The sequence below is a fragment of the Camellia sinensis genome, chromosome 12 (genome assembly GCF_055761805.1).
Source record: "Camellia sinensis isolate YWXY chromosome 12, ASM5576180v1, whole genome shotgun sequence".
NCBI classification, from domain to species: Eukaryota; Viridiplantae; Streptophyta; class Magnoliopsida; order Ericales; family Theaceae; genus Camellia; species Camellia sinensis.
The window spans coordinates 93519579-93580526 of record NC_138972.1 but is presented as its reverse complement, the minus strand read 5'-3'; the positions used below and the strand labels follow the sequence as shown (position 1 = coordinate 93580526).

General features: G+C 37.2%; 3 protein-coding genes across 5 annotated transcripts; 1 reads left to right on the top strand and 2 right to left on the bottom strand.

Moving 5' to 3' along the window:
- Window positions 1-16926: 16926 nt before the first annotated feature.
- Window positions 16927-21025, bottom strand: LOC114284792 (capsanthin/capsorubin synthase, chromoplastic-like). Its single transcript, XM_028227738.2, has one exon. The coding sequence runs from the start codon at window positions 18760-18762 to the stop codon at window positions 17281-17283; it is 1482 nt and encodes a 493-aa protein (XP_028083539.2). The 5' UTR covers window positions 18763-21025; the 3' UTR covers window positions 16927-17280.
- Window positions 21026-24333: 3308 nt separating this feature from the next.
- LOC114284791 (vesicle-associated membrane protein 714-like) lies at window positions 24334-33312 on the bottom strand. Of its 3 annotated transcripts, none has more exons than XR_014345616.1 (5): window positions 32616-33245; window positions 27535-27725; window positions 26673-26836; window positions 25845-26083; window positions 24334-25243 (listed from the first exon to the last, which is right to left on the bottom strand). XR_014345616.1 is itself a non-coding variant. In XM_082897481.1 (4 exons), exons 1-4 carry the CDS (start codon window positions 32830-32832, stop codon window positions 25993-25995), a joined length of 663 nt encoding a protein of 220 aa, XP_082753607.1. In that variant the 5' UTR covers window positions 32833-33312; the 3' UTR covers window positions 25491-25992. The 3 variants fall into 3 exon arrangements, 1 of the variants encoding a protein (XP_082753607.1); XR_014345617.1 differs by having other exon boundaries at window positions 24334-25239; XM_082897481.1 differs by lacking the exon at window positions 24334-25243 and having other exon boundaries at window positions 25491-26083; window positions 32616-33312.
- A 23147-nt stretch (window positions 33313-56459) lies between these two features.
- LOC145803739 (uncharacterized) lies at window positions 56460-56807 on the top strand. Its single transcript, XM_082897074.1, has one exon. It carries the CDS (start codon window positions 56460-56462, stop codon window positions 56805-56807), a length of 348 nt encoding a protein of 115 aa, XP_082753200.1.
- The last annotated feature ends 4141 nt before the right edge of the window (window positions 56808-60948 follow it).

Genomic DNA, 60948 nt, shown 5'->3' with positions numbered 1-60948 from the left:
GATAATAGTTCTCAGTAAAGGTCTCTTCAGATCAAATCAATGAAAGTTCTACCAGGTCATATCAGATGAAAGTTCTACCCAGTCATATCAAATAAAAGTTCAAAGCGTGAGTCATCAAACAGAAGTTCTCTCAGGTAAACAAAGGTCTCATCAAACCATAGCTCTATCAAATTAAATCAGGTAAAAGTTCTATCCTCATCATTTTCAAACGAAACACATTTGGTTCTATAGTTCATACTCCATTCGCTTAGGTGCATAGTCAGTAATTCCACAATTAGTCTAAGTTCATCAATTCTCAAAGTCACATCAGAGTCATGTATCATAATAGTTCTAATCAAAGTGTTTCAGGTCATATACAATGTGGCATTCTCCAAATAAGTTTACATGTGGGTGCACAAGCATACAGTTGTTCATATCGAGAGGTAAGCATTACAGTCAATATAGCAATTTCTCAAATGAGTCTTTCACGTAGGCATAAGGTACACAATGGCGTATCACATAAAGTTTCTCAGTGGTACACAATAGCAGAGTGTTATGCAGAAGTTTCAATTTGGTCTTACAGTTGCCAAAGTATAGGCTCACTAGTAGGGTCAAACAGTCCTGTCAAACTTTTTAACAATCACAGTTCCCAGTTTAGAGGTTATCACATGGGGTCTTTACTTAGTCACACAGTCCCTGAGTCCTAGTCCCAATGGTCAAGTTATCAAAATAAATAACATATCGATCATTCTGAGCAAAGGTACAGTCATATAGGCGCATGTTCAGAATCTAATAATATTCCTAATACGGATTCACGAGTTTAATGTACAGATGAACACAAAATAGTTTCTCCAAATACGATAGTTAAGGCAACATGTCATAAGTTCACTCAGTCTAGATACAAAGAGCGTGTCAAGTTTGAATCAATCAACATCCCAAGCAAAGGTATAAACATATATAAGTCCAAACATTCTCCATAGCATAGGTAGTTTTACACAAAAGAGTCTAAAGCGTCACACATATAGTTCATATCAGGCAGTAGGTCTCAAAGTGTACAAGCAAGGTCATATGTGTACGGATACAAGTCTAGAATCAATTATCATTTAGGCATTCGTTCACAATTCATAAACAAAAGTTCGTTCTTCCAAACTGGTATAGTTTCTCAACTTCAGAAGTTCCGTACGTGGCTGATTCATGTATATAATTCGAGATCACGAGTTTACTCACTCGATAATGTTAGTCAATATATAACAGTTCAGTTCAAGTCATGGTCATACAGATTTCCCAAACTATAGTCAATCATGATTTGTTCCCGTGTTCAATAGTTCTAGCACAGTTCAAAGGTCATACCTAATAGTTTCGTATTAAATTTTGCAATACGGTACAAAGATTTAACCTAGCAAGTTCTCTTTGTCCATAAGTCTCAACAATTCCCAAAGCTCAGGTAATTCGTTATAGGGCTTCGGGCATTTCACATAAAATTAGCAAGTTTTCGAGGCAGTCAATAACTAGGGGTTCATAATTCTAATAATTCAATTGGTTCAATTAACATATCCACAATCTATATCAAGTTAAGGAATGTACACTTCCACATAAATTCCCATATAAACAATTGCACATAATTAAGGTAATACCTGCGTCAGTCATTTCAGTATTTCGAGCATTTTCTGGAACTAGGGTGTAAACCCTTCCTTGCCTCTAGGTGTTGTTCGGATGAGTTCGTGAGCAAGATTTAGCCAAGTGCCCTCTCTGATCACATCTAAAACAAGCCCCTGATAGGCGGCGACAAATGCCCCAATGTTGTTTCCCACATTCTCTACAAATAGGTATACCATTGTTCACATTGCTTCATTGACTCTCTTTGTTCACAGTTATTGCCCTAGATTTTTCATTCACAGAGGTCACTGAATTACTAGTCATTTCAACCTTCTGTTTCTTCTGTTTCGTTCTTTCTATTTCAATTGATGATGTTGATTTTGATATTTTCAAAGCTGCTATGTTTGCCTTGGACATTAAGGCCCTATCAAGAACATCCACGTATTTTGGCAATTTTAAGACGCCAACTCGATTAAACGCATCTAAGTCAAGCCCACCTTCAAATTTTCTAGTTTTTTTGTAGTTAGTGTCTATCATGTGGGGTGCATAACGGGCTAACTCAGTAAATTTTTGTTTCATATTCAGCCACAGTCATTTTGCCTTGTTTTAATTGTTCAAATTCGGATACCTTCCTATCCCAGATGCATTGGGGAAAATATTTTTCGAAATTTTTTTCTTTAAATCTATCCCATGTCACACCTTCATTATCATTTCGTACTAACATCCACCATCTCCTAGCTTCTTTTTTGAGCGTGAATGTTGCTAACAAAACTTTCTGTGCCTCAGTACACGGAAATACCTCAAATATTTTCTCAGTTTCTAAAACCCAAGCCTCGGCTTTTAACGGTTCAATACCCCCTTGAAATTCCGATGGTTTCATCTTATTGTATTTCTGTGTCAGTGTTACCATATCATAATTAGCTGGTTCAGGTACATGTATTTACCCTTGTTGGTGTTGTTTCAAATTTTCGGTTAACGCTTCAACCATTCTTTCTAACCGGCTAATTCTAGCGTCAGAAGATTCAGATTTGTCTATAATCCTTGTCCTTTCCATTAGCTACACACAAACAGGGCGCTTATTAATATAAGGAAAGTTCTCACTGTTCTCACATTTCATTTCATATCAGGCGGGTTTATACCTTTATTTTAATTCAGATACAGTCACATGATCCCTTACTTTCATACGTTCATGTTCACATAGATTCCATATTCGATGTTGCAATTAACATTACATGTTATTCCACATAACTTCTTTGATCATGCACAAAGGTTTCATTTCAATGTATTTTCAATAAGGATGCGTTCATAATAGCTCACATACTTACACATGATAATGCAATGTTCCTATTTCATTTCTAGGACATCCTATAGCTCATATGGACACGTGTGTGCGGTATAACTTGTGCTCTGATACCACTCTGTCACGACCCAAACCCGCCCCTATAGATTTAGCATCGTAACCGGCCAGTAATCCTTGGATTACCGAAGGCCTCTGAACAGATTAACAAGATTAAGGGGCTAGCGGAAGCAAATACATAAATATAATTGTCCAATGAGCTGTGCTGACTTATATGAAATGGAATATTTAAAAACTTTTATACCAGTATGCAATAGTCATTCATACATTATACCCACACACATTATAGTATCTTAAGTCCAGTCAATAGAATTAAAATAAGTCATACATACACATAAAACCAACAGAACTTGAACACATGACACTTCGAGAACCTCCACGTGAGGCACAATGGTTGGCTGACAACAGAACACAGATCCAGACAAAAGCCTTCAGGCTCGGGCTCCAAAATGCTCACCTATACATATATATACACACAGTGAGCTAAAGCCCAATGAATAACATTAAGGTAAAGGGGTTAGTAAACGAAATCCGAATATATCATAAGCAAAAAACAGGCCAGAGCACAATCATCCTCATATCAAAACATAATAATGGTACATCCCATAGAACACATCATAGAACGTCTTCCGACTAGAGTAATCGGTTCCGGATACCGATTAAACACATATCGCCACAATGAAGTGGCTAACGAGATCTCGTAATTACTTGTATGTCATGGACTCGCATTTTCATGCCGTCCCCCATGACTTGGGACTATCTATGGATGCCATAATAGATTTCAAACTTGGAATATTCGTTCACGAAAACAAATATCATTTCAGAAATCAGAACTTATCATATTTTATTTGGAACGTAATTCATATGAACGTATCTTTACAATAACGTTACTCACAGTGGTTCAAGTAAGCGGTCAATCAATCCTCGAGTCTTGACCTACAATCACAAAATACATAACACAAGCACGTCTTATCATTACACATTCAAGTGGCCATTAAGGCTTAGCTTACATTACGTTGGTTCTTATTCTTTCTTATCACATTGCCTAAAACATGAACACACTTGCAGTCTTGGAACTTAGTGCATTCTTTTCTTAGTGTGTTTCTAATCCATAACCTTACTAAGGCTTAATTAAGGCTTAGGAATGCCTAAGATGCAATGAAGATGCCAAAACATGCCTTGGAACACTTAGGCAAAATTCTAAAAATAAGGTCCACGCTCGAGCGTAGCTTTCCTCGCTCTAGCGGACATGCAAAATGTGAATGGTCGCTCGAGCGCACATTTCTTCGCTCGAGCGATCTGTAAACGACATGAAACTTCTGGGAGCTTGCAATTCGCGCTCGAGCGGACTTTTGGTTGCTCAAGCGGAGTGCACGCACTCAGAGTGGTCGCTCGAGCGTGAACTCTCACGCTCGAGCGTAGATGCAAATTCTGGAATTTCTAGATTGCACCTTCAAGCTCAAAACTTGAATTCCAACCTTCAAAACACATCTCTTAGGCCCCAAAACTTGAGATAACATAGTAAACTTGTAAAACATGATGAATTAAGAATTATTTCATAAAATCATGGCCCAAGAGTTTGTTAAAAACTCACAATTTCAACTTAAAACATGATGAATGTTCATGAACACAACATGCATGAATTTTTCTTGCATCAAACTTCTCAAAACATGATCAAACACCACAAAACAACTTGAAACTTGATGATTTCCCCAAATGAAGATGAATTTCAAACATGCACGAGAAGATTCATGGAAATCATGCTCAATTGTAAGAAAATGTACATGCATGCATGAATTGCAACTCAAATCTTTATTCTAAGCTCAATACACACCCTTAAACACATAATCTTGATGAAATCTCATGTTCAATGACTTAGTTACACAATCTAGAGGTTGTAATCTTACCTAGAGTCTTGAATTACTCTTATTCTAGCACAATCTTGGTGAATTCAACACAAAACCTTTAATCTCTTCCTTCCTCTCTCTAGAATTGTGCTCTCTCTTTCTCTAAAATGAATTCTCAGATTTTTCCACTCAAGAGAGATGAAAGAAATGAGCTCAAATGAGCTTATTAGGCTCATATAAGCTTATGGTGCTAAAACACATTAATTAAAATATTAGGGTAACCAAACATGACTTGACGAATCAGACTGAATCAATTTTTAATAAAACTTGCCATATGGTTCTAAAAATTCCAAATAACACATTGACATAATTAATTTCAGTTTCGGATGCTGATAAGGCTTTCAATTTATATATTAAAGTGGAATTCTAAACAAATATTTCTATAAGTAACAAATAGAAGGCCAAATATCATACAATTTACATATCAATCCCATAATTCATTTGAACCACTCAATTAGCATCTTTAATCATTGATTAGTAGCTAATTACGGGTCGGGATTATTACAAAAATGTATTAGTCATATGTCACCAGAGCCACATATGCAGAACTTTCCAAACATGTTCAGATTAAACATAAACATCAGAAAGTAAAAAAATCCCAAAGACTCAAAACTTGGTCAGATCTCAAAAAGGAACCTCCACAGGAGGCACGACAACTGGCTGACTCCAAAATTTGCCAGGCAGTAACTTAGGCCTGGTCATGTGCCTGCTCACCTATATACATAAAAATAAATAGTGTGCGGGAGTTTAATGAATAATAATGGAGTAAAGAGTTTTAATGAATGATTTCCATCACAAAGTCGGAAATTAGAATTCATTTTAGAAATAGATTTACATTTACATTCACATTCTTTTACAAGTCAATAACAGAAATCAGAATACATACTTAATCTTACATCCGTTAGTGCTAACAGATCACATACGAGGCATCGAAAATAATACTTGTCAGTTTCATAAAGAAACCTCCGACCGGGTACGAATAACTTGTCAGTTCCATAAAGGAACCTCTGGCTGGGTTTAGAAAACTTGTCAGTTCCATAAGGAACCTCCGGACCAGGAACAGATAATTTACTTGAGCCCCGAATACTTATCAAAATTGGACAATCATTCAAGTACAAACTTAACATTTCATAGAATAGATCTTATTTCATATACAGAAAATAAGTAAAGTTGAACATAGTTTTACTGTAACAACCCTCGTCATTGTTTACCGATTAACCACTGATTACTGTTAAACTGAGACTGATTATGATTGGTAACTGAATTGATTGAAGTACTGAACTGATTGACTGAAATCTGGGATTGAATTGATTAAGTATACATGTTTAATTGTATGTCTATCTGTTTGTCGTTCAATTATCTGTTCATGTTTTTGTGTTTAAATTACGAATTGAAGGCCTTATCGGTGGCCGAACCGGAAATTGATTAGTGTTCCATGATCAGTAGAATTTATGTGATTTAATAGTGTAATTATCTGAAAACTGATTAGGCATGATTAGACTAGATTAAATTAAGCTAAATTGCATTAGGTGGACTTAATTGCCAAAATGCCACTTAGTGGCCACTATCTCACACATTTAGAGGCTTGCATACTTTTGACAAAAACACATTTCATCAGCCTTGTTGAGTGTATAACCGGCTAGAGAGTGAGGGAGAGTGAGAGAAGTGAGTTCAACTTGTTTTCATCTTGATTTTGCTTGGAGGCTTAGGGAAATTGAAAGCTTAAGTGCATAATTGAGCCTCTAGACTTGTAATTGAGGAACCTAGGTATGAATTACATCCTCCTTATTGTGCATTTAAGTTCCTTCTAGCATGGATCATGGTAGTTTAAAGAGTTAAGTCAAGAATTGGTTCAATAGTGTTGAATTGAAGCTTAATTATTGCATGCATGGCATACTCTTGCATTTTAGAGCTTGTTCTTCATGAATTTGCCACATGCATGTCCATGTTTTGATCATAAACCATGTTTTCACCTTGTCTTTGAAAGAATTGGCTCATTAGAGCATGAAATTGAAGCTTTGAATTGGTTAGATTTATGCATGTTTGCATGTTTTTCATATTCTTGAAAATTGGTTTGAAATTGAGTTGTTTGAAACACCCTTGGGCTTTGGTTTTACAATTGAGCTTTGGAATCATGTTAAACTATGAGTTTTGGGAGGTTTTTTGGAAAATTGGCCCAAGAGGATCGAAATTTATGTTTTAAAAGTTGAATTTGAGCTTGAGGTTCAAATCTGGGAATTCCAGATTTTGAACTCACGCTCGAGCGGGGTGACTGGCGCTCGAGCATGAAATTCGTGCTTCCAGTAGTTTGCACTGTTTTGATGTCCGCTCGAGCGGGATAATTGACGCTCGAGCGGGACATTGTGTCTCATGCTCGAGCGGGTGTTGAGCGCCCAATCGAGCATGATTTCCTCCTATTCAGCACTTTTGAGTGTTTTACTGAACGCTCGAGCGGGTAATTCTACGCTCGAGCGGAAACCTTTGTCTGCATGTCCGCTCGAGCGGAGTAACATATGCTCAAGCGTAACCCCTTTTTTCTGAAAATTCTAAAAATACTTTTAAAGTGCATCTTTGCATCCTCATCTCATCCTAGGCATTATTAGGCCTAGTTTAAGGCATCTTAACGAGGATATAGATGTAGAACCACACCGAGGCAAATTAAGGATTAAGTTATTTTCTTTTCCAACTATGTAGCTTAGTGTGTGTTTAATCTGTAACTGTGTAGGGTTGGCGACTGGGGACGCGCTCTAGCTTTACTGTAGCCCAGAACTCTGTGAGTAACAACTGTGTAAAGATATGTTCAAAATGATTAATGATATGTTCAAAATGATTATCTTCTGAACAATTGAACTGTACCGCTTTTTGAACTGATACTGTTAATTGGATGAATGCATGTCCTATATTTTGAACTGTACTGTGGCATCCTTAGCAACTACTGTTTACTGTTACTATTACAGAGATCTCTGTCGGTTTCCTTGTTAGAACCACTACTGTTACTGATTGATGGCCATCATTTACTGTTCGGTCTTTTAAGACCTACTGTTTACTGTACTGTTATGCTAATGAATGTACCACATATGACTGAATGACTGATATACTGAATTAACGAACTGTTTTTATTACTGTAAGGACATTCATTCTTAACCCCTTTACGCATTACGTTATTCACTGGGCTTTAGCTCACTGCTTATATATATATGTAGGTGTACAGGCACCAGACCGTGGTTAGAAGCGTCGGGGTAAGCTCCAGTTTTGTCAAGCCAACCACTGTGCCTTACTGCGAGGTTCCGAGCCCGTCAAGTTATGGCTTAGGGGTGTTTTAATTTCCCCGTCTGTCTCTGTATCTACTGGTATAACTGTATAGACTGTTACCGTACTGTTTAATAGGGATTAGGTCCCTAAACTGAATGATTGTATATATGTACATACTGTTCTGTACTGTTCATGTATATGTGTATGAAAAGTCTTTTTGGCCTACAGACTGTCACAGCTCATTGGACATTGTTTATTTACTGTTTTGGTTTCCGCCATGCCCTTGTACTCTGCTTTATTGTATCACTGTTAAGCAGGCCTTCGGTAATCTCGGATTACTGGCCGGTTACGGTGCTAAACCCATAGGGGCGGGTTTGGGTCGTGACATTTACTAAGTTATTACTCACAATTAACAGATGGCTTCAAGGCAAACAGACAGAATGGGCAAATCAGACATCTTGTGGCGCGTGACCTACACAGTTACAGAACGAATACATACTGAATTACACACCCGAAAATATTAACTTAATCCTCTCTTATCTTGGTGTGTTTCAACTTCTTTGTCCTTATTATAGTGTCTTAATCTTAGCCTAAGAATGCCTAGGATGAAATGAGGATGCAAAAATGCATTTGAAAACACTTGGTCAAAAATGCTAGAAACAGGGATCCCGCTCGAGCGTAACTTTCCTCGCTCGAGCGGACATGCAAACATGAGAGGAGACGCTCAAGTGCGACTTTCCTCGCTCGAGCGCCTTGTAAACCCTGCAAAAGTACTGGTCAAGTGAAATCTCCACTCGATGGCCGCTCAACTCTCACTCGAGTGTGAGACTCATGCCCTCGCTCGAGCGCAATTTTAGCCGCTCGAGCGGTTTATAAAACATGCAAACTTCTATTTCACACTCGAGCGGACTTCAGGTCGCTCGAGCGGACTTCAGGTCACTCGAGCGGAAGTGTAAAATCACATGGTGGTTGCTCGAGCGTAGATTCTACTGCTCGAGCAACCAGTACAGAATCTGGGATATCCAGATTGTACTTTCAAGCTCCAAACTTGAATTCAAAGCCATTTAACTCAACCTTTGGGCCCCAAAACTTGAGAAAGTCAGTTTAAACTTGAAAACATTAAGAGTTAAAGATTATTTCATGAAATCAAGGCCCAAAAACATGTCAATTGTGCAAACATTCAACTTGAGATATAAGAATATGATATGAACATGACATGTATGTATTCATTTGAGTTCATAGCTTCCAAAATATGATCAAATGAGGTTCAATGGTGAAAAATGTTATGAATGCTTCAAACCATGCTAGAATTACAACATGCATGTGAGGAAAGCTTTGAAAACAACTTTCAGTTGCTAAGTAATATGCATGCATATATGAAATGACTTAACTTTCTTCAATTCTAGCTCAAAACTCATGTTAATCCACTCAATTCTCTTAAATTCATAAATTTACCAACTCAAAAGCAAGACTAAAGGCTTGAGTTCTCACCTTAGCTTCTCAATTTCTTAAGATTTAGAGGTGATCTTGAGCAATCCTTTAAGTCTCCAAACAATATCCTTCTCTGCCTTAAGCTTGATCTCAAGTTCTTGGCCTCTTACCCTCTCTCACGTTTTTGTTACCAAGAATGTATATATGAGAGTGTAAAGTGTGAATGAGGGTCCACTAATGCCTTATTTAATTTGTTAATCAACTAATCAATTGGACATTAATTTATTCTAATGTAATTCATTCCGAATCAAATTTCAATTGAACCTACCATAATGTTCTAAAAATGCCAAATAACACGTATACCAAGTCAGTTTCTGAATCGGATGCCGATAAGGCCTTTAATTCGCAGACCAAAATAGAAACACAAACAGATTTTTCTATGTTAAACAGATATATATGTATATACACAATTTAGGCAACACATGATACAAAATTTCACTTAATTACTTATTAGACATAATTAAGTATGGATTCACGTTAAGCATGAGTCGGGGTTGTTACAGGGATGTTTGGTGTAAATTATTATAAACTAAAAGCGGATAATCAGAAAGCTGTAAATAGAAGTTGCACCAAACAATTTGACATAAATTCCTGAATTAAAATAAGTTATAATCACCCTTATAATCCACACCAAACACCCCCAAAATAGGCCATACACATATATATGTACAGAACTATGAGACATAGAATAGAATAAAGGATATGGGAAAAAGAGAGAGAGGAAAGACTCACCATACCCTCTCTAATCGTCCAGGCCATACAATCGTCGCTTATCGCAGCCCTACTGTCATGACCCAAACCCGCCCCTATAGGTTTAATGTCTTAACCGGCTAGTAATCTAGGGATTACCAAAGGCCTCTAACCATAATATCATATAATAAGGGGCTGCGAAAGCAAATATAGAAATATACATTGTCCATAGAGCTGTGTTAACATATATGAGATAGAAATCTTCAAAACAAACTTATATATATGCATATGACGTCATAAATACATTAGTCTTACGTTACCCATTTACACAGATAAAGCCAAAAAAAGGGCTTAGCCCAATGTACAGATAAACAAAAATAAACAAAAACATTTTCCCCAAGATTTATAACTTGACATAACAAAAAGAGAACCTCCCCGAGAGGCATGGTGGCTGGCTAACTCTAAACTCTCCAGGCAGCAGCTTAGGCCTGATCACGCGCTTGCTCATCTACATACATAATATAAATAGTGAGCGAAAGCCCAGTGGATAATAACAGAATAAAGGGTTTAAATGAATGATATCCTTTACCAGATTCAGAAAAACAGATTCACATTTTATATTCTTGTACAAAGCATAACAGAAATCAGATCAAATACGAATCCATATTCATATTCTTCATGCTTGAGTAAACTTGGTACATTCAATAGTGCTAACAGATCATATACAGAACATTACGGGTCATACTTGTCAGTTCCACAAAGGAACCTCCGGTACTGGGAATGGATAACTTGTCAGTTTCATAAAGGAACCTCCAGTACTGGGAACAGATAACTTGTCAGTTCCATAAAGGAACATTCAGTACTGGGAACAGATAACAAACTTGAGCCATGGAATTGTTGCCATGAATACTTCTCAAAAACTGGACAATCATTCATTGTACAAAACATAACATTTCATAAAACAGGCCTTATTCCATATACAAAAAATAAATAAAGTTGAACATAGCTTTACTAAGTTATTACTTACAGATTATTGTACAGCTCGCAAGTCAACCAATGGATAAACAGCTTACGGCGCGTGGCTTACATAAACATAACAGATACATATACTGAAACACACGTTTAGATTGCACATGACTTATTTCATTTCGTTCTTAGTGTGTTTCTAGCCTTTATCATCATTATTATGTCTTAATCTTAGCCTAGGAATGCCTAGGATGCAATCAGAATGCTAAAATGTACTTGAAAACATTTAACAAAACTTGCTGAAAATAGGAGTCCTGCTCAAATGTAACTTCCTTCGCTCAAACGGATATGCAAAATGTGAGTGGTTGTTCGAGCGCACATTTTTTTGCTCGAGCGGTCTGCAAAAGTATTGGTTGTGTGATTTTCACGCTCGACGGTTGCTCGAGCGTGAGACTCAAGTCCTCGCTCGTGCGCAACTTTTGTCACTTAAGCAGTCTGCAAAACATGTGATTTTCTGGGAGCTTGCATTTCACGCTCGAGCAAACTTCTGGTCGCTCGAGCGGAGATATAAAAACAAAAGTGGCCACTCGAGCACAGGATCTGTCGCTCGAGCGGAGAGGTCGAATTCTGAAATTTCTAGGTTCACCTCCAAGCTTCCAAACTCAAATCAAAGACTCAAAAACTCATCCTTTTGCGCCAAACACTTGATGAATCATATGTGACCTTAGAAAACATTGGGAATTCTAAGTCATTTCACAAAATCAAAGCCCAAAAACTTACCAATTGTGCAAAACAAAACTCAATTCTTAGAAAACATAACATGCATGTATTGCCTTGACTTCAAAACTTCCAAAACATGATCTAATGATACAAAATGACATGAAACTTGATGAATTCCCAAAACTAAGGTGAATTAGTAACATGCATGAGGAAATTATTGGGAAAGCAACTTCAGAATGCTATGAAATATACATGCATGCATGGTTTGAGTTCATTTCTCTAATTCTAGCTTAATTTTTATGTAATCCACTAATTCTCTTGAATTCATGGTTTAAGTATCCATATTATACAATCTAAGGGTTGAATTCTTACCTAGACTTCCCAAGATGAGAGTTAGAGACTTAATTTTTGAATCTCTAAGTTCAATTCTTCTTCTTCCTAGCAAATCCCTTAGTTGAACTCAATCTTCTCCTTTTTCTCCCTCTCTTGCGTTTGGTGTGTGTATAAGCTCAAAGATGTGATGAAATGAGAAAAAGAATGAGTGGTGTCTCATAAGGAGCCTTATATAGGCTTCATTAGTGGTGGCTAATTAATTAAATTAAGCAAATGAGCATTAATTAACTTAATTTAATTCGCACCGAATCGGATTTCAATTAAACCTATTAGAATGTTCTAAAAATTTCAACTAACACATATACTGAATCAATGTCATGATCGGATGCCGATAAAGTCTTCAATTCACAAAACGAAACAGAAATGCAAATAAATATTCTTACGAGTGACAGTTAGAAGCTCAAATAATGCAATTCACATGTAATCAACTCAAGATTTCATCCTGATTACTTATTAGGCATGCTTAATCATGGGTTATACGTTAATCATGCGTCAGGATTGTTACACTTACAACCACCACCGTTGTTACTAAGATGAAGAAAAAAATGAGAGATGGGTTGTTTATCAAAATAGAGAGAGAGAGAGAGAGAGATATAGTCGAAAAGGGAGGGGAAAAAAAGAAAATAGAGATGAGAAAAACATAAATGGGTTTCTCTTTGAAAATGGGGAGACAAAGAAAGAAATAAAAGGGGGAGGAAAAGAAAAATAAAAAGAAGCAGCAGAGACAAGGAAGATAGATGAGTTTATCTCCCAGAGAGAAAGAGAGAAAGAGATAGAGAGAGAAAGGGGAGCCGAAAGGGTTGATGGGAAATGAGAGAGATGAAAAGATGAAAATGTAAGGATTAATGTGGGGAGACAAAACAATAGTAGGGAAGTCAAATATCTGTGACTTGGGAAGATGATAAACTCGTATTGAAAAGATATAGGTTGTGTTTGGTTTAGTTTTGGAATTGTGATTTGAGTGTGAAATTATAAGTTGAGTTTTGAAAAGAGAAGATTTGTTTAGTTATTATTTTTGAAAAGAGTTTTAAGTTTTCAAAAGAGTTTTGCGTTGTATTTTGATTTTTGAGTTTTTGAATTATAAGTTGTATTTTGATTTTTTTTTGATTTATTTATTTTTTAAATATTAAAATATGTTTGAGAAAATTTATTTTTTTTTATTTTAAATACATAATTTTTATCTAAATATTTTTATTTTAAACATTTTATTTTATTTTTTAAATATTTTAATTTTTAATTTTAATATTTTAAACTCAAAACATAACTTCACACTTAAATTGTAATCAAACACATAATTTAAAACTCAATTCAAAAATTATTTTCAAAACTCATAACCAAACAAATAACTCGAAACTTTATACTACTTTCAAAACTCTATACTCAAATAATAACCAACACATAACAAAAAAAATAAAATATTTAAAAATATATATATAAAATAAAATAAAATAAAATAAAATAAAATATTTAAATAAAAATTATATATTTAAAATAAAAAAATAATTTTTGTAAACTTTTTTAATATTAAAAAAATACAGCACATAAATATATGAAATATAGTGCACATAAAATAAATAAATAAATATTTACCCAAAAAGTAAAATTAAGAAATTTTTTAAATATTTAAAAAAATAAATCCAAAAAATTTCAAAATACAATTTAAAACTCTTTTCAAAACTTAAAACCAAACAATTTTTCTCTTTTCAAAACTCATAACTCAAAATACAACTCCACACTCAAATCATGATTTTAAAAAACAGAATAAAAAAATATTTTTTTGATTTTTTTCTTTTAAAATAGAGTTTTGAAAAGAGTTTGGTTTTGAGTTTTTGAAAAAAAAAATTTGACTTGAGATTTGAGTTGTGTGTTTGGTTATGAGTTTTGAAATTAATTTTTGAATTGAGTTTTGAGTAATTTTACCCTAAAAAATAAAATTAAGAAAATATTTATATATTTAAAAAAATTAATCCAAAAAATTTCAAAATACAACTTAAAACTATTTTTCAAAATTCAAAACCAAACAAATTTTCTCATTTCAAAACTCATAACTCAAAACAGGACTCCATACTCAAATCATGATTCTAAAAATAATTTTTTAAAATATATATATATATATATATTTTGAATTTTTTCCTTTAAAATAGAGTTTTGAAAAGAGTTTAGTTTTGAGTTTTTGAAAAAAAAAATTGAATTGAGATTTGAGTTGTGTTTAGTTATGAGTTTTGAAATTAATTTTTAAATTGAATTTTGAGTAATTTTGAATTGTATGTTTAGTTATGAATTTTGAAAAGTAATTTGAAAATTTTGCATTTAAAATCATGATTTCAAAGGCAAACTAAACACAGTTATAAGTTTTTAGAAACAAAAAGTAATGATGGTTTGCTGCTGTTTGGTTTTTCTAAGCAAGTAAATTCCATAATAATTAAACCTTATTTTGAGAAATTAGTAAAAGTTAATTTTTTGATTTTTTTTTAAATAATATGTAAAAAGGTTAAAATATGATATGACTCAAAATAGGTTAAAAGTCAAAAGAGACCTATATATAAGGTAATATTTCGGTTGTTATTGATTTTTTTAATTAAATCTGATTTTTGATAGAAAATCGAAAAAAGTAGAGACTTCCAACCACGGCCGACCATGAAGCTGGGCGAAATTGCCCATACCATGAACAAGTCAGGCCGGTCAGGTCAGATATGCAGGCTATTCGGATTTTTGCACAATCCTACAAAATTTCTATAGCTCATTGAGATCCTCTCATTTTCAAGTGAAAACAAAAACAAAAACGAAAACAAAAATTAATCTACTTGGGCCAATTTCTTTTTAATAAAAAAATAAAATGAAGGAAAGGATTGCCATATTATTCTAGTTATGGCTTTTGAATAAAAATGAAGTATGCATTAGATAACTAATCATATTTGCAAGGCAAAAAAATTGTTCTTGCAGAATTTTTTGTACATAAACTTTTGCCAGAATGATATGACAATGATGTGAGTCCAAAGAATAATGCTTGGGAGCACTAATTAGTGCTCCCACTAATTAGGTGGCAGTGGGTCCCGTCATTAATGATGTGATGTTTTGGTCTTGGAGTTATATATTTTTTTATTTTTTTTTACTTTTTTAATGCATTAGTGCTATTAGTGGTGATGTTTTTAGTGGGATGAATCATTGTTGTGAGTCCAAATAGAGTATCTCAAGGAGACAAATCCGCTCCAATGATGTGGATCCAAATCTTTAAAAAAAAAAAAAAAAAAAAAAAGGAAAAACAAATCCTTCTATTCCCATTTAGATTATCAAATTGTATATCAATTTTTGAACATCATTTAATGTGTCATCAATACGCTAGTTTAATTCTTATGCCCCAATTTTTATATCTTAAATTAATGCATTGATGAAAACATTACAATGGTGTCCAAAATTTATTATCAAATTTAGTAATTGGTCGAAGAAAGTCCAGTTTTCCTTCCTATAAGTTGTAATATCAACCTTCCATTATGCAAATTATTATTACATCAATTGATACTAACTGATTGAAAGAAGGTGGAACAATTTCTGTACAGTCTCCCCATTTGATACTGACTAATCATTTGATACAATAATCAATATGGTAACTTCTTGTAATTTTTTTCACTAAAATGGTTCGTAATATTTTTTATCACAAATAATTCATAACATTTAAGTCGCACTGTTTATAACATAACTAGTACAAATTTTAAGGGCAAATTACATTAATAGTTCTTGCATTGCCTCTTGTATTATTTTGATCTCTATCGTTTAAATTAGTTCAATTTTGATCCTTAATTTTAGATTTTGTATCAATTTGATCTAATTAATAATGTCAATTAAGATTTTTGAAGAAAAAAGATCACTGGATTTGTTAAAATTAACTTACTAAGTTGAATAAGTTTATAATTTTACTATAAAAATATGATATGTGTTGCTTATGTACACATTTTCTATCAATACACATTAAAAATTGTAATCAATTGAATCAAATTGAGACAAAATTATAAATTCAGAATAAAAATCGAGCCAATTGAAATTGCATGGGCCAAAATGAAACAAAAGCTAAAGTATGAGGACTATAAAAAGTGTAATTTGTTCAATTTTTTTATAAAAAAATAAAAAATTACTATTCTCAACTTTCATAGAAAAACTTATAACTTTCTTACATTAGAAACGTGAATAGTAGCATTTTCGTAAACAATTGTAACCTATATGGCATGTTTGATTGGGTGGATTAGAGTATGGGATTGAAATTATTAATTCGTGGGCCCAATTATCCTATGTTTGTTTTAATATTTTGGTTTAGGATTATTAATCCAATGGATAATTAATCCAACAAATTTGTAGGATTATTAGTAATGGGGTAGGGGTGAGATTATTAATCTAATGGATATTAATCCAATTAGATAGTGAATACCACACTAATTTAATAGGATTATTAATACTTCACTATTAATCTTGTGAATCAAACATGATCATAGGTTATTATTAGGATTACAAAAGTGACCACTGGAATGAAGAAATTTTTAAGCTTGGCCTTCTAGTCTGTATTAAACCAGTGCTCATAAAAAATAAAAAACAAAAATAAAAGTCTATATTAAACCAGAACAATCCCTGCAATCAACACCAACATACAATAAACTAGTCGGGAATATAAAAAATAATTACAAATTCATGAAAGTGTACAAGTAGGCTTGTATCACTATAAGTGAAAATTGTGTTCTATACTTGGTGCATGTGAAACACAACTCTCACTTACGCGTGACTTGTACATCCATGAATTTGTAAATATTTGCCCAATTTCCCACCTATTTGTAATTCCCCTTAATCTTAGAGACTAGAGCAAATTTCCAAAGTAAGCCAATATTTTTCTTTTCAGATTGTACAACCACATATTCAAAAAACATGTTGTGAGACCTTCCAAAATTAAATGGTCTCAAGAGCTAAATTACCCATCATTTTAACCAAAGGAGCAGGACATTTTGTAACAATATCAAACCTGGATGGGTTAGAGGCACGTCCAAACAGAGACAAACTCAGCATAGCAAGCTCACCAAGAGACAATCTTGAAGAGAGAAATCCATGCCAATAGTGAGGATCCAAATCAAAAAAAGCATCAAAGAACCTCCTAGTCCCATTCAAATCAAGCTTCAACAAAGTCTCCATCCCAAAAGAGTAGTATTCCCGCACACACCTCTTCTCAAAAGGCCACAACCCATTCCACACCCTATGACAAAGTGGCTTCCCTCTGATCATTCTTGTTGAGCCGAGGCACTCTGCGATGACATCAGCTAGGACCGGGGCCAAAGCCAGGGTTCGAGCCACCATGTACCCGGTTGATGGGTGGACGATCCCTGCTGTGCCTCCGATCCCCATCACGCTCTGAGGGATCCGGGGCAAAGGCCCTCCCATGGGGATCAAACACTTCTCTTCTTCAATCACGCTCTTTACTTTGATGCCCAAGTGCCTCAACCTCGCTACCATCCTCTTTTTCACCTCCATGTACGACAACACGGGCCTGCTAACAAGTGAAGTTTCTTCCAAGAATACCAAGTTTGAATCAAATGGCATGGCATACAAGAAAGTTGGCAATGTTGAGTTCCTAGCACGTATATCCGGTTCATTACCCAGATGAGAGTCTCTCCAATCCATTAATAACATCTTGTCCAAATCAAAAGGGTGACAATCCACTTCAGCTAGAATCCCATGAGCAATCTGATAACCATGGTTTCTTGGCTTGTCATATTCTATGAAAGTGCTAGCAAATCCGCTAGCATCAACAATCAAACTCGCCTTTAGCTCATTCCCATCACTGCAAACAACCGAGGACTCAAACTCTTTGTGCTCTGCTTTCCAAACCTTGGCCTGGTGAAATTTCACATTATTTGACACACAACCCTCCAACAACTTCATTTTCAGTTCTTTCCTGCTGACCCTACCGTAGGCCCGGTCCAAATACTTTGTCCTGTGATCATTGATATGGACACAAGCCATAGGCCAAGTCTTGTCAAGACAATCTTCAAGTCCTGAGCTCTCAAACTCATCAACCCACACACCATAATTGTTAGGCCACATAGAAAGCGGCGAAGGATCAACACAACATACTTTAATTCCGTGGCAGGCCACCTGCTCTGCAAGGCAAAGTCCGGCAGGACCAGTTCCGATGATGATCACGTCAAAGCGAGAGCGAGTAGAGGGATCAACCCATGAGAGATCAAAGTCCAGAGATTCCGGTTTTGATATGGGTTTCAAGTCTAGGAAGTTACCATGCTTGCCACAATGGATTCTGTGATGAAATTTTCTTGGTAGAGTTTTGGTATTTGGATGGAGAAGTGGTGTAAATGATAAATTAGACCTTTGGGAAGTGATGAGAATAGGAGGTGAAGGTAGCCTAAGAAGAGTTCCCATTAAAGAGAGAATCAGATGGGGTGGGGATTGTTGGGATGGAGAGAGAGGGAGAGAGAGAGAGATAGGGGGTTGTAAATGGAGGAAATATTTGGGAGATAGAGACAGAGAGGAATCAAAATGCAGTAGCAAGGAAAGGATGCTCTCTTCATCCAACCTGTTTTGGTGCAAATTTAAAATGGCCTAACAGGAAAGAGATACACAATGTTCACCAAAAAAAATCTCAAAAATAAACTAAAATAAAAAGGTAGCATAGTTCCAATCTAAATTTAAAAAAGAATAGCATAGCATAGTGGATCCTATTATTTTATTCATCGAAGAGACAAACTGACCAGTTTGTTTGAGTTGCTGGCTTGTAGGTGGGTACATGAAAAGATAGGCTGGTGGGTCTAGTGACCGTCCAAGGTGAACTAATTGTCTCTAGATGATGGGACACCCCACTAGTCCCATCCTATGTACACAAGGTACTCACAATAACAATATTACAGACGTAAAATTGATTACAAAAAATAATCATCCCTATAAACATTAAAAGATAAATTAATTATTTTAAAATTTAAAAGACAAAGAAAAGAAAAGAAAAGGTGTTTAGATTAGAGTAAACATTATCCGAGGAGGATCAAATAACTTATGTCCAAGATGGTGGTAGGAGCCCTCCACCAATACCTCACTAACCCATGTTAAACCTGTCAATGGATGAAATTGAATCCACATTCAATTTGAATAACTTGATCCATTAATAAATATATGATCCAATTCAAAGTCCGATTATGATTATTGTCATATCAAAATTATCAATTTGATCAAATTTTTATATGTTAATTTGTATATTACATTTTAAAACTAATGGACAATTATTCACCCAAAATTTTTTATTCACCAAAAAAAAAAAAAACTAATGGACAACAACGATAAAAATATAATAATAATAATAATAATAATAATAAAAAGAAAGTAAAATTTAAATAAAACTATAGAGTATCATGATGAATCGAATCGCATCAAATTTTCGAATCGGATAGCCAAATAAACTACATTCAATTTCGGAAAATGTTTTATCGAATTTTTCATAATTAAATTGAATTATTCGAATTGAGATAATATAATCGAATGGAAGGACTATCCCAGATCAAGATTGGCCTATCCCATGTTATCGTTACACCATAGTCACTAGATGCCAATTTACCAATCCCAAGGAACTACAAATATGCCCCAAACAAGCACAATGATGCTGATGAGAAGCAATGGAAAGAAATTAACTATATTTTAAATTATGAGTCAGACTAATTTTCAATTTATTTTGTGAATCAAATAGTGTTGTTGAGTTTATGAGACTCATTACGGATCTTTTTTTGATAATTCGAACTGTTAATGTATAGGGTTCGTCGAATACTTTATTTTTATAAAAAATCACGTTGAACGAATATCGATAACTATTTGATCGGATCAGATTTTTTTAACAATTTATTTTGAAAATTATATTTACCGTTGATAGAAATCTGGCGGATCAATTAACTATCGATATCCGATCAACGTGATTTTTCACAATGATAAAATACTCGATGACCTCTACACATTGTATGATTTGAATTATTGAAACAAAACTGTAATGGGGATCCACAGACCTAACAATATATTCCAATCCGATCTGGAACAGGAGAGAAGGTTAGAGAAACCTGGCCCTTAAATTATTTGAGTTAGGCATGTGGGCCCCAAGTGCTTGCATCTCTTTTATCAACAACATACGCATCCACTGAATATTTTTTTGGGGCGGCGAGGCATTGCTTCCACTTCTACTCTCTCTCTCCATTTATGAGAGAGACAGAAATTTGGGACTATACTTTGCTTTGACACTATTTGAAAAGAGAGACCTTGGAAGCTACCAAACATGCAACCTCATTTCCCCTTTTTCTCCAATAATTTCCATTTTTTCAATTTAATCATCCAACGAAGTATTTTGAGCTCCATTTGAAGGGATAAATTTCAAAAAGAGTGAATTTGTGATTAAATTTTTATAAAAATATGACAGATTAAACTATATTATGATTTGATTGAAAACTAAGGGGGAAGTAAATTATAGATAGAGGGGAAAATATTTTATTAAGATTAGAACCACTTTTATATTGTTATTTTCAATTCATCTTGACAAAGCTCTCAAATTTAATATTTAAATCTAAAACTAAACTATCAAATCAAAACTTGAATTATTATCCTTGAATAAATAGTGCCAAATCGTTCCATATAATTACTTTTACCTTGTTATTTCAATTCCACACCTAGGGCTGAGTAAGGAATCCATATAATTCGTAATCCAATCTGGTCCAATCCAATCCGGTAAGTTTGGATTGATTTTTTGAATCCGTGATTTAGTTCTAGATTGAAAATTTAAAAATCTATAGGCCACAGATCGGTTTCGGATTGGAACCGATCAGGACCGTATACAAATAGTCTATATTTATAATATATACCCTCTCACATAATATCATTTCTTGTTTCATATAAAAGCTAAACCCTAATTCAACATATCACACGCCACTCACTGTTTCTCACGCTCTTATCTCTCTTTCGGTACTCTCTCTCTTCTCTTTTTCAAATTGAGTTCTCTCTGTAGTCTTGTGATTTTATCTCAGATAATCCATCTCAGATCAGATCAGTGAGCTCAGATCACGGCTTGTCTCCCTCTTGATGAGCTCTCTCTCTCTCGGTCACTGTTTTTGTCGGTTTGTTCCTATTCTCAGATGCAGTCAACTCTTTTTCTCTCTTCTTTTTCTCAGACTGAGTTCTCTCTCTATTCTTGTGATTTCATCTCAAATAATCCATCTCAGATCAGATCGGTGAGCTCAGATCGTGGCTTGGTCTCTTTCTTTATCTCTCGGTGACCTTTCTCTCTCTCTTTCTCTCAGTGACATTCTATTTATTTATTTTTTTAGCTTCTTCTTAGATTCAGTAAGCTCTCTCTCTCTCTCTCTCTATATTTGTGGATTTCATCTCAGACTCAGTAAGCTCTCTCTCTCTCTCTCTCTCTAACACTTTGTTATTTTTTTGTAGATTTCATGCCAAATCGGTGGATTTAATCTTAGATCGGAGATATTCAGTGAAGTATACACTCTTAAATTGATTGTCCATTTCATCTTTGTTCATCTTTTCGTCAATGGATTCGGTAAATGTAAGTAAAAAGTCTTTATTGATCTTTTTCTTTGGTTTTTGATTTCTGTTTTTATTTTTTATTTTATCTAATAACATTAATCGTATTTTTTTTGGGATGCATTTCTTTTTCTTGTTTGATAGATGTCAAGTACTGGAGAGACAAATGATGTCATCGACCTCTTTCAGTCTCAGTCTGAGCCAGAGCATGATCCTCAGCCTGAAACTCCTTCTAGTTCAAAGGTAGGCCCCCGTCCTCCTAAGCCAAAAGCTCAACAATATTCTAAAGTTTGGGAACATTTTACCAAAGTTTTTAAAGAAGGGAGTAAGACTGCTGCAAGTGTTAAATATAACCATTGTAAGCTTTTTATGCTTGGATTAGTGCAAATGGAACTAGCACTTTGAGAAAACATATTGCAAACTGTCCTCAGTCCCCTCACAATAAAGAAAATAAAAAAAAACAAAAGACTTTGGCTTTTCAATCTGTAACAGAAGGTGAAAAAAATCTTGGTGTTTGGAAATTTGATCAACAAGCATGTAAGGATTCACTTGTTAAAATGGTAATCACTGATGAGTTGCCATTTAGGTTTGTAGAGCGTGAAGGATGCCATCAATTTTGTAGTATGATGCAACCTAATTTCAAGAAGTTTTCACACTTTACAGTGGCAAGGGATATTGTGGATTTATATTCTAGTGAGAAGAAAAAACTGAAAAATTTGTTGAAGAAATCAAACTATAGACTTTGTCTCACTACGGGTTCATGGACATCTCTACAAAATGTTTCATACATGTGCCTAATAGCCCACTTTATTGATAAAGACTGGAATTGGCAAAAAAGAATTCCCAACTTTAGCGTGATTTCTAGTCACAAAGGGGAGGCAATTAATAAGGCAGTGGAATCATGTTTTGTTGATTAGAGAAACTATGTACAATCAATGTGGATAATGCAAGTGCAAATGATGCAGCAATTGCATATGTGAAAAGAAAGTTTTCTAAAAACAGTGACTCTTTGATTTTAAGGGGTGAGTACTTGCATATGAGTTGTTGTGCCCATATAATTAATTTAATTGTGAAGGATGGGTTAAGTGAAATAAAAGATTCAATAACTCGAATTCGTGATGCGGTGAAGTATGTAAGGAGTGCTCCACAACAAGAGTAATTTTGCAGGACATGTGTTGAAACAGAGAGGGTAACATGTAAAAGCTTGTTGTATCTAGATGTTCAAACTAAGTGGAATTCCACATATCTAATGCTAGATGTTGTAACAAAGTTTCAAAAAATATTTGAGAGATTAGAGGATGAGGACCCACATTTCAAACTAGAACTTAATCATGGACCTCCCACTACTCAAGATTGGGAAGATGCTCGTGTTTTTACACATTTTTTGCAAAAGTTTTATGATGCAACTGTTCGCTTGTCTGGTTCTTTGTATGTTACTTCCAACTTGTACTTCAATGAAGTTTGTGCTATAGAAAGTGCCTCAACTGAATGGGGAAAGAGTTTAGATCCTTCTTTAAAAGCCATGATAATAAAAATAAAGATTAAATTTGATAAGTATTAGGGAAAAATTGAAAAAATGAATATGATGTTATTGATTGCTGTTGTGTTAGATCCTCGTTATAAGTTGAAGTATGTGAGGTTTTGTAATTTTGAAGTTTATCAACCTGCCATGGTGAGTGAGCTCACTCAAAAAGTAAGAGAGACTTTGAATAATATTTTTGATGAGTATAAATAGTTCGAGACAATTGCTTCATCTTCCAATGAAATAGTTCATGAGGTAGACATTGTTGATCAGATAAACATTGGTGCAAGTGAGCACCAAGTGTCTCTTATGACAAAATTTCAAAAGCTTTTGGAGGAAGAAGAAGGTGATGGAGGCAAATCAGAAGTAGATAGGTATTTGGAAGAATCTTGTGAAAAGAAAGTTGCAAACTTTGACATCTTAAGTTGGTGGAAGACAAATTCTTCAAGATATAAAGTTCTTTCTCAAGTTGCAAGGGATATTTTGGCCATTCATGTCTCTACTGTTGCTTCCGAGTCTACTTTCAGCACAGGAGGTCGTATCCTTGATCAGTTTCGTAGTTCTCTTACTCCAAAGCTTGTTGAAAGTTTAATTTGTACACAAGATTGGTTGCATGCTTCGCCATTGCCACTTGAGATGGAAGAAAACTTTGCAGATTTGGAGGATACAGAAAGAGGTAATAGAATTTCAATATTCAATTTATCATTTAAATTACATTCATGTATTGTGTTATTTTTTACTTTAAACTGAAATTAATTTTTTTTTTTTCAGCTCTAACCAATGTCAACATTGTTGTTGGAAAGTGATTTGGCTTGCTGTGATGTGAAATTTGCTACTACTGCTGCTGTTGTGCTTTTGTTTGTTGCTGTTGCTGCTATGCTTTTATTTGTTTGTTGCTTTTACTTATGTTTTGTTACTTTTGTTTGTCTAAAACCTGTTTTCTTATTACTTTTGTTTGATACTATGTTTAGTTTTAATACAAAGAAGAACTCTACTTTGTGTAATGTGTATCCAGTTTTAGGAGAACTCTGCTTTGTGTAATGTGTATTCAGGTTTATTGCTTTTGTTTGTTGTGTTTGATACTATGTTTATATTTTTTAGAAATTAAAATGTTCCATATATATTTTGTTATTTAATTATGTGAATCCGTGGTCCTAAACCGATCCGATTCATATTTAAACGGATTGGTTCGGATTGATTCTACAATTTAAACGAATTGGATTGATTTTAATTTTTCAGGAACAGTAAATAACGGATTGGTCCTGATTTTACTCCAATCCGGACCAATCCGTACCATGTTCACACCTATCCACAACTAAACTATCAAATTTAACATTGTTTACTACTTTTACAAAGTTCTCAAAATTCAATTATTAAATCCATAACTAAACTGCCAAATATAAATTTGAGTTATTCTCCTTGAATAAATAGTGTCAAATTCCTTCATTTCAAGTCCATAAATCATAACCCAACCTTAATTTCTTCATCCATCAAATCTAAATCCAAGTCGTTACTTTTTCCTTCATCATTATTATCCTAACAGTTAGTCGACCCTACTTAGTTCGATTTGGTTTGATATTATTATTTTAGCAGTTAGTAAGAAAATGGATTTAGCATATCCTGACATCAAGGTTGACAACCAGCCAAGTGCCACTCAGATCAAAAGGGTGGTGATTCATCAAAGTCTATAAAGCTAGATCTTTTTGGTCCCCAAAAACACTAATTACGGTCTTACCTTCAGGATAACTAAAGCAGCAAGGCTTTTTCTTTTCATTATTTTCCTTGCTAAAAGAACAGATTGACAGTACTGCTACCTACCTACCAAAAAAAAAGAAAGCAAAGATTGACAGTAATGCATTAGCTCTAGTTTGCTGCATTGGAATCAAATTTGAATTAGCCGACACAATCTCCACCCAAATTGATTCAAAAATTCAAAAGAATAAAATAAAATTTGATTCACTGTTTGGAAATAATCAGTGGCATGTAGATTATAAACTCATAACATTAGGGATTTTGAGATACTATTATTGATCAAATTATTTAACTAGAAAGGATAAGCAACAAATAAATAAAAAGGGTATATCAAATTATTTAATCAGTGGAAGGTTTCATGAGCACTGGCACATCTGACTATGCATGATAGTTGGTCACAAATGGAACAGATTTTGAATTGACAACAAATTGAAATGAAATTTGTTGTACTCACTAGGCTCTTATATCTAGAAACTTATGATGTGAAATTACAGAAAGCATAATCGGAGCATTGACAATAACCAATAAAATACAAAGAAGAAAACCATAGTTCCTACAAAATACAGAGATGATCAGCAATAATATCATAACTATTCATCAAGCTCCCCGCGATAAGCACACATCGAATGAAACAAAATGCAAGAATCAACGGAATAATTTGCGCTACCTTTGAGAGAGAATATAGTTCCAAACACTCCTTGGAAATCTGAACCATGAAACAGCTAAGGCACTCTTCAAGTGTAATGTGACGCGCGTCATTTCTGAAATCATGTGCATATGTACTCAGCAGAAATTGAAAGTTACAAAGCTGGACATTATGATCTGCAGGATGGTAGAGTGATTCCTCCACAAGAAGCAGCAATTATTATGTACAGAAGCACAACAATCAAGCATGTCGACAAGGCCCTGTCATAAGACAAAAACACAAGTTTATGTGCATGAAATAAGAAAAACTCAAGGACATGTCAGAGCAGGGTGCCTTCTCCCATGCCCATCATAGTGCCTTCTCTACTTTCACAATGATTGGCCTCTTTGTTTTCCCTTTTTATTTTCGTTGGGCTTAAGATGATTATCCACTTCATTACATATTTTGTTTAATTCTGGTATGAGTATCAGACCAGGGTGTGTGCCTAAGTGTTGAACCTCCCAAAAACCTATTGCATGTTAGGATAAAAGAATATATATGCATATATCCAAAACTTTGGTATGAGTATGTGGACACATCTTGAACATTTAAATATATTGTATAGTCAATAGTGTGCAACATTATGGCATAATATGTTGTCATTACGTAGGAATTTACTTGAAATTAAATGGAAGGATTTCTATCTCAAATCCATGCAAGAAGCTAGAAAAATTTCTTTACTATCAAAGGTGGTGTTTTTCTTCATCAAACATTATAAAAAGATTAAAGAATCCAAATGTCTAATTTGGCCATGTAACACTGTTTAGGGAAAAAAAAGGTCTAACTTAATAGCAAGGGACCAGTACTAACAACAGCTTGACATTTTTCATCCAAAGAGCACGGCTGAGGCGCCTAGACTGTTTCTTAAAATGAAAAGCACTGTCTTGCATTGTTGCTGTTTTGTCAACAAGAAGCTCAATCCGGTCACCCCTTTCCAGTATCTTCTCTATATTGTCCACCATGATAGTGCGGACCTGTATATTGTTATACCAGTTGTGAGCATAAAACAATCATAATGACTGTGACTGCATAAAAGGAAACAAATTAAAAAATTAAAAATTATAATAAAGTTAAGTCTTAAAAGAAAGAAATTTAGTAATGGTTGGTTACAATCTTTCCATAATCTTAGACCATCAAAACCATGAGGAAAAAAGAGGAGATGAAATCAAAAGTACCAAGACAACCAGCAAACATTTTGTTCAACGTAGTTCACCATTTTAAGAAAATGCATTTCGAAGAACTTGTCCAGAAACCAAACCAAATAGCTAAGAAGTGCACACAATTAAGTCGCAGTTTTACAATTGAAAGTATTAACATACTCAACAAAGGTACAGACAGAACATCATTTTTTTCAAGAGTCCCAAGATCATAATTCTATAAAGCCCAAACATAATACCAATAGAGAATTAACTAACATAAGATCCAAATGACTACGGAAAGAAACATGAGAAAGGACTAGGAGTACCATCATATAGAATGTTTGTTTGTTTGTTTGTTTGTTTGCTTGGTTGAAGCATTTGGAGTTGGGAACTTCGCCATAAGTATTTTGGTCAGTTAATGCATGCATTCTCTCATGGCAACATAAGAAGAAAAAAAATGACATTAAAATTAAAGGAAAACAAAAAGCACAGTCAAAATTACATAAGAAAGTTACAGTACTCTACACACTTGCCTCATTAACTTCGCCCCTTACACGATTGAGAGTATCTGCACTAGGGTTACTGGAGAAAAATTCCATTTGCTGGTGCAAGACCCTCGAAAATTCGTCATTCATTGAGTAAGCAGGAGCATAAGAAGCCACTCTGCCATAGTTTTTCATGAACCTCATGTGAATATCCTTTAAGTATGAAAAAGGGACTCTCCCTGGACCACAGCACCGACCAACACATTGTCAGCTCATGGACAATAACCAGAACAGCAAATCAGAGAAAAAATTGATTGTCAGCCTACTCATAACCAAAGGTAAAAGTAGAAATAGTACTGAAAATTGAGAAAATATGACATAGAATAAACCTTACAAAGCATGGATTAAAAAGGCAAAATAGGAGGATAATCTTCATTGTACATGACCAAACCATCATAGCATCTCAACTTTATCTTCAATAGGATAATCTTTGTAGACTTTTTAACTTTAGGAATTCTTAAATCCAAAACTTAAATTTTTTCATGAATAGAACTTTCTAAAATAGATATTATGACTTTTTTTAATGCTTCTCTTCCATTGTGTACAATGTGAAAAAATGACTTTTTACTATTTTAATATAATAAAAAAAAAAAGATAAATGTATTTATCATACAGAAAAACAGAAATAATCATTATTTCCATGTATTTTATGTTGGCATGTCCTTATTGTGTCTTGCCCTAATTTATTTTTAAATTTTCATGAGCACATGTCCATATCATATCACATCCGTATCCTGTGTCTATATCAGTGCTTCTTAGTTTTTACATATAGGAATGAAAACAATCTTATGTAATACTCTTTCTTTTTGTTCATTATTCCATATTTTATGAATTTTAAGAGTAAAGTAGTTGGAAGGTGGCAACTTATTGTATTGCAAATCAACTGGATCTTCCTATCATAGCCAAGTTCTCCATCTCCACATAGTTTTGAAGACGCTGCTCAAAACTTAAAAACCACCATTTAGAAGAGACAGTCACTAACTGATCCTGCATCGACCAAAATGCCCTAGCTTCCCTCACTCAAAAGATCAGCCATTGTGACATAGATGTATTGAGGTAGGCCATGGATTGAATAGAGAAAGAAGGGCTCATATCTGACAGATTTCGAGCAACCCCCAACCTTTTGTTATGGAATGATCATTCCCTTCACATAGTGAAAGATAATTTCATTTGTAATGCATTTGCCATTATATTTTTAATCTAACAAAATGTGGGAATGAATATTTTGATGGAATGATCATTCTATTCCGGTTCATTCCAATGAACCAAACACTACCTAAGTGACCGAACCACTTTCATGCTTTGAATGAGAAGTTGTGCTTCCGATCTTGTTCTTAGCTTTGGGTCAACCAAATGCAGGAAATTCCTCACCTCAAGTTTTCTAAACTTAAATAGTCCATGGAACTTCTTTAATACTGTTTTTGGTTAGGGGATTTTTTTTTTTTTTGATAAATCTATTTTTAGTTAGGGGATTTAAGAAGGGATTTGGAAACCAAACCAAACCAAACCTTAAGTCTCATCAAATGGGGTCGGCTACATGAATCCTTCTTCTCCATGCAGTCCTATCAAAGGCCATTTCGTTAGTCAAATTAAGTAAATCCATATCTCTATTTACAACGCTAACCAATGTTAATCTAGGCCTTACCCCGTCCCCTAACACTTCCATCTACCATTATAGCATCGTATCTCTTCACTACTGCCTCTGTTGGTTTCCGTTGAATATGACCAAACCATCTCAATCGATTCTCTCTCAACTTATCTTCTATCGTGCTACTCCTACCCATTCTCGAATACACTCATTTCTAATTCTGTCTTGTCTAATCTTGCCACAGATCCACCTTAGCAGTCTCATCTCAGCTACAGTCATCTTATCTACATGTTGTTTCTTGGTTGCCTAACACTCCGTCCCATACAACATCGCTGGTCTAATAACCGTTCTATAGAACTTACTTTTAAGTTTAGTGGGTATTCGTTTATCGCACAGTACCCCAAACGCACTTTTCCACTTACACTTTCCCGCCTTAATCCTATGGGTCACATCTGCATCAATCTCCCCCGCTGTTGTGATAATCGACCCTATATAACGAAAATGTTCACTATTAGGCAATTCTTGGTTCTCAATCTTCACTTCTCCTCTGCTTTCATTGTTACTGTTACTAAACTTACACTCCATGTACTCTGTCTTAGTTCTGCTTATCCGGAATCCTTTAGATTCAAGAGTTTTTCTCCAAATCTCCAACTTTGTATTAACTCTTTCTCTAGTCTCATCCACTAACACTATATCATTTGCAAAAAACATACACCATGGCACGTAATCCTGAATATTTCTCGTCAACTCATCCATAACTAAAGCAAAAAGATAAGGACTTAAGGTAGATCCTTTGTGTAATCCTACAGTGATAGGAAATTTATTTGTCTCTTCAACAGGCGATCCAATAGTGGTCACCACCCCTTTATACATGTCCCTAATCACATCAATGTAACCTTTTGTCATCTCTTTCTTCGATAACACCCACCATATTATATCCCGAGGCACTCTATCATATACTTTCTTAAAGTCGATAAACACCATATGAATGTCTCTTTTCTTTTCTCTATACTTTTCTATTACTCTCCTCAAAAGATAGATCGCTTCCATTGCTGACCTGCCAGGCATAGCCCAAATTAATTCTCTGACACCTCTGTTATATTTCGCAATCGATGTTCTATCACTCTCTCCTACACTTTCATTATATGATACATTAGCTTGATTCCTCTATAGTTGTTGCAATTCTGGACATCTCCTTTATTCTTATAGATTGGCACTAAAATGTTCTTCCTCCACTCATCTGGCATGTTCCTAATCAACAAAATTTTGCTAAACAATCTAGTCAACCAAGCAACCCCTTTTTTATCCAAACACTTCCAAGCTTCAATAGGGATGTCATCTGGTCCTAAAACCTTATTTGATTTCATCTTCTTAAGTGCAATCTCCACTTCAAAGTTCCTAATCCTACGATAGAACCTGTAGTCTTGGTTTATCGTATTCCTGGCTATTTCTTCCCCTATTGCCGTACCTCCATGTTCCTCATATAATAGTTTCTCAAAATAGTTCTTCTATCTTTCCTTAATCTCTTCATCCCTCACCAATACCTTAGAATCCTCACTCTTGATGCACTTAACTTTGATTAAAATCTCGTTTTCCTCTCCCGTATCTTAGCAAGTTTGTATACCCTCTTCTCTCCCTCTTTACTATCTAGTTTAGTGTATAGGTCATCATAAGCTTTCAACTTAGCCTCTCTCACTACTTTCTTGACCTCCTTATTAGCCAATCTATAGTTCTTAAGGTTTTCCTCAGTTTTATCCTTTTGCTACTTTTTAAAGCACTCTTTTTTTGCCTTAACTACCACTTGAACCTCTTCCCTCCACCACTAAGTTTCCCTAGAGCTGGGTCCCGTTCCTTTCGACTCTCCAAGCACTTCACTTGAGATTCTTCTCATAATATTAGCCATCGAGTTCCACATAGTGTTAGCATCATCTTCCAAGTCCCAAGTACCTTCCTTATTCATTCTATTCTTAAATATTTCTAATTTATCCCTTTTTAGGTTCTATCATTTCGTCCTACGACGCCCACCATCCTTCCTAGCTTGGTATTGCCCTCTAAAACATAAATCTAGTACCAAAATCCTATGTTGAGAGGTCAGGCTCTTTCCAGGAATCACCTTACAATCATTGCATTTTAGGCAATCCACTTTTCTCACTAAGAGTAATCTATTTGGCTCTTAACTGACCTACTCTTAAAGGTTATCAAATGCTACTATTAGCTACCACCAGGTCATAAACCAACGCAAAATCTAAGATACTCTCTCCAACCTCATTTCTGTCACCAAAGCCGTATCCACCATGCACCATTTCATAGCCTAGTTTATCTATCCCTACATGGTCATTAAAATCTCCACCTATAACCAGGTTCTCTCCTACGGGTATCTCCTTTAAGATCGCATCCATTTGCTCCCCAAAATCCCTCTTTGTTTGATCATCTAATCCTACTGGAGGGGCGTATGCACTAACAACGTTCACTATATTCCCTCCAATAACTAATTTAATTAACATAATCCTATCCCCTTTCTTAATGACCGCCACTACATTCTCCACAAGACCCTTGGCAATTAAGATTTCTACCCCATTCATGCGTCTATCTTTACCACTATAATACAGTTTAAAATCGGTATCCTCAATTTCCCTAATTTTCTCACCCGTCCACTTAGTTTCTTGTACGCAAGCTGTACTAACTCTCCTCCTAATCAAAACATCTACCAACTCCATCGTCTTACCAGTTAGGGTTCTTATATTCCAGGTGGCTACCCTAAACCTATAGTCTTGGACTAACTTCTTTATCCGCGCTCGTCCAGAAAAATACCGAAACATTTGCCCATTTTTCACCGCACCCAGGCGTCGATGCGGTGCCCCTTACTCACTTTTTGAAATACCCGGAGGTAAGCGCAATGCGTCACTTGAGGGGAAAGACCTAGCATTTAAACAATTCAAAGAAGGATTCATTGTCATAACGGATCTGAGCGGCTTTTTTACGTGTTGGCTGTCGGCTAACTAACACACAACTCTCCTCCTTTAACTCGGGCTTGGAAGGGAAAAGAAAAATATGTTAAACTAGGTGAAATGTAGATATATTTTATTTACATTTCAACTACCTTTACTTTTTTTCTTTTTCTTTTCACTTGCCAAATCTCTTATCAAATCCGCAACCAAACACAGCATAAACGATCAGACCAAACCACAATGAGAACAAGATTTGAGAAGACTACAGAATTCTTGAAGCTACATAATAAAACATTGGACTTCCCAAGTATTCTCGAGTAAAAGGAACATAAATTCAATAACATTGACAAAAAACTGAATTACAAAATCACATCAAAACCTTAAAATCAATTCTGAATAAACCTAGCTTTATTTCAAGAGAATCAACATAATATCGACTTCAAAACCAGATATACCTATATAGAAACGCATCTAAATACATATACATAGAGAGAGAGAGAGAGAGAGAGAGAGAGAGAGAGAGAATTACGAACTTCCAATGGAGTCATTGGCCATGCATAGGAAGGTGAGACCGTCGGATCTGAGTATGTGGAATATGTATCGGTCTTGAGAGAAACAGAGCCTCGAATCGGTCTCCGACGGCAGCTTCTCGAGAATCCGGCGAGCGACGGCGCCGGTGTTTCCCGTGACGGCGCTGAACTCCGCCAGCACCGTGGTACCCCTCGCCACCACTGCATAGAGAATCGACATTTCGAATACTCCTATTACTCTCTCTCTCTCTCTCTCTCTCTCTCTCTCCTCTACTTCGATCGTCGATGAGGACTCTCGGAGATGGAAATTTTAGGGTTTTTTGATGTTGTGTCGAGGTGATCGAAGAGAGGGAGAAGAAGAAGAAGGTTGAGAGAGAGAGTAAAGGCGGCGAAGCCGCGATGTCACCGGGAAGTCCCCGGTGGTTTTGGTAGTGCAGTTGGATACGGTGACTCAGAGGACATGGAGTTTTGGTGCTACGTCTGTTTTCTTTCTAATTTTTCTTTTTTCTTTCTAAGAAAATACATTTTTAGGTTGTGCTTTTATAATTAAACCTCGTTTTAATGAACACTGTATTTTTAAATAAAAATTCTCAATTCAGCCATATTTTTCTGTATATAAAATTCTTTTCATTTTTTGTGCAATGGTTGACAACAATACCCAAAACTTCTTCGCACAAAAAATAAACTTGGCTCACTAGTCAATTAGGAAGATTCCGAATATAAATTAAAAATTAAAGATAAATGTCTTCATCTACTTATAAAAAAGAAGATAAATGGCTTCATTTGAAAAGTTAGATTGACATTTTAACTTTTTAATTATTTTAAATTTGATTAAAAAATCTATTTTAATTAATTTTTTTGATTTTTATAAAAAAATAAAAAATTATAATTCAAATATAATATTTTATTTTATTAATTTTTTAATTTATTTTATTTTATTTGACTAAAAAAAAAAACTAAATTAACCAACATCTCTACATCACTTAGGGTCCGTTTGGGAAGAACTAAAGTGGACTTTTTGGCTATTTTAGCCACAAAAGACAAAATAGGCTATTTTAGCCACAAAAAACAAAACATCACATCCAACCCATAATCATTATACTCTTCTCTCACAAAAAAAATCAAAAAAGTCAAAAGGCCAAAAAGTCCTTCACAAACCAAGCTTTTTAGCCCAGGCTAAAATAGCCAAAAAAGCCAAAAAGCCAAAAAACTAACCCACTTCCCAAACGGAGGCAACATTACAATTGGCTAGGCCGCTTACTGTTGGGTCCATCGCCAATCATAATTGGTTGGTAAACAAAATAGTCATACACTAATAATATTGTTGTAAGAGCAACACTTGGCCTTAGAGCATCCACAGTGAAGCTGCTAATCCTTCGCTAGTGTTAGATGTTAAATTTTTGGCTGGTCAAGTTCATTTTGTTCATACAATGAAGCTGCTAACGTTAGTGTCAGATGCTAGTGTCAACTATTAACTTGTGTGTTAACTGTGACTAGCATTTTAGCCAATAAGAGAAAGAGAGAGAGGGGGACGTGGGAAGTGTCGTGGGGTGGTCCGGCTGGATATCCAACCGGTTGTCTCCTCGGACGTCTGGACCCCTCAAGTACAAAAAAAAAAAAAAATTGGGTCTGACCGGTTGACCGACCGGCCGTCCGGCCATCTTCCTCTCCAACTGCTACTAACTGTTTATATATTTATATATATATTCTTTAACACACTTTAACATATCCATTATATCACCATTCACTCACTAAATTAACAAACTCTTAACACATATTTTTGGGTCTCACTTTTATCACTTTTTGTCATATAACACACTTTAACACATATTTTTTAACACATCCATTATGGATGCCCTTAGTCTTCGACCAACAAATAAATTTTCTAATTACACATGTTTCATTTATGGGTGATTTTTCAGAAAGTCCTTTTTAATTGTTATATTCCATTTAACCCATTTTCTTTTTTAATATTCCATTAGGTACTGTTTAGAATAATATGACTAAATCACCCTTCTAACTTTTTGTACATGTTTCCATTTTGAACTTAATACACAATAAAAAAAATAATAACAACAATCACTCATTCCATGGAGAAAATGTCTCCTTATTTAAGGGAGAATCTTTACATTTCAAGAATAAAATTTTTCCCTTATTCCATAAAGTAAATATTTCCCTTATTCTATGGAGAAAATCTCTCATTTATTCCATAGAAAAAATCTCTCACATTCCTAAAACTATAAATATTCTACCTCTTGAAAATCTCTCACTAAATGTTAATGTGAACTTTCATATTACAAATGCATGTTGGTAAATAATACAAAAATGTTTCATGCCCCCTTTTCCCTCCACTCCCTTTGACCCCCCCTCTCTCTCATTGGTTACATTTTCTTTTTCTTTTTTCTTTTTTTCCTGCTCCTCCAATCACCACCCGCTACGTGTCTGTGGGGGTTGTGGGGGTGGTGAATGGAGGGGGTCTCTATCATGGCTCTAAATAATATTCCCTCATAAAACCATACACTGTAAACATTCACATTGTTGTATGACTATTTTTTAATGTGAATATTAATTTTAATTGTGATTTGTTGTGAGTAATACATGGTTAATGTTGTCATGTTATTTTGGTATTATAGAGACACTGTGAATATTCACATTATTGGTAATTGTTTGTTATTGTGTGCATATAACCATTCGCGAATGTTGATGCGAACATTCACATTTATATTACTAAGATGCACAATATATTGTGACCAAAATATCACATTGTTATTTACAGTTATATGTATAGCGATTCCGGTTTTGAGCCTGACCCTTGTTGTATTCTAGACTCGGGTTTCATGGTGTTGTATCGTTGATCTTATCTTGCTTCCCTTGTATTTATTTGAATTTGGCTATTGGGTTGTTGTGGTTACGTTTGAGACTGGTTAGTTGCTTAGTTTTCAAACTTTTGTTGCCCAGATTTTTACTCCTCCACTCGAGTGGCATTTCTTGCGCTCGAGCGGGCTTTGCAAACTCTCAGTACTTTTGCAAGTCTACAAAACTACTGGAAGACTGTATTCTACGCTCAAGTAGTTCTTTTTGAGCTCAAGCGGGCTCAGCTTGAGCGGTTTTTCTTGCGCTCGAACATTGGTCTATTGTCTGCAAAACTAGTGGGAGTGTGCATTCTGCGCTCGAGCGAAACAACTTATTGTGTTTGATGCTCGAGCATCACTTCTTGCACTCGAGCGGACTGTGCGTATATCAGTTCGCAGTAGCCTCCTTTTACATCACCTTTTCATCTCTTTCTCTCTCTAAAACATTTCAAAACCTTAGATCTTGAGTTTCTCTCTCTAAAACCTATATTTTCTATACTTTTTTACCTAGATCTAGTGGTTTCTCTATCCGTATGGCTTTGTTAAAAAAGTAGTGCATCTCGAGGGCTTCATTTTGATCCAAACAGAAGTTGGTTTCGGCGTCTTTGAAGTATTCTCCTTGCTTTGCTTGTCTTCTAACTTTGAGGTAGGAACTTTCTACAGTCTCCTATGATTTTTAACTTAGTTATTTGTTGATTGCGTAAATAATGTTGGGTTTTGGAGGATTTTAGACAAACGTACGGTTTTGGTTTAAATCAAAAGAGGGGTTTTCAAATGAAGAAATTAAAAATGGCTATGGGTGTAGATATGAGGTTGTGTTGTGTTAAATTTGTTGATTTTGATACATGGATTGAATTTGGAAGAAAATGGAGTTTTGCCCTAAAATGTTTCAAATAATTATTTTGTATAAATAATGGACTTGGTGTTGGGAATGTAAAATTGGATAGATGTTTATATAAATGGTAGAGCTGGATGCTTGTTAGCTCTCATCTATGGAAATTTGGATAATTTATCTGTTTTGGAGATTGTATATCTGTTTAGAAATATCTATTTTAGGCTATTGGTGGAGGATAGCTATGATTGTAGACATTGCATGAGGATTAGGTGAATTGAAACTAATCTGTTATCGGTTGTCATTGAATATGACTGTGTTTTTAATATATTGTATATGTATGATGTTTGAGAGGAGAAAATGGATGTACTCCATGTTTGAGAGAAGAAAGGGGATGAATTTCATTGAATTAAGTTGGCCTATGTGTCTAGAGTAAAAGTCTCGAAAACCGTGCATATATACATGGGTGTTGATTCTCGCAGATGAAATTTCCGTAAAATAGTAAATTTGAAGTGTTTGTTTAATGATTGTATTGGTTAGAGAACCACTAAGTTGTAGCCTCAGTTAGGTTGTCTGAATAATAATGGGCTTGACTCATGGATTGAGGTGAAATGAATTGTCATGCAATGAATTAAGATATAAATGGCTTGAGACACGAAACTTGGCATATAATGATTTTGTGACAATATGAATAGTTTTATCATGGGCATTGTATATGCATATCATACTTATATCTTTATTAAGATTCATATATTGTGTTAGATTGTTTCTACTGGGCTTTGGCTCACCTTACTTGAGAAAAATATTTTCAGGTGCTGGTGATATGCCTCCGCCAAGGACTTAGCTTGGGAGGATTGTGGAGCTAAAGGCTCACTTTTGTTTATTTTGTATTTACTTTTCACAAGCCTGGGGCTTAATTTGTATTAAGCTTACAACTCATTTTGTTGTAACCAAGCATGGTCTTGAAAAGATGTAAGCTATTAGGGCATATAAATCTCTGTTTAGCTTTCATTTCTTATTACCTCTTGTAACACATGCTATAGATTCAGGATGAATGATTTATGAATGTATATCACATGTGTCACCTTTTGTATATTAACTCTGATTAGTGAAAATTTCTTAAGTTATTTATATCACATTGTACTAGTGTTTGGAGTTAGTTTATTATAATTATTTTGGGACGTTACAATATGACTATTTCTAAATGTAAATATTAACATTGATTAAAGATGTGATAATCACCACACCAATGTGAACTTTCACACCATGTAATAATCGTGTAAAAATCACAAAAACTCATACAATAATCAGTAATATGTGAATGTGAACATTCACATTATGCAACAATCATTCAATCATCAGTTTACATCGCACATCATGTTACCATCACATGTTTCTAATGTTGAAGTTTACATCACCAAATTCAAAACATTAAAATCTAATAATCCACAATAACAATGGCTTTAGTAGATGTGCACGTTCACTTTCACAATCACAAAAATACCTAATTAATAAGCATATATATACACGGATGTATAATGCCATATCAATCTATCTCGGAACAGAAAGTCGAATCTAACTTTAATAAATTATTAAACAATTCTAAAAATACATCCTTACCAATACATACCTATATGTTACACTTATTTATTTTGATGATTTATTTAATTATATTTTAAATAAGTATATTTTAAATACATACCTGAAGGCATGGTGCAACTAATGATGAGATTAATAAATGAAAATAAAATTCGTTGCTAAAAACAGAGATGATAATATTAAATTTAAAAGAAAATCGTAAACTAAAAATAGATTGAACAATTTAATTCCTAATAGAAGCCAAACATCATATTAAAGAATATTAATGAGTTAACATTGTGCACTGAAATACTATGAACAACAACTGATAAAAAATAAAATAAAAAATCAAATAACTCCAACTATCTATTTGGTTTGCTCAGATGAACACACACCATGAAATTAGATCAAGGGACTGAAATTTAAAAAATAAAAAAATAATTAAAAAGAAAAAAAACCCACCTTGAATGGAGTAATCATGATCATTAAATATTTTTTGAAAACAAAATTAATGGTCAAAAAAATACAAATTCAACCCAATAAAAACAAAGAAAAATAAATAAAATAAAATTCACTACACCTAGCATATCAGAAACATAAGAAAAGGTAAAACAATAAAGCACGGATCACAACAACATCCATCCAGCAATGTAACTGAAGAGAGTGAATATCCTCTGTCCAAAAAAAAAAAAAAAAGCAAACAATACGGCTATGCAAAAATAAAAAATTAAAATAAAATGAAAACTAACTCAACCCAAAACTTTCTTAAAAAACTTTCTGAATTCTATTGATGGCAAAAACATTTTCTTCATATCTAACTCAACCCAAAACTTTCTTAAAAGGTCAGATGGCCTCTTACCCTTCATAGATTCAGAGAATATAACCCACAAATGTTTAGAAATTTCAATGTGAATATGGACTTTATTAAACTATATTGTTGCCTACAGTCATAGCATTGCATGTGCACAATCAACATTTTGGATAATACATGCTTGTTCTTTACCAAGATCGACAAAAAATAACAATTAAAGTTGGCAATAAAAAGAAAATTTTCTCCTGGTCCAGAAGAGTTGTGTGCAAAGCCTTGAAAACCAGGCAAAAATGAAAATCATGTTAGAGAAAGTGCATTAATAGCACAGGCTCACAACTTTGCCACTTGTTGACTGAAAGTCGAGTCAATGCAAACAACCATCTATAAGATTTTTTTTGGGTCATAAGATTTTCAGCAATGCATAACAGAAAAGAAATAAAGATAAACACTCAGTTATGCGAGGCAATCATAAACTAATTAATTGCATAAAATGAGAAGTTGGGTTTTCAAAGCTACATATTCTTATCCCTTCTTTAATTCTGAAAACTGCATTTAAATCCATTAGTTGAATGAAGGATAACTACCCTAGCATATCTTAAAGTAATGCTCCCCCATGGAAGGCATTGCTTTGTTTCATTCATGTATCAACTGCTTTTAGTATAGGCAAGAGATGTAACGGAAAACATCGCATTACCATCAAATGCCTCCCAAACAGACTTACTTCAACTTGAATTAAATTCGTATTAGGAATATGGATTGAAGAGAAAAAGAAGAGCATCCTAATTAAAATTCCTTTAGCTTCAACCTCCAATGTTGGATTGCTTCACATATCACAAAACCTTTAAATCTCTAAAAGACTGTACTAAATTTAAATGAATACTTCCCCTACTTCTTTTAGGACTGAGACTTCAAATATAAAAAAAACTCAAACTTCTATTACTAATAGTTCTCTAGAGCTCTACTACATACCCACTAATATTACTTGGCCAAATTAAGGCCCATAACCCACCACTTACAACCCATATTTAGCACATACAGACACTGTCAATTTTGACCGCTAAAACATAAGAAAACTTAAAAAATAAACAAAAATATATTAACAAATAATTACAACACAACATAAGTTAGAAGTTACAACTTTATTAGATGCAAGAGCTCTATGCTCAAAATGAAAAAGAAATATATTAACATCGAATTAACAAAATTTACAACATGACAAAAGTTAGAAGTTACTACATTATTGGATGAGCACTTTAGTCCAAATGAAATTTTGGCATGTTCATTTTCTTGTTTCCATGATCTATATGAACATAACTTCACAAATGCAAGCATACATTTGAGAGGAGGACATTTTGTGTTTTGCTTATGGCATGCCAGCGTGGGAGTATAAAGTTGTGGTTCTACTGCTTTGCTATAGGGCCATTTGGAAGGAACGTTTGTTCATGAAATTATTCTCTCACCCTCAAACTACGTATAGCAGATGGGCATAATAAAAATGAGAGATACTTATTTGTAGGCAAAGCATAATTACAAAATATCCATTTTGCAAAGGACATAGATCCAAAACCATAAATTGCTTTCCAGAAAACCTATGCAGGTATATAAAACAGAATGCCAACAGTAAATAGGAAGGATTTATGAATAGACAAAAAATAATTGCTTACATGGAAAAATAAATTATGTTGGAAACTATAGAGTTGTGTATAAAATTGATCACATTCATCTTATTAAATTGTTGACCAAAATTTGCAAATTTTCAACTACACAGAGCTTGTCTTATTCCTTTGCTCAATTTTCCTACTCATAAACAGGTATGTACCACCATGCAAGAATTTGTTTTGATGCCCCTTAGGCTTCAACCATCTAATTTTTTTTTCCAGTGAACTCCATATTCAATTGCAATGCATAAAGCAGAAATTCAAGGAAGTCTAGTGAAACTTAAAATCAAGATTACTCACCTTCTTATCCAACTTCTCAGAGATGATCACATGTTTAAGATTAGCATCCTTCCTCTTTTTAAGAACTTCATCCCTCTTTTTTTTGGCACTCTCATGCTCTTCCACCATCCAAGAGGGTAAGCCCTTCTTTTTCTGTATGTGAGTCCACTGGCCCCAGCCAGGGAGTAGAACAGGTTTTTCAGGTTCAGGATTTTCTTCATTCAATACATCCTCTTTATCCTTCTCAAAATCATCTTCCACATCATCTCCCGCAAAAGCACGTCGTATTAAATTTGCTTGAGATGGTAGTTCATAAGTTGACTTTGTGCTAGAGGTCAAAATTCCATCCACCATGTCTCCCTCACTGTCTGAATCACAGTCGTCCCCTAAAAATACATGTGAGACACTCATATAACTCAACAAATCAAGAATATAATACAAAGAAAATTACACATGCAAACTATATTAACAATGGTAGCCAAATCATGTTTTTCTGTGATTAGTGAAATATGCAACTCACTGCATGTCTGCCAGGGGGTAGGGATGAAAAAGTAAAAAATGCTTCAATATAATGTTAAACCAGACGATTAAATACCTATTTACCCTAATCTATCATAGAAGCTGAAATTAAATGACAAAAATAGGAGTTAAAAATATGTTCCACTGATTAAATACCTATTTACCCCAATCTATCACAGAAGTTGTGGGAGTTATACTTATGGATTCAAAAAATAAGATAGAATCAATAAATTCATTCATGATAGTTGAGATAAGAAACAAAAGTATTGAAAATTTTAAAATCAAAATAACAAATTGTAATTGAGAGAGATAGTTGAGATGAGATGAAATGAACATAGAGATGAGACTCAAACAGATGCTGTAGTTTCAAATTGTGACACTGAAATAAAAATACAGAAGGAAAAAAATGATGAGGTATGGACAGAAACAATATATTCTGTCCACAAAATCACATATTTAAGAACTTCAATATACCTTCTTTAATTTACTTGGGATTCTGAACCCATTTGGTATCATTTGCCATGTTTATTAATTAATTGTGAAAAAAAAAAGGCAAAGCCCATTTGATTTCTAAATCAACTCATGACCATTCACATGACGGAAATCAAATCAGCCAAGAAATAACAAACATTGAATGGGAATAATTTACTAAACCCAACGGTATAAAATTTGGAACAACAAAATAATTCACTCCACAATCAATTTTTTTTCAACATTCCTTATTTAATTTATTTGATAATCTAAACCCATTTTGTATCATTTGCTATGTCTACTACTTAATTGTGAAAAGTGGGGAAAAAGGAGCAAAATCCATTTAATTTCATGATAAACCCATAACCATTCACACCACAGAAACAAAATCAGCTGAGAAAAATAACAAACATACAATGGGTAAAGAAACTTTAACTGCGGGGGATTGAAGATCAGAGTCAGAGGGAAAACAACAAAATAGCTGTTGTTGCAGTGGAGTCAACGTGTTTGGACACACCAACTTGAATGGTCTACACTCAAACCAATGTAAGAAACTATAAAGTGAATCAAATTGATGAGCAAAACAACAAAAATAAATAAATAAATAAATTCAAGAACGCCAGTTTCATCGACAAAATCATAGATTGCAGATGAATTCAAATCCAAATTCCGATCAGATAAAACCTTTACAAAAGATTGAGTCTTGAAGAACAAATTGCAAATATATAAATTAGGTAAAATTAGTAAAGGGTTCAAACAAAAAGTAAAATGGAAAGATCATACACAATAAACTAAATTAAAATTAAAATGAACACAATTTATGATTACCTGATTGCACAACCACGGCGTGAAAAAAAGAGAAGACGGCGGCGGTTCTTAATCCAATCTATGTTTTTTTTCTCGTCCCAAAATGAGAGATTGCTTTGCCATTAAATACACAATAACCGTAGCAAGCAATAGTCACCAATGTGATTGTTCGGTCAAGAAAGATGACCGTTGGAGACCAAGGTTTGAAAACTGAAATACAGTTTTTATTTATTTATTTTTCCAAATAATGGTTTCTCCAAAAATTATAAGTGCCAACCCAACCCACACCCGCACGTGTGTGTTTTGGATTGAGCCTATCTCAGTCCATAACTCCCCTCCTTACAAAACTTATGTTCATGAGTCTATTTCTCGTTCACTTATTAATGGCTTTAACAACCGTAATACATCCTCATTCAATTTGATTTTTTTTTTAATTTATATATTCAATTGCATAAATTTTTTTCCTGAATTTAATATGATATATATACACATTCTCATATATTTCTGCATTATCTCAAATAAAGCATACTCAACTCTAAATTGGGGAAAAAAAAAAAAAAACTTAACAATAATCCATCAACAAGTCTAGAACACTTACAGTCAAAGTAGATAAGTGTAGATAAAGAATCACCCGAGAAGTTGTTTATTCTGAACAACACAAAGTCATAAAACAACGTGCACAAAAATTTACATTATTACACCAAAAAATACAACGCAAAATAATGTTTGATTTAGTTGGAATATTTAGTGTTACCGAAAGTATAACAAAAAATACATATCTTCATGACCCTGAATTATGGGAAAAAGCCCCAAAAAGCCCAAAAGTTTTTTAAAACTGAATTATGGGTTTTATGGTTGGTAAGTCTACCCACCATATGCCAATTAACAATTGCAATTTTCACTACTCAAATAATACCTTCAAAAAAAAAAAAAAACAACATGGGTAGGGAAGTTGGTTTACTTAATTAACATATCCTCTTAGATCGTGACAGATCTCCACACTTGTGCCAAACCAAAAAATTGAATAGGAGAAACAAAAATAAAATAAAAAAATAAAATAAAAAGTAAGTGAAAAAAATACCAAATAGAAACATACCAGACAGGACAAACTCTATTATTATTTAAGCATAAGTATATACAGAAGCACACAAAATAGAAAAGTAGAAACCTAAGAGACTTAGAATACTCATAATGAAAAATAAATAGTAACATTGAAACAGATTTGATGTACATAAACAAAACTAAAAATTACAGAATTAAATAGCCAAAGAATTATTAAACAGATTTATTCATCTTACTCTTTGAGGACTCATTATGATTTGTCTAGTAGTTAACTTCACCATATAAATTGACTCCAACAACTATTTATAAAAAAAAATAAAATAAAAAACTATCAATTTCCGGCCCAAATAAAAAATAAAAAATAATTGAAGATAAATTATATAAATAGTCTCTGATGTTTGCAGGTGTAATAACCCTCACCACTGCTTACCGATAAACATTGATTACCGTCAAACTGAACTGATTATGACTGATAATTGAACTGATTAAAGTACTGAACTGACTGACTGAGAACTGGAACTGAATTGACTGAGTATGTATGTTAATCGGTATTCTATCTGTTTGATTGTTTATTTGATCTGTTCATGTTTTATGTTTAAACTGCTAATTGAAGGCCTTATCGGCGGCCGAACCGGGAATTGATTAATTTTTCTCGATCATCACGATTTATGCGATTTTATGGTGTATCTATTTGAAATTTGATTTAGTATGATTAAATTAGATTAAATATTGATGGATTGCAAGTTTTGGACTTAATTACCATTAGACCACTTAGTGGCCACTACTTCACATATGTTGAGCCTTGTATACACTTAAATCAAAACATTTCACCAGCTCTTGCATTGCTTTGCCGACTTAGAGGGTGAGAGAGAGAGAATTGATTTGTCTTTGAGGGATTGGCTTAGACAACTTGGAGATTTGAAGTATAGATTTCATATTTGAGCTCCTAAACCTTGAGTACAAGACTAAGGTAGGAAACTCATCTTCTTATTGTTGTCTTTGAGTTAGTTCTTGCATGATTCATGCTTCATTGTAGAACTAAGTCATGTTTTGGGTCATTGTTGTTGAATTGAAGAGCATTCCTTGCATGCATGTTTGTATTGTAGATGTTGAGTTGTTTTCATGGCAAAATGTTACATGCATGTTCACAATTATGTTTAAGTCCATGATTTCATCATGTTTTGGAAACGGTTGGCTCTTTAGAGCATCAAATTGAAGCTTTGAAGTTATTTAAAGATCATGCATGTCATGTTTGTTTGAGGATTGTTCTTGAAAAATGGTTTGAAATTGGGTTTGAATTAAACACCCTTGGGCTTTGATTTCTCAAAATTGAGCTTTGAACCATGTTATTCTATGTGTTTACAAATGTTTTCTGGAAATTCAGCCCAAGAGGTCGAGTTTTGAGTTGTTGAAACTTGGTTTGAGCTTGGAGGTGCAATCTGGGTTTTCCAGATTCTGCACTTCCGCTCGAGCGGGGGATAGTGACGCTCGAGCGGGGAATCCGAGCATCCAGTATCTCTGCACTGTTTTACAGTCCGCTCGAGCGGAGGATTGGGCGCTCGAGCGGAGTCATGTGTCTCAAGCTCGAGCGGGCGTCGAGCGTCCGTCGAGCGGAGATTTCACCCATCTAGTACTTTTACAGTACGCTCGAGCGAGATATTTGACGCTCGAGCGTGTACCTTTGTTGCATGACCGCTCGAGCGGGGAAACCTGAGCTCGAGCGGGACTCTGTTTTTCTGAAAACTCCTGAAACTGTTTTTTGATCACATCTTTGCATCCTCATCTCATCCTAGGCATTCTTAGGCCTAGTTTAAGACATCTTATTGAGGGCATAGATGTAGAACACACCGAGGCAACTTAGGGATTAAATTATTATCTCTTCCGACTGTGTAGCTTAGTGTGTGTTCAATCTGTTAACTGTGTAGGGTTGGCGACCGGGGAGACACGCTTTAGCATACTGTAGCCCAAACTCTGTGAGTAACGATTGTGTAAAGATATGTTCACAAATGATTATCTTCTGAGCAACTGAACTGTACTGTTTACTGAACTGATTACTGTTAACTGAATGAATGTATGTCCTATATTCTGAACTGTATTGTGGCATCCTTAGCAACTACTGTTTACTGTACTGTTATGCTAATGGATGTACCACATATGACTGTACTGACTGAACGACTGAAATACTGATTTAATGAACTGTTTTCATTACTGTAAGGACATTCATTCTTAACCTCTTTACGCATTATGTTATTCACTGGGCTTTAGCTCACTGCTCATATATATATGTAGGTGTACAGGCACCGGACCGCGGCTAGGAGCGTCAGGGTTACTCCAGTTTTGTCAAGCCAACTACCGTGCCTCACTGCGAGGTTCCAAGCCTATCATGCTAAGGCTTAGGGGTGTTTTAGGACTCCCCCTTCTGTACTGTCTTGCTGTTTTGTAATAACCGAATGGATTGTATAGACTGAATGTTTACTGTACCGTTACATAGGGATTGAGTCCCTATTCTGAATGATTGTATATATTGTGTATCACTTCCCACTGAATGTAAATACGTTTGGAAGTCTTTTTGCATGCAGACTGTCATAGCTCATTGGGCATTGTTTCTTTACTGTTTTGGCTTCCGCCAGGCCCTGTACTCTGTTTTGCTGTACTTATATTAAGCAGGCCTTCGGTAATCTCGGATTACTGGCCGGTTACGGTGCTAAACCCATAAGGCTGGGTTTGGGTCGTGACAGCAGGATAATTTGGTCCCTATTATAACAATCACATTTTATACTACTCAAACAATCACATTTTATAACAATCACAATAATTGAAGATAATTTGGTCCCTATTATAACAATCACATTTTATACTACTCAAACAATACCTTTAAATTTTTTTTTTTAAAAATCACAATTTTTCCAAACATGGGCAGGAGGTTGGTTTACTTAATTAACATGCCCACTATAAGGCTCACCTAGTGCTTGAAACAACCATTCATTTGTAGGGTTTATCCACAAAATAGTTCGTATAAATTTTTTGATTAATTTGATCAAAGAAAATTGAACGGATAATATAATTTTTAATATAGGTAATTTATTTATTTATTTTATAAGATAAATGTAATCCAATTATATGAATTTCATTGTTCAATAAACTTAATAAACTATTTCATTGGATACTTTTTTTTAGATTTTACATAATAAAATATTTGTATCATTCAATCTGGATGGTAAAATGAGGAGCTCAACCCAATTTCATTTTTTGTCTTTTGTTTATCAGAAATGATAAAACTGGGGGGAGATCATACCAAGTGCTTTGTGACAAACAGAGAGAAGAACGATCAAAACGGCGAGACCAGCCAACACGCCTACTATTATGGCTACTGTTTTTCCGACCTCGTCCTTGTTGCAGAATCTACACACAAACACACAATCACCAAAAGCTTTTAAAAATTGGATAGAACTTTTGAGTACAGAAAATATAAAGCACACCCATCTATCTATTCTATTATTAAAACCAATAATCATATAGAAACAAAAGCAAAATACATGCAAAATAGTGAAGATGTTCAGAGCTAACCAAATCAACAAATCAATAACCAAAGAAGCGAATGCGTGTTCAGAAAGAAAACAAAGAAAAATGTGAAACCCATTTCCACTCCATTTCCAAATCTTTTGTTTTTTTTCCATCAATCCGATGTGGTAGTGTCGACGCTGGCGAGGCGAGAACTACTGTGGCATGGGCTATGTGATCGAAACGCTACTCGCCGATGATTCTCGACGGTCCTCCGGAGATTCTCCACCCTGCAACCCCCTCTCTCTCTCTTCACCAGTTTCGAGCCATTGAACAGAGAGTTCCAGTGGTGTCAAGTATGTTCACCACCACCCATCATCATCGCAAACCCAGATCTGGGCAGATCGTTTGTGAAGCACAGTAGAGAGAGGGAGTTCCCAGATCTAGGCAGATCGTTTGTGAAGCACAGTAGAGAGAGAGAGAGGGAGGGAGAGAGGGAGTTGCGGATAACATTCGGGTAGAGACAAGAGTGTTTGGTAGACGTGGGGGAGAGAGAGAGAGAGGGGGAGAGAGAGAGAGAGAGAGAGAGAGAGAGAGAGAGAGAGCAGAGTGTGTTTGGGCGGGAATCAAACACATCTCAACCATTGATATTTATTAGAATGGATCTAAACCCTTGATTCAAAATGTATCTCTCGTACATTTTAAGACATTTTCAAAAAGCCTCTTGCCTTATTATATAGATATTTTAATTTATTTGAAAAAGAAAAATAGAATCCAAAATTTATTTTGATGATTTATTTAATTATGTAAAAAAATAGAATCAAAATTTATTTTGTCCAATTATTTCTCATATAAACCTTTATCTTAAATGTTGTTAGAATGTATTTAATATTTGATTAAATTAGGGGTTCAAACAACCCAAAACAAATGTTCAAACAGCCCAGCACGGCAGCAGGTCAAAATGTTCAAAAGGTTCAAGTGGAAGATATTCAAATTTGTAATGATGGAGTGGAAGATATTCAAATTAGTAATGATGGAGTATAACGGGTGTAAATGGCTATAAATTCCAATGAATACAACGGCTATAAATTTAAATGAATACAACGGCTATAAGTTTCATTATATATACTAAAGCCTCTAATGTAAACAAGTTACAAAAAATTAGAAAATATTCTTTGATTTATAATCACTCACATCTATTCTTTGAAAAATTCTCTGAGAAGTGTTCTTCAATTTTTGTTTACATCCTTTCTCAACAATTATACACTGAGCCTTATAGCATTAAGCTCATCTTTCCTGTGTGAGATTTACAGAAAAATCAAAGCTTCATTTTATATATCTATCATTGAGAGATATTTATTGTAAGCTTTCTTTGAAAGTAAAAATACCATTTCATCTTGTAAAAGTGTTGCAAACACTGTGTTCTTGAAATCTTGAGAGTGATTGTGAATCATCTAAGATTTGCAAGTGTTTGGGCTTGTGAAGTCTGTGTAAAATCCGTGGAGGATTGCTCCATTTGTAAAGAGGTTGCTAGTATCCCTGTGAAGCTAGAAGATAGTGAAAAATCTCATGTGAAACTTGAGGAGTGGACGTAGGTTTGGTTGAAGCCGAACCACTATAAATCTGTTTGTCTCCTCTTCCCTAATCTCTTTACTTTCCGACTATTGCTATAGCTATCTAATATTCATGTGTTAATCATTTGATTTACCCTGTATATTAGTTATACTTCATTGTTATTTTGCTTGATCATTTACTGCTAAGTTCATCATTGTGCTTGTTAATAATTTGTTGTACTAGTAGTTAATTTTATTGGGGTATTATTAATTTTATTTTGTAGAAACCTAATTCACCCCCCTCTTTGGTTGCTTTTTGGGTAACACTATATGTAGTTGCAAAACAAAAATTGTGCTAACCTTGCCCTTACGATATCTGAATGGAAGAAAATAGAGTGTCAAACTGCAACATTGAAAAAACACAGAGTTTTGAATTGTAACAATGGAAGAACACAGAGTTTTGAACTACAACAATAAAAGAATGATGATGACGATAATGATGATAATGATGATGAGTTTCTTTCTGGGTTTTTTCTACTTTGTTTCTTTCTTTGATGATCATCACCCAATTCATCTCTCTAAGTTTTTGTTATTTTGTGATTTTTCCCAATTCTCAAACGGGCAAATGTGAGACAGAGAGTGGGAGGGACAGAGAGAGAGAGAGTGAGAGAGAAAGCATGAGAGAGAGTGTGAGAGAAAGTTTCTTTGTGTTGCAAGATTCTTTTTCAACCATGTTTTCTTGTCAATATTATAATTTAATAATACATATTTAGTTTTTAAAGAAACCTATCCTACTAATTTCAAAACAATCAAAATAGAAAAAGGAAATAAGAATATTACAATTGTGTGTAATACTTAGTGGGTGTTTGGGAAGTTGCTATTTTAGTAAGCTATTTTAGTTTTTGGCTATTTTAATAGGCTAAAATTTTTGTGTTTGGAAAGATAGTTGGATTTTTTTGTAATTGGATGTGATGTTTGCGAGAGAAAAAATGAAATGATTATGGATTTGATGTTACATTTTGTCTTATTAGCTATTTTAGCCTATTTTGTCATTTTGTAGATTTTAACCCAAAAAACCAAAAAAAGCCTTTGCCAAACACCCCCTTACTATCAAAAATAGAACAAAGGGTATATTAATCCTAAAAATATTATAAATAAGGGAAAAGGGACCTCCTGGGATACAAGTCTAAATATATGGGACTAGATGGAACACAAGGAAATTTTATGGACTTATTGGGTTATAAGTCCTCTAAATAGGATTTATAAATAAATCTCTCTTCATTTATTTACAAGTTAAATTTTATGTCTCAGTTTTACTATATTATTTTGTATTCTTTAAACTCAAATGCTTGCTATTTTGTTAGTTTGATTTTATGTGTGTTTTTCCATTACATTTTGTGCAATTTTATTGTAAGGGGTAAATTACACTTACCTCCTTTGAAGTTTCTGACAATTATAGAAATTTCTTCTATAATTTCAATAATTACACTAAAATTTCTTACTTTGGAAACTATTATCAAAAATTTTTCACTATTAGGCTTGAGAGGGAGATTTATGAGCTGGAAATGGGCCATGGAAAGGGCCGGGCAAATTGAGGGCCGAGCGTGTGTGAGCCATGATAACTTGGGCTTGCCCGGAGATGGTGTTGCTCGGTTAAGGCCCAAGACCGTGTTGGACCGAGCTACTTGAACTTGTCTATGTAGAAACCGGGCTACTTGAGTTGCTCGGCCGAGATGATTGCCTGCCATTCCGGCTTCCGCGAGTCATGTGTTTAGCTCGGCAGGAAGGCCTTCAGTTAACCGACTTGACTTGTCCCAAACTCGGCTTTGCCGGGATGCAACTGAACTTGGACGCTATGGGGCTCGGCGAGTGGAGCACTTGGGCACGCTACGCAGCACGGTTACGAAAGGCCGAGGTGGTACCGCCAGTCTGCCGAGTTCCGTTAATATAGCCTGACAACTTGGTTAGGTGGTGATTGCTGAATTTGTGCTGACAGATGGGAAAGCCGCACCACGTGTCAAGAGACTAATGGGAGCAGATTTGGAGTGCAGAGAGTATATAAGCTTGACTGTGCCCCCCATGCTGGGGATGGATCATTTTCGTAAGAAACACTAGAACACTCAACTCTCTCCTCTCTCTCTCGATCCCTGAGTGTGTGCTAACTTGACCGTCGGAGGGGTTTTCCGACCACACACCGCTGGGTAGCTCACCGCTGTTGTGTTCGTAGGTCGATCGGACAGACACGGAGCTTGGTAGAAAGGAGTACAGGCACGCTGGAATATTTGCTCCCCGTACAATTGGCGCCGTCTGTGGGAACTTAATAGACAAAACCTTGTCTTCCAAGATCATCTGATCGCCTTCCATGGTGAACAACGACGAGATACTGTTATTCGCCATCGATGGAGTTACCCCGGAGTCAGCCAAACGGAGAGACAGACTCCCCGCCATTCCACCCATGGTGGACCTGGAGACTTTCCCAGGAAGACATTCAAGAGATGTGCGGGATAAGCACGGAAGGAGTTTTGGTCACTCTCGGAGCCTAGACGGACACCGACGGAAAAGAGAATCACATGCCAGACGTCTGGAGCACAAGTTAAGGGACCAAGACGCCATCATCCGAAGAATGGCGGCGGAGATGGAAGATCTCAAATAACACGTCAAAGGGAAGGGTGTTGCTGGAGTAGGAGATCACAGTGAACGCACCCAACCACGCCGTTCAGGCAGTCAGAGCCAGCGGCACACTTCCTCCCTTTCTATCACCAGAAGCTACAGGGTCGGAGAGTCTGACGCGCCGAAAAAGAGGTCTAGCGCGCAAGACAATACCTATCAACCCTCACATCCGGCGACGACGTCGAGGTATTCCTATTCCGCTTGCTCAGAGGACTCGCGGGCAATCTTGAAGGAGCGGGTTCACCGGTGAGAGACTCAGCGGGTGCCGGCGCTCCAGCGGCTATCTTACGGGGGTCATGCCAGTGAAGAAGTCGTAATGCCACCACCCCGCCCAGCTGTGCCCCTCCTTCTAGACACAGATCTAGCGAGACTGAGTGCCACTCCCTTCTCCCTAGAGATAGAAACAACGCCGTTCCCTGCGGGCTTTCACCAGCTCAAGTTTACATTCTACGATTGGAAGACCGATCCATACATGCATGTAAGCCACTTCCAACAGGTCATGGCTGGACATAGGCGAAATGATGCTCTTATGTGCCTAATCTTCCCGTCAAGTTTGGGCGAGCTGGGCTTGAAATGGTTTGAGAGGCTGCCGGAGGGAAGTATTGAAAGGTGGCAGCAGTTGGCGGAAGCCTTTGTAACTCGTTTCAAGACAAACACTAAAACGCTGAAAGAGGTGGACCACCTTCTTAGTGTCAAAATGGAGTCGAGCAACACACTTAAGGCATACAACTCCAGATATTGGGAAACCTTCAATGAGATTTTAGATTGCCCGATCAACCTGGCAATCACTCAATATAAGCGTGGTCTCCCGATCGGACATAGATTGCGGGACTCACTTATTATGAGCCAGCCGACATCCATGGGCCAACTAATGCAGCGCATCAACGAGCACATCCGGGTAGAGGATGATGCGGCGGCTTCCACCGCAAAGACAACTTCGGTGGCAACAGACAAGAGGTCGGCTGGCAAGGTCCACGCGGTCGGACAGGAGACTAACCGTCTAAATGATCGCGTAGAGGACTCTGACCGAGGCTCAAATCGTCGAAACCGGGGAAGGGGTCGTCGCAATGACCGAGATGACTACCCCCGCGATGACGTAGCTGATGCCAACAGAAGGTTGAAAGCTCGGACAGGCATCACCACGGTCTTTAAGATTCTAATCTATCGCATACTTAGTGAAATCCATAACGAGGATTATGTCCGATTTCCTGCTAAGTTAGGTGACGCACAAAAGGGTTTCAATCCGCGATACCGCTGCACATATCACCGGGAGCGAGGACACTGGATAGAGGACTGTTTGCCTCTGAAGCAACACTTAGAGGAGTTAGTCGCAGCCGGACACTTGGATCTTTACATTGACGGGGGTGTTAAGGCCGCACATCCCACCCCGGCTGATCAGCATGGACCGGATGACTTGGAGGCGCCCCCTCAAGGAGTGGTTAATGTGATCCATGGCATAGTGGAGCCGGTGCATGTATGCGAGCTCCGAGGGATGATTAAAAAGGCGGAACACATGAGGGTAGTGTTGTCGGTCCAGCCCGCGATCAAAAGGGGCAAGACCGAGGAGAAAGACGTGATTAGTTTCTCCACAAGGGACCTAGAGTGCATTCAAATGCCACACAACGACGCCCTAGTGGTCACACTTCGCGTCAAAGAATTTGATGTCAAGCGCATCCTGATCGACCAGGGAAGCTCGGCCAAGATCATGTACTATGACGTGTTCAAACAACTTAAACTCCGAGATATAGACTTGGCTCCGACAACTTCTCCACTGGTTGGTTTCAACTCGTAACCGGAGTGGCCTTTGGGAAAGATAATTTTACCAGTCAAAGCCGGATTCGTGGTCAAGCAGGTGGAGTTCTGGGTATTGCAGGTCCCGTCTACGCACAATCTGATTCTCGGTAGGGGATGGCCTCACGCTATGCAGGCTATGGCGTCGACCTACCACCAGGTTATAAGATTTCCCTCGGTTATGAGGGAAATTGAGGAAGTTTAGGGCGATCAAGTCATGTCGAAACAATGCTTCGTGGCAGTGAACGGGATCCGAGCTACCAAAGGTTTCGTCCAAATGATTGAAGGACCGGAAGACCGCGGAGTCCTTGAAGATGTAGGTGCCAAGGCTGAGGACAAAGCTGTTGAGGAGTTGGTAGAAGTGCAGATTGACACTGAAAGCCCGAACAAGTTCTTCTTGCTCGGCTCAAGCCTTACCGCCCAAGAAAGGACCGAGATAGTAGAATTCTTGATGGCAAATATCAAAGTCTTCGCCTGGTCGCCCTACGACATGCCCGACATCGACTCGAGCTTTATTTGTCATCACCTCAATGTTTTTCCCGGTGCAAGGCCGGTCATTCAGAGAACCAGAAGATCGGCGCTGCACCACGCCGAGGTAGTCGCAGATGAGGTAAAGAACTTGCTTGAAGCTCGGGCTATTCAGGAAGTGCACCACCCTCGGTGGATTTCAAACACGGTCGCAGTGCCCAAGAAAAATGGAAAGTGGCGAGTTTGCGTCGACTACAAGACCGTCAACCGAGCATGCCCTAAAGACAGCTTTCCCCTGCCTAGAATAGACCAGTTGGTGGATCTAACGGTCGGACATAACAGGCTGAGTTTCTTGGATGCCTACTGTGGTTATCATCAGATTGCCATGTATGGCCCCGACCGTGAGATCACCTCTTTCACTACTTCACGGGGACTCTTCTGCTACCGAGTCATGCCTTTTGGTTTGAAGAACACCGGGGCAACTTTCCAAAGGATGGTGACCAAAATGTTTGCTCCTCTGCTAGGCCAGACGATGGAGGCTTATATCGATGACATGGTGGTTAAAAGTCGGCATCAAGCAGACCACTTATCCGACCTAACCGAGATGTTTGCCATCCTCAAACAGCACAAGCTACGCCTGAATGCGTCTAAATGTGCCTTTGGCGTGGGATCCGGAAAATTCTTGGGTTTCCTAGTCACAAACCGAGGCATCGAGGCAGACCCCACGCAGATCAGAGCTGTACAGGAATTGAAGCAGCCTAACTCAGCTAAGGACATGCAGTATCTGGCCGGGATGGCCGCCGCGCTTAACCGATTCACAAGTCGGTCATTAGATTGCTGCCGTCCTTTCTTTCGTGCCTTGAAATCCAAGTTTTGGTGGGATGAGGAGTGTGACCGGGCTCTGGCCGAACTCAAAGAGTATTTGTTTTCTGCGCCACTATTGGTAACTCCCAAGCCCGGCGAAGAACTCTACCTTTATTTGGCCGTATCCCCGCATGCAGTTAGCGTAGTGCTTGTCCGGTCAGCAGGTATCCAGCATTTACCCATCTTCTACGTGAGCAAAAACTTGCTACCGGCAGAGTCGAGATACTTGCCGCTGGAAAAACTTGCCTTAGCATTGATGATGGCCTCCAGGAAATTGGCACACTATTTTCACGCCCACACAATCATCGTTTTGACTGAGTTTCCCTTCAAAGCCTTGTTCGAATGGGCGAACTTCTCTGGTCAAATTCTAAAGTGGGCAGTCGAGTTGGGACAATTCAACGTTAAGTTTCAACCCTGAACGGCCATAAAAGCTCAAGCATTAGCAGACTTCGTTGCCGAGTTCTCGCCCGGGATTCACCAAGTATGTTCGGTGGATCTCACCACGGTCGCCGAAGAGGCCAACGAAGAATCTACCGAAATTGTACAGCAGGGCGGTGTTGGCGATCGGAACTTGCGCGCCCCGCCATAGAACCTCCAGCCGGCTTGTCACCGCAGCCCAACAATGCAACGACGGACTTGGGCATAACAGACCAACCTGTTGGGTCAGTGCCGCATCGCCGAGGGGGGAGGAAGTGGAACCAATCAGCATTGAACTTGAAGCTGAACAGCCGAGCCACCGTGATCCTCTCAACCTTCAGGCCTCCCAGGACCCCTCAGAATGTTGGAAGCTCTTCGTTGGCGAAATGTGGAAAATTTTCGTAGATGGGACCTCGAACCGCCACGGTGCCGGGCTGGGCATAGTTCTGATCTCATCGGATGGATTGACCATCGAACACTCTATCACCCTCGGATTTCCTGCATCAAACAACGAGGCTGAGTACGAGGCGCTTTTGGCCGGGCTCAAGAGCGCGCTTCAGATGCATGCATCTGAGCTAATAGTCTATAGCGATTCCTAACTCGTTGTTAACCAAGTTTCTAGGGTTTACGAAGCTAAAGATGACAGAATGGAAAAGTACCAAGCTCTAGTAAGAGACCACATCAAGCGATTTCAGGCAATAAGGGTCCAACAGATTAGTCGAGAAGAAAATGACCGAGCGGATGAATTAGCCGGCCTCGCTTCTATGGTTGACAGCACATCTCCCAGCCCTCTCCTGATTGAATTCCTTCCTAGGCCTAGCATCGAGGAAACCGAGCAGATAGAAGTACTCTGCGCCAAGCTAGGTCCTTCTTGGATGGATCCTATTATCCTGTTCCTCAAAGACCGGACCCTTCCAGCTGACAAGAAGGAAGCGCATAAAGTCCGGGTAAAGTCAGAGTGGTTTTGGCTCTCTCCTTCCGGTGCTTTATACAAGAAGTCTTTCACCGGTCCCTACCTGAAGTGTGTACATGCAAACAACGTGGAGGCTTTTCTGTATGAAATTCACGAAGGCATTTGCGGCAGTCACATTGGGGGTAGATCTTTAGCCTACCAGGCTATCTCGCAAGGATATTGGTGGTCGTGCATGCAAGCAGACGCGCAGAAGTATGCTCGCAAATGTGAGAAGTGACAGAAATTTGCCCACCAAATTCACCAGCCGGCCAGGGAACTTCTCCCCCTCACCAGCCCTTGGCCCTTTGCGATGTGGGGGCTAGATATAGTGGGACCACTCCCAATGGCACCAGGCAACCGGAAGTTCTTCATTGCGGCTACGGACTACGTCACCAAATAGGTTGAAGCGGAGCCCCTAGCAACTATCAAGGAGAAAGACGTCAAACGGTTTGTCTGGCAGAATGTTGTAACACGGTTTGGCGTCCCTAAGATTTTGATCTCTGACAACGGCACTTAATTTGATGGGCGCCTATTTAGAGGATTTTGTGAAGAATTGAAGATTGAATTCTACAACTCTACCCCGGCTGACCCACAGTCTAACGGCCAAGCCGAAGCGTTAAACAAGACCATTCTTGATGGTTCGAAGAAAAAACTTGAGAAAGCCAAAGGTAAATGGGTCGAGGAACTCCCAAGTGTCCTTTGGGCATACCGAACTACCCCTAAGTGGTCTACCGGGGAAACTCTTTTGCTCTGGCGTACGGCATGGAGGCGGTCATCCCATTGGAAATTGGCATGCCCACTATCCGCAGTGAAAATTTTGAGCCTGAGCTGAACTCTGAAGCAGTCACCCTGGAATTGGACCTTGCTGAAAAGTGCCGAGAAAGAGCTTTGATTCATGTGGCTGCATACCAGCAAGAACTATCTAGGAAATACAACAAAACCGTGCACCCTAGACCGTTTAAAGTAGGCGACTGGGTTTTAAGGAAGATCATGGGCAACACCCTGGTGCCTGATGAAGGCAAACTAGAGGCAAACTGGGAAGGACCCTACAAGATAACCGGTCTGGTGGGCAAGGGGGCATACTACTTGGAGGATTTGGAAGGAAAATGAATACCCCGGCCATGGAATGCGGCCAACCTCAAACTGTACTATTTTTAGTTTTCTTAGTTTATGTTCTTTTTGTGCAAAGAAATTGTTTGCCTCACACTTCAGAATGTAATATTCTTTTTGACAATATAATAGAAGTGTCCTATTTTTGCTTTGGCATTCTGACTGTTTTCGTTCCTTATTTTGAGATTTCAACCGAGATGTTTTATTCCAGTTGACTAAGTTGATAATTTGCTCAACTTTGTGATTTTAACCAAGATGTTTTACTCCGATTGAATGAGTTGATGATTTGCTCAACTTTGTGATTTCAACCGAGATGTTTCACTCTGGTTGAATGAGTTGATGATTTTCTTAACTTTGAGATCTCAACCGAGATGTTTTACTCCGGTTAAAAGAGTTAATGATTTACTTAACTTTGTGATTTCAACCGAGATGTTTTACTTCGGTTGAATGAGTTGATGATTTGCTCAACTTTGTGATATTAAAAACCGAGATGTTTTATGCCGGTTGGTTGAGTTGGTGATTTGCTCAACTTTGACATTAAAACCGAGATGTTTTACTTCGGTCAAAAGAGTTGATGATTTACTCGACTTTGTGATTTCAACCGAGATGTCTTATTCCAGTTAAAGAAGATGATTTACCTAACTTTGGGGCTTAAAACCGAGATGATTTACCCAACTTGCACAACTTTGAGATTTCAACCGAGATGTATTATTCCGGTTAATAAGTTGATGTTTTATTTCGGTTGAATAAGTTGATAGTTTGTTCAAGGGCGAGTTGATGATTTGCTTAACCGAGGTGGTTTGCCCAGCTGAAGTTGTTTAGCTAAACGCAGTGCAAACATTTGAAGAAAATAGAACTTTTTATTCATGAGGAATAGCATTACAAAAGGTGGGGCAGTAGCCCGGTTACATTTTCAAATGAAAAAGAAAACTAAACTAAGGGGAAAAGGTCTGTGAATTCATCCCCGGTCGCGGTCGCCTCCAGGTCGACCGTGGTTATGGTCTCCTGGACACCGGTCTGCTTCTGGCCAGCCTGCTTTGGGCAGTTGTCACTTTCGGCATTTTCCTCGACGTCCTCCGCTTCATCTTCCTCGGTCTCAGCCTGCAACACGCTGAAGACGTCGTTGGCATATGGCACTAGGTATGTCGGCAGGAAGACAGCTGGGGGAGAGGCAAACACGTCGGTCCCAGATCCTTGGCCGAGCTGTTCACAAGCAGCCTTCTAAGTCGCCTTGAAGTATATGTCTTGGGTGGCATGGACTTGCTCTGTGTAGCTCTCCTCGGCCTCCTTGAAACCGGCATTGTTGGCATCCTCCAGCTCTTCCTTCTTTGACTGCTTCAACGTTTCCAGCTCGGTTTGGAGAGCGTCACTTTCTTGCTCGGCGACACCTAGCTGGCCGAGCAACCTTGAGTTGTCAGAATTTTCCATCTCGAGCGAAGCCTTTGATCGCCCCAACTCGGCTTGAAGGTGTTCGACCTGGCTGGCAGAGTCGGTTGCCTTCTGCCGGAGTCGGTGGATCCTTTCCAACACCAAGTGTTGTTTCTGGATGGCCTGTAAGAAAAAAGTTTGATAAGAAAGGAGACCGAACAAACACTTGGAGGAAACCGAGCAAACACTTGAAAAAACTTGAACAAAGTATGCAAAGTTCTTACCCGGGTCATGGACTTGACCGAGGACTTCACCAGCCGGGTGTCTGGTACGTGGTCGCTGCTGACCACGTCGCTCAGCAGCAGTAAGGCTTTGGTCAGGTCAAAGGCGAGAAGGTGCTCCTTGTCACCTTTGACGGCCGCAGTTGCCGGGATCTCTTTACCCCGGTGCTTGAGTTGTGGCTTCCATGGCGGTGTTGGGTCAGTTGTCACCGCTGGTTGCTCGGTGTTCAACTCTGTAACTAGCTCGGTAGAGGGATCGGTACGTGGCCTTTTCCCAGCCCGGTGGCTCTCTTTGCTTGCCTGCCCGGCGGCAGGAGATGCCAGCGCAACTACGGTCCCGCTCGATTGATCGGCAGCGGCTGTGCAGGGTGGGATGATCGGTAGCTCGGTGGAGGTAGCAGTGAGGAGGTTTTTGATGCGACTTCTTTTGGCCATCTCTTCTTCCTCCGTCAACCGGATAAGTGGCATGTCCGGCAATGTGGGATTGGGAAGGGGAGATGGTGCATGGAGGAAGTCTGTAACCTTACTCTGGCGTGGAGCTGAATACCTGTAAGTTGGCACGTAACCGAGGAGTTCGTGGCAATCCCGGTTGCGGTAGCGAAGCACGGTTCTGATGGTTGCTTCGTTGGGATAATGGTAGTTGGCTTGCAAAGCGTCGATTGCTGCAAAAAAGGAAAGGAACAAAGCACATTAGCACAAAATGGTTAAGGAAAGTAATCTAATCGAGCAGTTAGCATGGCTTACATGTTTCGCCGAAATTTTTACTGATAAACCAGCCCGGGATGTCGGCTGTTTCGTAATTACCGGACACCCAGAAAAAGTCATCGTCGTGCAAGTCCTTGTCTGGGGTGCTGGTCACTATCTTCTCCTTGCCCGGTCTAATTTTTAAATAGTAGGCAAGGCCATCGCCTGTATGCCCGAGGGTATATTGTCGCAGTATCTCGGCTAGTCCTAGGTTAGCTCCTAGTCGGTTGTTCAGTTCGTGGATCCCGTTGATTATTCTGTAAGTGTTGGTTGAGACCTGGGTTGGAGCTAGCCCGGTGCGCAGCAAGAATTCGCAGATCAACAGGTAACCGGGAAACGGAGGCCCCTTTCTATAATGGACAGCACGGTGAAGGGACACTGGTCTAATCTGCCCCATGGGGTTGTGACCTCAATGCCGAGCTCTAAATGAACGTCGTCCGGGATATCGTATTCTTCCCGAAACGCGGCTAGGGCGACCGGGTGTCGACCAGGAAGCAGTAACGCCCCATATCTGGCTGGCTGGTTTTAGCTCGGCTGAGGTGGTTTGGCACAAACTCTTGTTTGATGGCTGCTCGGTCTTTGAGAGCCTCGGAGTTGGTGTGGTCCCCTTGGACTCTACAGGAAAAGGAGGGCAAGTGTAAGTGGAAGCGCGGTCGCGCAAAATGAGCTTGACTTTAGCTTAGTCAGATGGAGTGCCAGACCACCTCGGTCACGAAGGTAAATTTAGAAGCTCAGCCGGTCAAGCGGACCAGATATTAGCCCGGTCGATCGGTCAAGTACTCTGCCTACCTCAGTTTCTACAGAAGTTTTCTTTAAACTCGCAATTCGCTCGGTCTTGATGTTTTTTGGAATCAAAAGAAGACCTGGAGCCCGGTCCGCCCTAAATCTTTAGGTGTTCATCACTGGAGCTGAAGAACAGCAAGGAGAACAAGGGGCATGGGAGGGCTTTGGGGAGCTATACCCTAAATCTATGGTTTTTGTGCCCTAGAATGTGGAATATCAAATGAAAAAGCGATAAAGATGATTCGAAGGACTTACCAGTTTAGGGGCAGAAGTTGCTTCTTCGAACACGAACGTTGGAGGAGGTAGGAACGGAGCTTGATAAGGGCACTGGAGCTCTGGGACGTCTGTAATGTAGGAGAGTCAGTAAGAGGAAAATGTGAAGGGGAAATGACGTATATATGGGGGAGGAAGACCGCCAAAAGTTTTGAATGTGAAGGGACGTGAGGGTTAACTGCTCGAGGCCAATGAATGAGCGACGCGTGTCCCAATTAACGGCGGCGTCAGAATTGAAGAGTCAGGAAGGCAAGATGAGGCGTCGGCCGAGCAAATCGAGGAACCGAACACAGAAATTAGCGCGGTTGACGTCTTGCAAACTAAGGACCGAGGAAGAGTCTATCCCGGTCGGATCAGGTAATCCCAGTCACACTTTTGCGGACGGAATTAAGGGGCAATTGAGAGGGAGATTTATGAGCTGGAAATGGGCCATGGAAAGGGCCGGGCAAATTGAGGGCCGAGCGTGTGTGAGCCATGATAACTTGGGCTTGCCCGGAGATGGTGTTGCTCGGTTAAGGCCCAAGACCGTGTTGGACCGAGCTACTTGATCTTGTCTATGTGGAAACCGGGCTACTTGAGTTGCTCAGCCGAGATGATTGCCTGCCATTCCGGCTTCCGCGGGTCGTGCGTTTAGCTCGGCAGAAAGGCCTTCGGTTAACCGGCTTGACCTGTCCCGAACTCGGCTTTGCCGG

What these genes read in the sequence shown, in the direction of transcription:
- LOC114284792 (XM_028227738.2), bottom strand. Translation starts at nt 18,762, where the DNA reads ATGGGAACTCTTCTTAGGCTACCTTCACCTCCTATTCTCATCACTTCC.
- LOC114284791 (XM_082897481.1), bottom strand. Translation starts at nt 32,832, where the DNA reads ATGTCGATTCTCTATGCAGTGGTGGCGAGGGGTACCACGGTGCTGGCG. An exon ending in GGCCAATGACTCCATTGGAA is followed by an intron (nt 27,726 to 32,615) that starts GTTCGTAATTCT and finishes GCTGTGGTCCAG; the next exon opens with GGAGAGTCCCTTTTTCATAC. An exon ending in ATGAAAAATGTCAAGCTGTT is followed by an intron (nt 26,084 to 26,672) that starts GTTAGTACTGGT and finishes GTCTTATGACAG; the next exon opens with GGCCTTGTCGACATGCTTGA.
- LOC145803739 (XM_082897074.1), top strand. Translation starts at nt 56,460, where the DNA reads ATGGAGGCGGTCATCCCATTGGAAATTGGCATGCCCACTATCCGCAGT.